Genomic DNA, 72,089 nt, shown 5'->3' on the forward strand with positions numbered 1-72,089 from the left:
CTCACCACATTCACACTGAGATTCCTGAACCTGCCCTACAGATGTCCACATTATCTTTGGTCTTATCCCCCCTGACAATGGGGTTGCTGGTAATCTAGAGAGCAAAAAAAAATGATTTTCAATCGCCTTTTCTATGAGAACTAGGGATTCTCGGGCCCTGTTCTTTAATATTGTGCGGCATGTGGCACAGAGGTCCAATCCAGCTGAGTAGGGGATGGCTCTGCAAATGGATTGGACGCCGATAGGCTGAATGGCCCATGATTTTGAGGAGCCCCAGTCATGGGAGGGGGAGCAGATAGGGGGCTCTGGGGCTGGCCCCGAATCCAGTTTCCCGGCCCAGCCCTCTGGCAGCACTCTGACATCCAGTGGAAACCCTGTTTACACACAGGACAAGGAGTTTTAGGTCTGGGCCGCGGTTTTTTATTGGGGCAGTTTTTTGAAAAATATCCAGGCTGCTGACAGCCAAAGCACAGCTTGTTCTGGCTGTTTGCTGGTTGAATGGCAAGTTGTTTAAAGCAGCCCCTATAGCAAGCCCTATTTTTTGGGTGGTGGGATCAACATCAGAGCATAGCCGGATATATTCTGAAAGAGTCTTCCCACGCTTATGGGGGCGGAGTGCGGCCTGGCATGTGGAGTTAGCATTTTCATAGGCCAGGTGGCAGATCAACTCATTATCTCTCTTCGCTTCCCATAAGTTTTTCAGCTGCCTCCGTGAGGCACCCAATGAAATCACTATAGGGCTCATTAGCTCCCTGACGAACCTTAGCTAGGGATGTTACGACGGACCCTTTAGAGGGAAGCCTTCTCCAGGCCCGGAGGGCAGCCGTTTGTATCTGGGCAAGCAGCCCTTGGGGAAATTGAGCCTGCACCTCATTAGAATCGAATGGTGCTTGGCCCTGAAATTTAGCAAAGACCCAGGATGAAGAAGAGCCTCCTGCCGCGACATTGCTGCGTGCCATGTCTTGGCATTGATCAGAATAATCTGTTTTCCACAAGAGATAGTCTCCTCTACTCAGGACAGCCTCAGCGACTGAGAACCAGTCGTTTGGCATGAGCCATCCCTCAGTAAGGGAGTCCAAGAGTCCAAGTGTAAAAGGAGCAGTGGGGCCACAAGAAGAGACAGCAGCTTTTAAATCTTTCAGGTCCCCGAATTTTAATCTATTGTAGCTTTGGCGGATTGGTGCTTGAGGAGTTACGTCCTGAGGGTGATTTACCTCTTCAGGATGTGCCCCTTCCTCAGGCTGATAGACCTCCTCAGCTTCTCTATCTGAGGAATCATCATCGAGTGGAGCTGTGGCGGAGGTGGGGTAATTGAGGGCCTGAGAATGGGACCTGGTAACTGGAAAGGCAGCCACGGGTTTTAAAACTAGAGTGTGGCGGGGTGAAGGAGAGACTGAGCTTTTCTTACTAGGCCCTTGAGAGAGGCTAGGTCCTCGAGAGAGGGTAGAGGCTGCAGGGCACTCACGAGTTCCTTATCCAGACTGCCTTATTTGAGTCAAAAGTTGGACATATTCCTGCTTCTGTTGGAGAACTGCGCATAAAGCGGCAGTGTCCCGGGCAAGCTGGCAGACTGTCTCACTGGTGTCATAGGAGGAATTAAAAAAGGCAGTGGCGTGGGACAGATAAGGGGGTGGCTGTTTTCCTGACGGGGGCCGAGGGGATGAGGGCTGATACCTTGCCACCTCATTTTCCAGGATAGCCCCGTCCTCCGGGGGCAGGGATTCGGGTTCTGGAGGTGGGAGGATCAGAGATGCCAGAAATCACAGGATAAAGTCTTGGAGGCGCCTTTGCTTGGGAGGGCTCAGATAGGGGAGCAGGATGGTCAGAGTCTATAGTGGCAGAATTTGAGGAGTCAGCCTCCTGCATGGGGGGGGCCTCATTCCTACAGACAGAGGGAGACTTAGAACTCTTATACCTTTTCCTCAAAAAAGTCTCACATTCGGAAACAAGATGCTGAGTCTCTGGCTGTCTTTGTTGCCTCTTAAGAGTCTCATTTATTAAGTTCCAATAAGAAAAGGCAGAAGTAGGGATTTTTTCAGGACCATACTGTTCATAATAATTTTCCATACAATCACCTACTCTGGCCCAGTTCTTTTCACTAATAATCCCCTCCTGAGGGAACCAGGGGCAAATATCTTCTATAAAGAGAAAAAATTGCACTAAGTCTTTTTTATTTACTTTTACTCCATGGTCTTTAAGGAAGTTTTTCAGGGCTTTGACAAAGGGCTCCTTTTTAGAGAGTGTTTGTCCCATAATTTTAGGAAGTAAGGGAGTGGAATTTATCTTTATCAGCGGGAAAGCACCTTTCAAAAATGCAAATAGTAATAAAAATAAGGATAGTGAGAAAAACGATGCAAATAACGGGGATTTCCCAGGGGTGAACACAGACGAAGGAAACAGAAGATAAGCAGGCCATAAAACAAGAAGAGAAAAAAGAAAGGGGCACTGGTAGGCTGTTTCTGCCAACTTGACAGAAATGAGAACACAGGAGAAAGGGATTCAAGCTTCCAACAGTGACTGTCTTCACTGGGAGGCTGTTTCTGCCAACTAGACAGAAATGAGTACAAGGGAGAAAGGGATTCAAGCTTCCAACAGTGACTGACTTCACTGGGAGGCTGTTTCTGCCAACTAGACAGAAATGAGTACACAGGAGAAAGGGATTCAAGCTTCCACCAGTGACTGTCTTCACTGGGAGGCTGTTTCTGCCAACTAGACAGAAATGAGAACATAGGACAAAGAGATTCAACCTTCCACCAGTGACTGTCTTCACTGGGAGGCTGTTTCTGCCAACTAAACAGAAATGAAAGCATAGGACAAAGAGATCCAAGCCTTCCACCAGTGGCTATCTTCACTGGTAGGCTGTTTCTGAGCTAACTCAACAGAAATTAAAGTACAGAAAGAAATGGTCACTGGCAGGCTGTTTCTCTACCTCGGCAGAAATGAAAGCACAAAAGGCACAAGAAGGGTGGGGGGGGCGGGGGCACTCATAACAAACCACTCAGATGTATGTCTGGCCAGTGAGGAACTTAGCCATAGTGGATCAGCCTGAGAGGTGACTTGCGGCCAGTGTCTAAACCAGCACCACCCTAGACCATATGTTCCTCGTGGAATCGCAGACAGCCCAATCGGACTCCGTAACCTTAAAGGGATCTTAAGGATGCCAAGTCGTGGAGCCACAGACTCAGTACAAGGACGAGGACATCCAAGACCGCACAATCACTCACACATACACACACACACACACACACACACACAAGACAAGGGAATTCAAGACTTTCCGCCAGTGACCGTCTCGTCCTTAACACTATACTGTCAAGTCTGGTCTCATGCCAGGGTGTGACGAGACTGTATTCGAGCCCGGTCCCAAACCAGGGTGTGCGCCAAGAGAGAGGCAACCCTCAGGGTGTGCGCCAAGAGAGAGGCGACCCTCAGAGACACTCACTTCTTCGTGAGTCCGTCGGCCGACGTGAACTTGACCGGGTGTTCGGTGATCCCCTATTGCCCCACGTTGGACGCCAGGTGTGAGGGCCCCGCCCTGTACAGCAGGTAGGACACTTTGTGGGGTTGAGGAGGGGATGCAGCCGAATGAATAGACGCAGAGACAGAAGGAGGAGGAGAAAAAGAGAGAAGGCTTTATTCACTGGCAGCTACAGCATTTTATACTTGCCTGCTGGGAGGCAGGTAGTGGTATGCGTGCCCGGACTCCGTTTATCATGTCAGGCACAGGTATCGGCTAGTGGGATGGTAAGGTCAGTCAGGTCAGAGAAGTTTTAATTAGGCCCCTGTTGGAGAAGTGCCAGGCTCTGCCTTACTTGAAGATAAGAGCCAGGATTGAAATATGGCCTCCTACATCTGGCTTCCTACAACTAATCATCGGGAGATGCAGATCACAACAACAATGAGGTATCATCTCACACCACAGAGACTGGCCCACATCCAAAAGAACAATAGCAACTGGTGTTGGTGTGGATGTGGGGAGAAAGGGACTCTCCTTCACGGCTGGTGGGAATGCCGACTGATTCAGCCCTTTTGGAAAACAATGTGGATGATTCTCAATAGATGAGAAATTCAGCTCCCATTTGACCCAGCAAAACCATTTTTGGGAATATATCCTGAACATGCAAAAAAGTATAGTATAAATGACACCAGCACATTTCTGTTCATTGCAGCACAGTTTACAATGGCCAGCATCTGGAAACAACCTGAGTGCCTGAGAACAGATAACTGGCTAAAGATATCCTCATACATCTACAATGGAATACTATGCTGCTGTTAGAAAAGATGAAGTCATGAAATTCACATATAGATGGATCAACATGGAAAGTATCACGTTAAGCGAAATGAGTCAGGAAGATAGGGACTGACATAGAAAAATTGCACTCGTTCATGGAATATAAAGTAATAGAATGGGAGACTAAAGACCAAGATTATTAAAGATAAGTCCTGGGAGCACTACTCCACAGCTTAGAAGCTGACCTCACATACAGAGGGAAAAGGCAGTTCAGTCAGAAAAGGGATCACCAAGTAAATGGTGCTAGGAGGATCTACTGGGTCTGGGAGATAGACCCTGAAAGCAGACTACATACCGAACGTGATGGCCATTCAATACCTCTATTGCAAATCACAAAACCCAAAAGGAGAGAGAGAATAAGATAGAAAGAGAGATAACAAAAGGGAATCCACTGGCATGGAGGAGTGGTGGAGGGAGGCGGAATGGGATGGGGATTGGTGGCGGTAAATGGGTACTGGTGGAGGGATGGATACATGACCATTGTATAAGTAAAACGTAACCACGGAAGTTTGTAAGTCGCAACTGTACCTCAGGATGATTCACTAATAAAAAAGCAAAAACAAATTGAAAAAAATAAACAAGCAAACAAAGAATCACAGGGTTAGGATGAATGGAGACTTGACTGGCGACTGCTCTAGCAAAATGATGAAATATGAAAGTGATACAATGATCCCACCTATGCAATTGTACCAGTGTAATCCAAATCCAATGTAATCCAATTTGCCAATATTGTAGAATGGAGTTTTTTATGTAACAAGTCTAGTAAAACATTAGTTACTTATGTAAATAAAAAATCTCAGATAATTTTTAAAGGAAGAAGAAGAACTAGACAATTAATAGGGAATGATATGATTATCAATAATCCAATCCCCATCCAAATTCACATGACATTATTCCAGGATCTATAAACGTCAGTAAGAAAGTTTGTATAGAATCATCACAGTGGTGGTAAAGTGCAATGCTGGTGGGACTGGTTTTGGGATATTGAATGCAATAAATCACCATGAACAACTTTATAAAAATTAATTTTTAAAAAGAAAGTTTATATGTAATCAGAAAGGACCATATTAGACAAAGTCATCTTTGAAAACTAAGAAATTGAGATGTATTCCATTCCCAAATTTGGAAGTCTAAAATTGCATCGTACTGAAATCAATATAGGTCTCTGATCAGTGAGTGAGAACTGATTACTCAATGATAAAAATCCATATACATATATGGAGAAATAATTTTCAGTAAGAGAGTGAGTACCTAAAATGACTAAAACACCCCTCTCAACAGATGGAGCAAAAAAATGGTTAAATGCCTGCAAGAAAATACATATGAATACACATCTTATTCCTCATATAAAAGTCAACTCAAGTGGATCAAAGACCCTGAAACCCAACAAGAAAGTATAAGTACACTGAGAAAAATATAGGCCTACCACTTCAAGATTTGGACCTAGAAGATATCTTCAATGATCAAATACCACTAAAAAAGACAACAAAATAAAAATAAACAAATGTGACTAATTAAAATTATGAGCTTCTGCATGACAAAAGAAACATAAACTGAAAGACAGCTAACGGAATAGGAAAAATTTTCACATTCAACATGTTAGCTAAAGGCTTGATATCCAGCATATATACTCACAAAGGTCAACCAGAAAAAAAAAACACCGGATAAAAATAGGCAGAGGAAATGAATAGACTCTGAGGAAGGCAGACAAATGGCCAGTCAGCACATGGGAAACTCCTCATCATCACTTATAATCAGAGAATTCCAAATAAAGTTGACAGTGAGGTAACATCTCATATCAGTGATTCTGATGTGTATCAAAATGTGTAGGAACAATCTGTGGCATGGGATGTGGTGGAAAATAAACTCTCATCCAGAACTGGTATGGATGCTGTCTGGTACAACCCCTGTGGAAAACAGTATGGAGAGTTCTCAGTAACATAGAATTGAACTACCATATGACCCAACAATTCCACATTTTGGCATCTATGTCCAGGATACAAAACCACCGTCAAAAGGACATATCACCGTCAAAAGGACATATCACAACCATTATTCGTTATTCACACAACTTGTATTCAATACATGAGCTACAATATCGAGTCAATCTAGGTTTCTAATAATATATAAATGGATAATATAGATGTAATATATATACTGAACTGTCATCCCGTTGCTCATCGATTTGTTCGAGTGGGAACCAGTAACATCTCTCATTGAGAGACTTATTGTTACTGTTTTGGCATATCCACTATGCACGGGTAGCTTGCCAGACTCTGCCACTCGGGCTCGATACTCTCGGTAGCTTGCCGGGCTCTCTGAGAGGGGCGGAGGAATCAAACTTGGGTTGGCTGCATGAAAGGCGAAAGCACAACCGCTATACTATCGCTCCAGCCTCCAGTTTATATACATAATGCAATATTATACAGTTGCAAGGATGACAAACCCATGCAAGTTGCTGAAACTTGGCTGGAGCTAGAAGATACCATGTTGAGTGAAGCAGACCAGGTAAAGAAATGCAAAGAGTCACATCACGTATCTCTCATGTAAGTTATAGAATATATAACTACATAAGTAAATATATATAATATATATTATATTTATATATATAGAGAGAGAGAATAACTGGGTGAGGAAATTTACTGTAGTAAAGAGGGAATGCCTAGATCATCTTTGATGCCAGGGTTTGGAGAAAAGAGAAGGAATGAAATCAAGGTGCAGGACGGGGGTTAAGAGAACGGCAAGTAATGTGTAAAGAGGCACCAAGGGTTATGTTACACTGGTGGTATGAGTGAGCAGTATCACTGTATCACTGTCATCCCGTTGTTTGTCCATTTACTGGAGCGGTGACCAGTATCGTCTATTACACTCAGTCCTGAGATTTTAGCAGCCACTTCTTACTCATCTTTCCCAACGATTCGAGGCTCTTTCAGGGTCAGGGCAATGAGACCTATCGTTATTGTTTTTGGCATATTGAATATACCACGGGTAGCCTGCCAGGCTTTGCCGTGTGGGCGACATACTCTCGGTAGCTTGCAGGGCTCTCTGAGAGGTATGTATATATCTTTTACTGTATTTGAGATATGACTATGCCCTGGAGAGCTTGCAAGGCTCTCTGGTGTGGGTAATAGGCTTGTGGTAGCTTGTCAGATTTTCCAAGAGGAAGAACAAGGCTATTAGTTGTCTCGGCCTTATAGTCTTGGTATAAGCCTGTCCCCTCCAAGGGGCCCCGATGAAGACAGCCAGGCTTTGCGGGCAAGAGACTCTCTTCAGGGAGCTTGATCTTAGAGTCTCTGGATGTTGGCCATTGGTGGGTTTACACACACCACAGGGGGCAGTTTGTGGGTGTGGCTACCAAACTACTGGAAAGTGGGGAGGTCTGAGTGGAGAAGACCCAGACCCAATTCGAGCAGGCTTGGAGATCTCAGCCCCGGGTATCACACACCTGGGTTCCTTCATGAGTGAGGATCGTCTGAACGTGTGGAGAGTGGTCTTGAGCATGGCTGTGGCTGGGTTCTTGACAGTTCACTGTCAAGTCTCTGCTTGGGGTGGGGAGGGAAAGGCAACCTGTCCCCTCCGAGGGGCAGATAGCCAGGCGTGGGGGCAGGAGGCTCTGTATCACTCTCTTCCGGGAGCGATAATACACTGGTTGTGTGAGTGAGCAGTATAGCAATAAATCCAAAACAGACTCAACAACACTGAAAATATAAGGTCTAGGCTCCAAGCAACTGGAACTTTATAATATTCCTGTCAAGATGACAGGCACGGGATAGGGTGGAGAGGGTGCAGAGGGCAAATGGAAACATTGGTGGAAGGAAGTTGAAAGTGGTGGGGAGATATGTGTTCAAATACTCCACAACTGAAACTCAACTATCAACAACTTTGAAAACCACGGTAATTTTATAAAAATGAAATCTTTTGATTTATAAATAAATACAAGAAAAAATATTGGGCCAAAATGACGCACAGTACAGCAGGAAGTCTTTTTTTTTCTACCTCTGAAATCCCCTATGTTCCCCATTGCTTGTCCAGGAGCAGTTGCAGATTGCACAGCCAGTTTTAACCCACAATCATCGCTGAGTGTGGCCCAAAACAGAAATATTACAGGAAAAATCAACGAAAAAGAGGACTTAAAGATAGTAGGCAGTGAATTTGAGACAATGAGAGGAAGATGAGAAGATAAACTAAGGTCATATAGTCGCATAAATACACAAAGGAAAGGGAAATATAATTTCTCATAGTAACAAAAAATAGCAGAAACATGCTTCATACTTAGTTAATTATACAGCACTCCTGTGTGCAGCACAGCTCTGCGTGAGCATCACCAATAATATTAAGGTGTCTTTCAGTATCACTGGAACAAAGTATTTTACTATACTGCACTGCTGAGCTTGAGCACTGAACTGACAGGTATGTACTGCTACAAGTATAACAAAATGAGATCCTGGATTGCAGGTGTATTTAAACAAGGCTTCTGAAAAAGAATGTTTTTTAAAAAGAAATATACAGAAGAAAATTAGTTTCTCATTTGTTGCAACAATGTTGCGATTTTACCGGAGAGTCAGAGGCTCTTTACTCGGAGAATAAATATCTTTTGGGGAGGATCACAGGACTGCCTCCGGAGGTTTTTTGTTATGGCCTGACGGAGAGCAGCCTGTTCAACCTCCTTTTATTTATAAAATTAACATACAAACCAATCATATTCAGCCACATGGGCAAATATGCAAATCAACCAACAGAAACTGTAACTGCCATTTAAAGTTACAGTAACCAAAACATAAACCCTTTTACATCCAGGCCTAGCTAGGCCTGAGTTTATGGGATGTTGTATACCAACATTTCCCCCTTTTTTGTTGAAAATGACCAGTAGTAAACAATACAAATATTTTCACAAATCTTTCCAGTAATACCTTAAAAAAATCTTAAGAAAATCTAACCTTATTTTACAGAAATTGTTTTTCACTTTACCATAGAGAGTTTATACATATTAAGCAATATTTCAGTTCCAGTCCTGGTTCAGAGACATTTGTCAACGAAGATAAATTAGTCTCTAAACAAAAACAACACTTTCATGCTACTTCTGGATGAACTTCACAGTCCAGGTTTTTCCACAATCAGTAACTGTCGAAGTACTCCTGTTATCAGATACTTCTCTCAGAAAAATCACTGGCATCCATAAGTAAAATTAGAAATTTCCTCCTTCTCAAATTTCATAGATGTCCCAATAAAATATGCATGGAACATCATCCATTTTCTTATAATAAACCTGTTATCTATTAAAATAAATCAATATCTTCTTAACCTATTTTATATACTGTTATTTCAATTCTCTTTTAACAGCTCATTTAATAGTTCTTATGCTTTAGATATTTTAAATCATGAACCTTTTATATCAATCTTTAACAACTTTTACCTTGGTGTTGTTGTGAATTTTGCCTAGATAATCAGTGCAAGCAATTTGCCAATCTTCATCAATTTCCCACAGCTCCTGAATTTGCTCATTAGTCAATGGTACAATAATTTCAGCTGGATCATTCCCAATTAATTGTCTAGTTCTTCTTCCTTTAAAAATTATCTGAGATTTTTTATTTACATAAGTAACTAATGTTTTACTAGACTTGTTACATAAAAAACTCCATTCTACAATATTAGTTCCTTGTACTAAAATCCCAGTAGGAGAATGTGAAGTATGCAACACTAACAGATTTAAACTTTCTGAAGAGTCAATTCTATCCAGCTGCGCCTTATTAACAATTTCTTCAATTATTTCTAATTCCTTTTCAGCTGCCGGGTTAAGTTGTCTTGGACTGTTTAAAGAGGGATCACCATCGAATCAGAAATGAAAAGGGGGACATCATAACAGAAACCAGTGAGATTCAAAAGATCATTAGAGACTACTTTGAAGGTCTTTACGCCACAAAAAAGGAGAACCTAAAATAAATGGATGGATTCCTTGATTCCTACAATCTCCCAACACTGAAGAAAGAAGACCTGGAATACCTGAATAGACCCATCAATGTTAAGAAAATTGAAACGGTAATCAAAAACCTCCCCAAAAACAAAAGCCCAGACCCAGATGGTTTCACTGGCGAATTCTCCCAAACATTTAAAGAAGACCTATTGCCTGTTTTCCTCAAACTTTTCCAGGAAATTGAAAAAACAGGAACTCTCCCAAACAGTTTCTATGAAGCACATATCTCCCTAATACCAAAAGCAAACAAAGACACCACTAAGAAAGAAAATTACAGACCAATTTCCCTGATGAACACCGATGCGAAGATCCTCAACAAAATACTAGCAAATAGGATACAACAACTCATCAAAAAGATCATACATCACGACCAAATGGGATTCATCCCAGGGATGCAAGGATGGTTTAACATTCGGAAATCAATCAACATAATCCAGCATATCAACAAAAGTAAAAACAAAAACCATATGATCATATCAATAGATGCAGAGAAAGCATTTGACAAGATCCAACATCCTTTCATGATGAAAACCCTCGCCAAAATGGGGTTTGGAGGAACGTTCCTCAAGATAGTCGAAGCTATCTATCACAAGCCTACGGCAAGCATTATCCTCAACGGGGAAAAACTAAGGGCCTTTCCTCTGAGATCGGGCACAAGACAAGGATGCCCACTCTCACCACTCCTCTTCAATATAGTACTGGAAGTACTTGCGATAGCTATTAGACAAGAAAAAGAGATTAAGGGCATCCAGATAGGAAAGGAAGAAATCAAACTCTCACTATTTGCAGATGACATGATACTATATCTAGAGAAGCCTAAAACCTCTACTAAGAAACGCTTAGAAACAATAGACTTATACAGTAAAGTTGCAGGCTACAAAATCAATACCCAAAAATCCATGGCCTTCATATATGCAAACAATGAGGCAGAGGAAAGAGACATGAAAAAAGCAATCCCATTCACAATCGTGCCCCAGAAAATCAAGTACCTCGGAATCAGCTTAACCAAGGAAGTAAAAGACCTTTACAAAGAAAACTACAAAACGCTACTCCATGAAATCAAAGAGGACATGAGGAAATGGAAACATATAAGCTGCTCGTGGATAGGGAGAATCAATGTTGTCAAAATGGCAATACTCCCTAAAGCATTATACAGATTCAATGCGATCCCTATAAGTATACCCATGACATTCTTCGAAGAAAAGGATCAAGCAATCCTAAAATTCATATGGAATAACAAACGTCCAAGGATAGCTAAAACAATTCTTGGGAAAAAGATGATGGGAGGCATCACCCTCCCCAACCTCAAACTTTACTACAAAGCAGTAACAATTAAAACAGCATGGTACTGGAACAAAGGCAGAGCCGTAGACCAATGGAACAGGGTAGAATATCCCTACACACAACCCCAAATGTATGATCATCTAATCTTTGATAAGGGAGCAAGAGATGTGAAGTGGAGCAAGGAAAGCCTCTTTAACAAATGGTGCTGGCACAACTGGACAACCACATGCAAAAAAATGGGTTTAGACCTTGACCTGACACCATGCACAAAAGTCAGATCAAAATGGATTAAAGACCTCAACATTAGACCACAAACCATAAGGTACATTGAAGACAAGGTCGGCAAAACCCTCCACGATATTGAAGATAAAGGTATCTTCAAAGGTGACACGGAACTAAGCAATCTAGTAAAAACAGAGATCAACCAATGGGACTACATTAAACTAAAAAGCTTCTGCACCGCAAAAGATACAGTGACCAGAATACAAAGACTATCCACAGAATGGGAAAGGATATTTACACAATACCCATCAGATAAGGGGTTGATATCAATGGTATATAAAGCACTGGTTGAACTCTACAAGAAGAAAACATCCAACCCCATCAAAAAATGGGGCGAAGAAATGAACAGAAACTTTACCAAGGAAGAAATACGAATGGCCAAAAGGCACATGAAAAAGTGCTCTGCATCACTAATCATCAGAGAGATGCAGATCAAAACAACCATGAGATACCACCTCACACCACAGAGACTAGTACACATCCAAAAGAACAAAAGCAACCGCTTTTGGAGAGGATGTGGGGAGAAAAGGACCCTTCTTCACTGCTGGTGGGAATGCCGACTGGTTCAGCCCTTCTGGAAAACAATTTGGACGACTCTCAAAAAATTAGATATTGAATTCCCATTTGACCCAGCAATACCACTGCTGGGAATATATCCCAGAGAGGCAAAAAAGTACAATCGAAACAACATCTGCACATGTATGTTCATCGCAGCACTGTTTACAATAGCCAGAATCTGGAAAAAACCCGAATGCCCCAGAACGGATGACTGGTTGAGGAAACTTTGGTACATCTATACAATGGAATACTATGCAGCTGTTAGAAAAAAGGAGGTCAAGAATTTTGTAGTTAAGTGGATGGGCATGAAAAGTTTCATGCTGAGTGAAATGAGTCAGAAAGAGAGAGACAGACATAGAAAGATTGCACTCATCTATGGTATATAGAATAACAGAGTGGGAGACTAACACCCAAGAACAGTAGAAATAAGTACCAGGAGGTTGACTCCATAGCTTCGAGGCTGGCCTCACGTTCCGGGGAAAGGACAACTCAGAGAAGCAATCACCAACTACATTGTAGTCGAAGGCCATGTGGGGGAAGGGAGTTGCGGGCTGAATGAGGGCTAGAGACTGAGCACAGCGGCCGGCCACTCAACACCTTTATTGCAAACCACAACAGCTAATTAGAGAGAGAGAACAGAAGGGAATGCCCTGCCACAGTGGCAGGGTGGGGTGGGGGGGAGATGGGATTGGGGAGGGTGGGAGGGACGCTGGGTTTACGGGTAGTGGAGAATGGGCACTGGTGAAGGGATGGATTCCCGAACTTTGTATGAGGGAAGTATAAGCACAAAAGTGTATAAATCTGTAACTGTACCCTCACGGTGATTCTCTAATTAAATATAAATAAATTTTTAAAAAATAAAAAAAAATAAAGAGGGATCACCTTCCAACGTTTGAAACAAATTTTGTAGGGCATAGGTTGGAATACCCAAAGAAGGCCGTAGCCAATTTATATTTCCTAATAGTTTTTGAAAATCATTTAAAGTTCTTAATTTATCTCCCCGAATTTGGACCTTTTGAGGTGTAATTCTACTCTCCCATATTATTTGTCCCAAAATTTCCCAAGGAACCTGAAGTTGAATTTTGTCCTGTGCAATTTTTAAACCCTATAACTCTAGTTCAGAAGTTACAGCCTCATAAACCTTTTGCAAATTTATATGCGGCGGAGAAGTGATAAGAATATCATCCACGTAGTGAATAATTTTCACATCAGGGTACTGTGCCCTAATTATATCCAGTGGTTGATTAACAAAATACTGACACATCGTGGGACTATTCATCATCCCTTGAGGCAAAAGAGTCCAGTGATATCTTTTAGCAGGAGTTTCACTATTTAAGGAAGGCACAGTAAAGGCAATTTTTTCTCTATCCTCTTCTCTCAAAGGAATGGTATAAAAACAATCCTTTAGATCAATTATAATAATATTCCATTGCTTTGGAATAATGGCTAAATTAGGTAGGCCCATTTGCAAAGGGCCCATTGGTTCCACGTAGTCATTAACTTTTCTTAGATCACTTAACATTCACCATTTACCAGTCTTTTTCTTGATAACAAATACTGGTGAATTGCAGGGACTAGAACTGAAAACAATATGTCCCAAGTCAAACTGTTCTGTAACTAATTCATTTAAAGCCTTAAGTTTTTCTTTTGTTAAGGGCCACTGCTCAACCCAAACAGGTTGAAATTTTTTCCAAACTATTGGGAGAGCTGCTCTTCGAGCAGCGGCCCAAATTAAAAAAGGTGATTGCTGAGACACCTCTTTTTCTTTAATATATTTCACACCAAGTTTACGGGCCATATGTTGCAACAAATCTCGTCCCCATGGGGTGATAGCTATTGGAGCAATATATGGCTGGATGACTGCCGTGTCTCCATCAGGATCACTACAACGAAGAGCTTGTACACTCTGTTGAACATCAGTGACCATACCAGAAAAAGTAACGTTCACACAATGCTTTTGCCAAACTTTAGGCCAATGAAGGGAGACGACAACAGTAACATCACCACCTGAATCTAACATACTCTTCAGTTTTGTTCCATCCCCAAAGGTAATATCAGCACCTGAATCTAACATACCCTCCGGATTTGTTCCATCCTCAAAGGTCATAACCAAAGTAGGCTTATCATCAGTAATCTTTTTTGTCCAAAATATTTCTTCATTAGTTCTTCCAAAATCAACCTTTCTTTTCTGGTTTACTAGCACATAGTTAGAAGTAACACCATAGGTGGTCACAGCTTGCTTAAGCGAGGAAAGAAACTTAAAAGGAACAGGCTCAGATTCCCCTGCCTGTCTTTTTCTTCATATATCAGGATTACAAACAACTGGAAAAGTCATAAACTGAGCAGGCTGTTGACTCAACTTTGTTTTATATAAAGGAGCTGCACATTTTTGCATCAGAGAATGCAACTCAGGAGTAAAATTAAAATGGCCACACAGATATTTCTCTTCCCTATTCTTATATAATTGAGGGGAAGGAACTGCCAATGAGTCAGGATCAGTGATACCCTGTACAGTAGGCATTATCCTTCTTTCAGAAGGTTGGGGTATCTCAAGGTACTTCATTTGTCTAATTAATTTATCTAATTTTTCATTAACTTTTCTGAACTCTTGGGAGTTTACATCCTCTTTTAAAACCGAATTTTCTGTGTCTGACTTGACGCTGTCAGACTCAGATTGGGCAGGTGAATCATCAATTTGATATGATTCACCAGATAAGACAGATATCAAGATTCTTCCCCACTTTTCTCCTCTAACACAGTAGTTTCCCTGTAAATTGCCTTAGAATTTGATGAATTAGTGGAAAGAGTCGTATGAGAAGACGAAAGAGTTGATGAATCAGTATAGAGAATAGTATGAGAAGAGAAAGAAGGTTCTTCATACTCAAAGTCAAACTGTGAAAAATTCAGGGCGCCAGTAATGGTATTGTACGCCCTCCATTCCTTTGCTGGGATCAAATCTCCATTTTTCTGTGCATAACACAGTTCTCTCCCTATTTTGTTTGCCTCTAAATCCAGATTGAATTGTTCTATATTTTTTGGCTTAAACCAATGACAATACTTTTTTATCCTCTCAAGGAGGCATCTTATTATCTGTTTCTTTAAGGGCAGACCAGCTGCTTCTGTTAGAGAGTTCAAAGTGTCAACATAGGCATCCTGCAGAGAAGTTACAGAATTGCCCATTGTCCCTTTTTCTTTTTCTTCCTTTATTTATTCTTTATTTATTTTCTCCCTTTCTCCTTTTTCTTCTTTTCCCTTTCTTTCTTTATCTTTTTTCTCCCTCTTTCTTTATCTTCTTTTCCCTTCTCTATATTTCTTCTTTCTCCCTTTCTCCTTTTCTTCTTCCTTCCTTATCTATATTTCTTATCTCTCCCCTTCTCTTTTTTCTTCTTCCTTCCTTATCTATATTTTTTATATTTCTTCTTTCTCCCTTCCTTTCTCTTTTACTTCTTCCTTATCTATGTTTCTTCTTCTTTCTCTCTATATTTCTTTATGCCCTTTCTCTTTTCCTTCTTTCCTTCCTTTCTATCTCTATTTCTTTATTCCCTTTTTCTTCTTTCCTTCCTTTATTTCTCTCTATATTCTTCTTTTATATCTCTTTATTCCCTTTATCTTTTTCTTCTTTCTTTCCTTCCTTTCTATCTCTATTTCTTTATTCCCTTTTTCTTCTTTCCTTCCTTTCTTTCTCTCTATATTTCTTCTTTTATATCTCTTTATTCCCTTTATCTTTGTCTTCTTTCCTTCCTTTCTATCTCTCTATATTTCTTCTTTTATATCTCTTTATTCCCTTTATCTTTTTCTTATTTCCTTTCTTTCTATCTCTATTTCTTTATTCCCTTTTTCTCTTTCCTTCCTTCCTTTCTCTCTATATTTCTTCTTTTATGTCTTTATTCCCTTTCTCTTTTTCTTCTTTCCTTCCTTTCAATCTCTCTATATTTCTTCTTTTGTATCTCTTTATTCTCTTTATCTTTTTCTTCTTTCCTTCCTTTCTATCCTATTTCTATATTCCCTTTTTTTTCTTTCCTTCCTTTCTTTCTCTCTTTCTTAATTCCCTTTATCTCTCCCCTTTCTCTATTTCTTCCACACTGAGCCTTTATCTTCGAGCCCCGACGTTGGGCGCCATATGTTGCAACAATGTTGCGATTTTACCAGAGAGTCAGAGGCACTTTACTCGGAGAATAAATATATCTTTTGGGGAGGATCACAGGACTGCCTCCGGAGGTTTTTTGTTATGGCCTGCCCAAGAGAGCAGCCTGTTCAACCTCCTTTTATTTATAAAATTAACATACAAACCAATCATATTCAGCCACATAGGCAAATATGTATGCAAATCAACCAACAGAAACAGTAACTGCCATTTAAAGTTACAGTAATCAAAATATAAACCGTTTACATCCAGGCCTAGCTAGGCCTGAGATTATGGGATGTTGTATACCAACACTCATTAGAGGGGATTATGTGGCAAAAAGAATCAAGATAAATGTCAATACAGAGTACAATATATTCTAGTATTTTCTACCCTATATAAATTGACCTGAAACAAAACATAGAAAAGAATAAAATAAGGCAAGCACCATAAAGTAGATTACTAGTCACCTTGAGAGTCAGAACTGAAAGAAATGTGAGAGAATATATTATTATCAAGTGTCGCCTAGAGTGTGTATAAATTTCAGATCTGGGATCTTAAAACACAGCCATCAGCAAAACATAGTCAGTGGGGAGGATAGAAAAGCCAAAGAATAGCTGAGGGAGTGGCTACAGGCAAACCCTCTAAGCATTCTCACCAACAGAAACATGAATGCTTTGTAGTTCCTGGTCTGAAACATAAATCTTGATGCCAGATGTGGGACTGAACTCAGGGATATGCAGAGACTTTAGAAGTGTCGCTACAGCACCTCTATCCTGAAACACCAAAAGTCCATAAGTCTGGGCAAAACGATTGGCAGCAGCCATAACGTAATTCAGATGTAGAGGCTGGAAGGTAAGGCAGATAGAGTAAGCTCAACAGTCCTGTGAAAAGCACCACTACTTTCTCATCAACCCACTTTCCTTAAAAGACCTCAACGGTTACTTACATTGTTGACATCAACATGAGAGGGTGTGGGCAGTACTTTGGCTCAGACAAAAATGGGGTTCCCAAGCTTCTAATCTAATAGAACAGAGATATTTGGGGAGAAAAAGATCTTTCTGGTAAGATGCCATGTGCCAATTCTTACTCAACTCAGTAAAGGAATTTTAACTCATTTTATCTAGCCACACACTTACTACAAAACTGAGAAATACGTAACTAAATCCTGTAGACTACAAGTCATACTAGTAACTTCATATTCATCATTAGGACAGTAATAAACCTCAGTGACAGAGTACCTGCCATATATATGCATATATATGTGCGTGTGTATATATGTATATGTTTATGTATATATGATTCTGAAGCCCTGGGTTTGATCCCCATATCAAAATAGTAATTGAAATTACAGGTAGAATCCTCAGAAAATTGTCTGATATTTAAACTTCATAATTTGGGGATCTGAGTTAGGGAAAGAAAAGGATTATCTCCAAAGTCAAATGGAAGTGAAAGTTAAAGCGCAATTTCTATTTTCCTTCTAAAATTATTATCTTATTTCTTTTAATTTTGTATTTAATTAAAATACTTGTGGTCTCAATACATATATACTCACAAAAAGTTCACAACCACCCTGGTGTTCAAGATCAACGAACAATGTCCAGAATCACTTCCTCTCCATCCTGTTTGGTAATCTCAGTTTTTGTCATTAAAGGCCAAATGTTTGTCATCATTTGGTACCGGGTAATTAGGCTTTGTTTGTTCTGTAGACCTCTATGATATCATTCATGATATCATCTGCTATTTTTCTCATGTGTTTTTATATAAAGTGTTAACATAAAAATAGATACCTGATTGAAAAAAAATATCAAACAGACTAAGGACACTGGATCAATCATTTTATGCCATCACAAAATTTTGCTAAGTCTCAGATACAACCAAAATATTCAGTAACTCTTGGAAAAGTCCTTTCCCATTACATCAAGTGGATCCTTTACTAATACCTAATCATGAGGAAAGTTGTGCGGTAACTGCTGGATGGTATGAGAGTACCTGTTGTGCCAGTGGTAGAAGGCCCAGGTCACACAGTCAACCCCAGTTTTGTGGCCTCTGAAGTAACGGGCAGTGCTGCAAGGCTTCCACGACCTCTAATTGTTGGCTGGCCCCCAGCCTCAGTGTCTGTTCCATAAACTTGGAGTCTCTATCAAGAACCATAAAGGTAAAGAGATGAAAATTACACTATGACTCTAGGAGTAGGCTTAATACTGAGAGCCTAGTCTTTCCTTCCCATAAATAGTGTGAAGCTGAATCATTCACAGATTCCTTAAAAAGTGGACATGGTGTGGCATCAGGGTAGAAGAACTGGCAAGCAACAGATAAATTATGAGAATTTTTGAACCAAGGAATACTCACGTGAGATACTGGTTGACATTCTTTGCTGGCTGCTTAAAACGGCCTTCAAACTCATCTCAAGCTAACTGTAGGTGGAAAAAAAAGATTGTATGAGATTAATGGGAGAATAAAAGCATATTTCTGAAGGCATCAGCGTGAATAAGAAAGCTTGAATAAGAAAACACATGGGTTCTGTGGGAGAACAAAGGAAGAACTATGAAACATAGTTCTTTTCATCTCCCAAATTGCTACTACATTAACTTAAAATTCGAATGCCCTTGATCTCGAAGGTGATTGAACATTATAAATATAGGAAAAAACTTATTTTATGATGTATAATATACTATAAATTGCTGCAGGTAGAAAAAATTCATGTATAAAATTAAACAGAAGAAATGTGGTTTTTTTTGGTTCCTGTGCAGTTTTGGAACTAGAGTAGAAAAAAGTATCTATTTTTGCATTATGTTCAAAGAAATGTCAGTAACAACAGCCTTTGTTTCTGCAAATTTTGTGACATCAAGCCTAATAAGGTGATAGTTCTACATCTGCATCCTATTTCTAGAGTATATGCTGAAACAGCGTTCTCTAAAAGTTCCATGAATAATTGAACACCTTATTTGGAAGACTGCTAAGAGAAAATTGAGTGATAAATGTTTTAACAAAATGTCTGAAGTATATACTATTTAATAGATGAGTTGGGAACTGGAGATGAAGGCTAGGGAATATGTCTTATATGCATCTGATCAGATTTGGCTCTGAGAGATATATGGCCTCAGACGGATTACAGAGTGCTATTCTGGATGTTTTTTAGATTCCCCTAGAATGTCCCTCATGGATCTGGAACTGCAGGGTCGGAGAATACCTGAGTCCTAGGGTCACGGCTGCAGTCAAAACTGTCTCCAGAGCTGAACATCATCAGTTCAGTAAGTGGTGACCACCATTTGAACCCTATGCCCAACAAAAATAGAAGAGTAGCATTGAAAGTGTTAATGTAAGTTCAGTAGCTTATAAATATTAGAAGTGTTTTATACATATCTTCTTTGTAATCTTACTAGACTGCCAAAACAACAATCTATTAGAGAATTTTATATACACTAAATCACTTTTCACTCCCTCCAGAATTTCCCATCACTGTAGAAATGATCCACAGATACTTTGCATATGCTAATTATTTTACATCGGAATCAGTCACGCAATTATATTATGTAAATATATATTATATAGAGCACAGAGGGTAAGGTGATTGAATTGCATACGACTGACCCAGGTTTGATTCCTCATTGTCTCTTGAGAGCCTGGCACACTACTGGGCTTTTTCAAGATGCCAAAAGCAGTAACAACAAGTTTCACAAGGGAGACATTACTGCTGCCCGCACGAGCAAATTGATGAGCATGGGATGACAGTGATACAGTGATATAATTATATTACATAATTATTTTATGTAACTATATAAAATGTATATACACATAAGAAGGATGAAGAAATTGAAAGAGGAAGTGCTCAAATATAAGCTTTAATCCAATAAGCAATATAAGTATTACGAAAGCACTGCAACCAACCTGTTTTAAGTACCACAACCACATATGCAATCACCGCTATGAAATGTGAAGTAACTAATAAGCACCAGTGCTATGTTTGTTTAACAATTAGTCTAGCAATAACAAAGGGAAGGAGTACAAATTTTTTAAAAGGGAACATTATAATACAAGGTAATTTGGGTTAGAGGACAAATTAGGGTTGGAATTGATACTCAGTTCAACAGTGGGATAAATATGTAAGTAAAGGGAAAGGAAATAAAATTAAATCAACTGTAGAAAGATCTTAGTAATGAATTAAGCACTCATGCATTGAAAATATTCAAAATGAATACTTAAAACTAAATATAAATTTATAAAAATATGTAGGTATATGGAATTACCTTGACAACAAAGCTATTAAACATTTTCTGAACTACAGTTAGAAAAATATGGTTTCAGTAATAGCACATTTGATTCTGTTCAATAATACTATTGTTGTTGGGCCAGAGAGGTAGTAGAGCAGGTAGGTTGTTGGCCGTGCACGTGGACGACCTGGGTTCAATCCCCAGCATCCCATATGGTCCCCCATGCACTACCAGGAGTAATTCATGAGTGCAGAGCAAGAGTAAACCCTGTGCATTGCTTGGTGTGACCCAAAAAGCAAAAAAAGGAATAATACTACTGTTGCAAGTCCTACAATGGAGACTTTTTTTTAAATTTTATTGATTCACCCTGAGATAGTTACAAGTTTTCATGTTATTTTTAAATTTTATTGAATCACTGTGAGATAGTTAAAATCTCACAATGATTAAACACCCATCTCTCCATCAGTGCACATTCCCCATCACCAATTTCCCTCATAGACCTCCCCTTTCCCAACCTCCCCCTGTCTCTACGGCAGACTGTATTGTCCATACACTCTTTCTACTTTTGGGAATTATGGCTTGAAATACAGACACTGAGAGCTCATCATGTTTGTTCCATTATTTACTTTCGGCATGCATCTCCCATCCCAACTGTTCCTTGAAATGAAGACATTACTGGTGCCCGTTCGAGCAAATAGATGAGCAAAGTGACAGGGACAGTGATTGTTGCATTTGGAATTCAGTCACTTTTTAGATATATACTCTTGAATTATACATTTTTCACAATACATTTGATACTTTGATGTTCTAGATATATTTTCCTTTCCAAATTACTGTGGCAAGTACTCCCAGTACTGCACTGAACAAAGTGGTGAGAAAAGGCAACCTTGTCATGTGCTTAATTTATTTTTTTTATTGTGGAAAGTTACAAAGTTACAAAGTTTTCAGGTTTAAATCTCAGTTATACAATGCTCGAATACCCATCCCTTCATGTGCTTAATTTAAAGGGAAGACTTTTAGTTGTTTTAAAGTCATAGGACTTTAGGTGTTGCTTAAGTGTGAGTGTTAAATTAGATATAAGAAGTAAATAATGACCCTAGTCCCTCCCCCTCTGAAACATCTGAACAAAACCAAAACAAAATGTTTATATACATAAAACTTTACATTTTAAATTTATAAATTTATACATATTTGATGTATTCACATACACATACACACTTTGTAACAAATTTTGTTTTGTTTATACTTATCCATATCTATCTGTAACCCTAACTCCTTCCACCTCTCCTGATTCTGCCAAATGCTAATTACCTGCAGTTTGTGCTCAATGGAACGGGGGAAGTTCTTCAGTGTGCACATAAGAATACACTTCCCAGGATGATCTTGACTGGAGTTGTGTGACTCTGTCAGAAAAGGGATAATAACTTGCACATTGCCCTCAGTCCCCAGTGTACCTGACTCCAGCAGTGGTTTCCTGTAATACACACAACAGCAGTCTATGTACATTCCTGCAGGAAAGCAGGAGTTAACATTAGTATAGGAAAGGAAAAATATTCCCTCCAAATACACATGTCAATGTTCCGTCTTCTTCTGCCTTCACACTCATGGGCATCCACATTGTCAAGGGCATTGGCCACACCATCCAGGTTTTGGAAGAAATCATCATCATAGATATGCTCAGCGTCAGGGCCCACGCGGTTCTGATGGCTCTTTACTCGAATGTGTGGATTTATTTGCTGTACAGCTATGGCAGCTGTGTTAGACTTCAGTTTCTGGGTAGGGAAAGAGCCACTTAGCACACATTCACTAAACACATATTTATAGATAACTCAAAAATGTATCTATAAAATCACAGTGGCTTAGTCATTTGCCAAAAGTGAAGATGAAAAATGTGTTTTTACTGGTTTTGAAGGTGTACCGCTAGTAGTGCTCGCTCAAGAAATCTCAATTCAAGCCTGAAAATTTTCAGTCAACCAGGTGAAATGTACACTACAAGGGCCCAGAGTTGAGATGCTATATGGATCCATATGGCCATTGCTTACCAGACAACATGCTTAATGACTTAGGAGTCTCAAAGACCCTCACAGGCTAGTGCCTGGGGACCTTGAGATATACAATTTTAAGTTATGATTAGGGAATCATTTGGTACCGGGGTCAAACTTGACTTTGCTGCACACAAAGCAAGAGCTGTAAACCCTATACTCTCTACTAATATCAGACATAGGGGTTCTTACAAAGAAAAGAAAAGGTCTAACATGAGATTTCAGAAGAGTAAGCACATGCTGATCCACTCACCATAATATCCCAGGGTCGAAACAGAAACTGACTATTCATATTAGACTTTTCATGTCTGGATAGCATTAGAATGGTGATTTCCCAATCTTTCTCCACAACCTAACCCAATCATGGCAAAGTTCTTGAGCAGCTCACAGTCAATGGATCCTGCATCCACCTGGATATAGAAATGAGGCTACTCAGGGTGTTTGAAGGTAACAAAGCTACCCATTAATTCTCAATTTTCCTGGGACAGCAAGGGAGTAAATTTAAAAACTAGAAAACCAAGTTCCACACGCAGGGCATAAATATGAAAATTCATCTATAGAAGGAGGTATAAAAGAGGGAACTAAGAGAAATATCATGTTTCCCTCAATATTCAGAAAATGAAAAACATAACGAACTGAGACTAGGAACAAAACCCTATTATTTGATGAGATATGAAATTCCAGAAAATCTGGTAAGCACCTAGGTAAAAGAACAGTGTTGCCCAACAGAAATACTAATCAGGAAGTATTTCTGAATTCCCAGTTTCTTTTGAAGAACTGTTCCAAATACAGCAAGTTGTCCATCATAACCGTTCTTGCACTAAGTCACAGAAGAAAACGGCAATAAAATGTCAATAGGAATCAACAAGCAAGAATACATACATTTATGACCCCAGTTGCAGACCAGGAGCACTTGTTCTCTGTGAGAGTTTCTTTGTCTTCAGGGAGACATTTGAGGGCATCAAAATATAGCCACTGCATTATAGGCATAAACTTCCCAGAGCAGGCCTGAGAAAGAACATGGAAATAATATGTGAAAACTGATAGTTACAGTATTATAAGGATGGTCCCTTTCAGTATGAAACCTGGCCCATACAGGTCCCTATAGTTCCCCACCCACACTGACTTTCATAATCTCCTGGGCAGCTAGTCTCCCAATAAAGGCATTTAGGGATTCCAGATCCCCAACAGCCACATTTGCCAGCTTCCAGATGAGATTTTCATACAAGTTCTCCTGTTTCACTGATGGCAGAGCTTGGGCATGGGTAGCCTATGCTAAGATGACTAACTCTGTAGCATCTTTATGAACAGGAAAAAAGAAAAACAGCAAAAAAGACTTATCAGATAGCTATTAGGCAAACAAGAGGAGGAAACAGAACCAAGCAATAGTAGGGCCTTCTTTATATTGCCTATAAATATGGCTCATTGGGGGACCTAGGAGATCTGCCATGCTGAGCAAATAACTGGTGCAGAGCCTGAAAACCAATATGCAGATGAGTATGAAGACACTCTTTGGCAAAATCTGTTATCAAAAAGTCTGGCTCTGCCAGTGATGTCAGCAAAGACTTCTTCAGGTAGCAAGATATCAGGACTAGAGAAGTGAAAAAGATGTTGGAGATAAATCAGTGATTCAAGTGTTTCTCTGCCAATGTGCTAATCCTGATTTAATCCCTGTCACCACATATAGTCCCAAACACTGCTAGGCTCCAAGCACCCAACCCACCCACCTCAAAAAAAATTATGAGACACCTAAAATTCTATAGCACATGAACTTACAAAGGTCATTGTCTTAGGCACTTTAACCTGACTGATAATGCCACCATTGATCGAGGCAGAGGAACCGGATGTATCACATATATGAAGGAGTAGGGTCCTAGGAAAGAAAAGAATAGAGGTACATGCATAAATCCCTTGCATGCATAAATCCCAGTACATAAGTTCAATCAACCATGCCCCCAGAATAAAGATTAGAAAATCACACAATTCATAGTTTTTTCTTCAAGTTCTATTAATTGTCCTGTCTATCCTAGATCTAGGGAAGATGCTTTCCAAATATCAGGGAACATTTCAGTTACAAGAAATCCATCCTTCAGGTATGAGAATCAAAGTCAATGTCACAGATCTGTATCTGCTCTCCTCCAAGTTGTGCAAGGTACAAGGTATGACACCCTTCAAAGCATGACTGAGATTAATAGGACTGGTATACCCAAAAACAATTATTAAGCTCAAATTCTAGAAATCAACGAAAAATACTTAAAAATTCTAACCATCTCACCCCCTACTCAAGTTTATGATTCCTGTGACAGGTATTTTCTCATGATTTATGATTCAAATTAAAATCTAGGAAGTTATTTCTCTGAAGGGCCTTGTTATTTATTTTAGTATGCAAGGGCAGGTCTCTCCTGGATCCCATAGCGTCACTCAGACTAAAGAACATGACAGTTTGGGATGCAATTACAATTTTATTTCAAACGAGCAATGCTATTGACAATGTACCTGACACTTCAGTCAGATATATTTTTCTATTTTACGCAAAAGTGAAACCAGTTTTTCTTTAAACATTTTTAGCAAAGAACCAGACATGAACTCAAGAAAACTAGCTAAATTCAGAACATAAGCCATCAAAAATAAGGGTTGGTAACACATTTTTCTTAGTTCCTCAGTCATCTAATTAGGAGTGGTTTACATTAGCCCATGTGGGAAAAAAACTGCTCAAGGTATGGGAAACGTACCTCACTCTCAGTCAAATAACACCTAGGCTAAATATCCAAGTATTTCTCAGTGAATCTAATGACAGCTGAGCTACGTTTTTAGAATCAAGTTCAAAACTATGAAAGAAATAGAAAAAATAAATAGCAGGCCTGCATTCAATGCACAACACCAAATGGTGTCTACCAGAAACTATCAGTAGTGATTCCTGAGCTCAGAGTCGCTCTGAGCACCAATAAAGCATCAGAACCCTTAACCATACTATTAAATTTTGGCTTTAATCTGTCACAGGTTCTTTTTCTCATGTGCCTCTTTGGCATGTGAAATATATTTTTATAAACTATCACTATTTTCTATATTAGATCAGATCACCAAATGAACAGTGAGCAAAAATGTACACAAATTTATCCAAGTAAAAGAAACTATATATTGTGATTCAGTAATGAAAAAAAAATAAAGGAACAATATAAACAAGAATGTAAAAATCAAGTAGCTTAACACTGTGATGTTAAAATTAAAGAAACTGGGGTGGGGATCAAAAACATTTTGGTGACTTAGGGACACAGCCAGTGATAATCAGGGGTTACTGTGGGTTCTGTATTCAGGACTTAATCTGAGCAGCACTAGAGGGATCATAAGGGATAGTAGAAATAGAAGCTGAGTAAGCCACATCCAAATGTGATAGTAGGAGTAGAAGCTGAGTGAGCCACATCCAAGGCATATGCCCTACTCACTGTACTATTACTCTGGCCTCACGGGATGAGAAATACTTTAACGAAATTATGCACATGATATTTTTTATCTGAAAAAAGTCACATGCACACAGAGAAAATTTACTAATTCCAAAGGAAATTTTCTAATCCCAAAGGAAAAATGAGTAACAATCCATAATATATTGCTTCTGACTGAAAATAGATTAAATAATTCTTTCATATAAGAGGAAAATTTCAGAATGACCAAAGACTTCTCACAGTAAGTAAAGAATGTAAGTATATAAACAACAAGCCAAAATATGTCTGGAATTCTATATACTAAAAATGTTTTTTAAACCAAGGCCTGAAGATTTACCAACAACAGAGTAGTACTGTAACAACATTGTTTTACATAGATAAAACAAACTTCCCTATTTAAAAATCTATTCAATTAAAGATAACTACTAAACAAATTTGAAGAGATGGCAAAGGGGTAGTGCATATACTTAGAACCCTGGTTCGGATACTGGTACCACATGGTCCCCAAGGTACTACAGCAGTTTGGCACCAAAGTACCATATAGAGGTTATACCGATATCCTGCATAACCAAGCCCTATGTACAAATGATGTATCTAGCTCTATTGACTGGGTTTCCATAGGAACTGACCTCAAGTAATCGGGAAGCCACCAAACCAAAAACAAAGGGTAATTATTAAAAAGAGATTATCAGTAAAACAAAACAATATTATCTTGAGAAATGTATGCTGCACCAAATATAAGGCAATATTAGAGATAGTCAAAAAATAGAAATGTTTTTAAGGTTTCTCACATGTACAATAAAATACATGTGAAGTATTATACCTACATAAATTTTAGACTTATAAAAGTCTAGATAAAAGTCTATAAATAAAAAACTTGAAATATAAGATACAGCCAAAATATTACAAAACAGAATCAAAGAATAGCACTACACATTGCACTTTTATTTCAATTGACCCCTGAATTCAGAGCCACTGGATAAATTTTGCTTATCAAATCTATGAGAGAAATCTACTTAGCTTTTGTATGTACTACAGCATACTGCTGGATCATCTAAAATGCTTGGTCTCTCTATAGGTAGTTTAAACCACAGGTAAGAATCCTCCAATGCTCCAGGTAACCATTTTTAAATTTTCAAATTAACCATATAATCCTAGATTATCCCATCTAGCCCTTACTTACTACTTTGATTTCTACTGGATAAGTGTCATTAATTTCACTCATGCCATGGACTTCTGTGAGGGAGATAAAGTCACCACTGTCAAATTCATTCCAGGTATCATCTAAACAGGTAACAATGCCAGGGTTGTCCTTCATTAGAAAGAAAATTAAGTCATGAATGCAATATCAGATTATCATTAGTAGGTAGAGAGTGCTTATTACTTATATGACTCAAGTCATCTCTTCACCTTGGTAACCTTTGAAACCATTGCAGAGAGAGACTGTTCCCCACTGACATCTGTGAGAATCATTTCCTCTCCAAAATTACAGAAAACTTGCCTAGTGAGGGATACATAGGAAAAAGACAGATACATAGAATTGGTGTCTGAGACCCATTAGCACATATATTCCTCAGGCAGACCCATTAATTGTGAAACTTATTAAGCTATCAATGTATAACTGGCATAAATTAGGTGTTCCTCATATAAAATATAAAAAGGAGGGGCTGGAACAGTTGTACAGTGGGTAGGGTATCTGCCTAGTACATAGCCTACCTAGGTTCAATCCTCAGCAGCCCATATGGCACCCAAGCACCACCAGGAGTAATTTCTGAATGCAGAGCCAGAGTGGCCCCTGAGCATCATTGGGTATGACCCCAAAGCAAAAAAATCAAAAAATGACTAAACATGCACAACCAGAGACTTTTTTAACTATGGCTGGAATAGGGAATTTGAGGCTGTGGGTTCTTCCCTCTCGGAGAGCCTGGCAAGCTACCGAGAGTATCCTGCCCACACAGAAGAGCCTGCCAAGCTCTCCGTGGAGTATTCAACATGCCAAATGCAGTAACAATAACAGGTCTCATTCCCATGACACTTAAAGACCTTCCAATCGTTGGGAAGTATGAGTAAGGAGAGACCATTAAAATCTCTGGGCTGGGACAAATGGAGTCGTTACTGGTGCCCACTCGAACAAATCGATGAACAATGGGATGACAGTTATACAGTACTAGTGAGGGTGTAGGTTCTCTCTGAACTCTACAGGAGTTGGGGGAAAGTTATTTTAAGGTACTCACTCAAAAAGGCCTCTTGTGTCTGCCACAACAAGCTTGGTTCCTTGGCTATGACAAAATTCACCCACCTGCAGCTTGTCCTCCAAGGGATTGTTGGTAAAGACAACCACTCGTAAAGAGAACTTCATTCAGAGATATTGACAATGGGGAGAGAGAAACATAGTTCTGAGTGTGTGGGATATCAGATTCAAGCCAGAATGATACAACAGCAGAGGCAATAGTAGATACTAGAATCTGCACTCTATGAAAAGTAACATAAAGAAGAAAAATACTACCTAACTGATTTCAATGAGAAAAACTACTACTTTCAAATGATGTAGCATTAGTCTGGGAAAATAAAGGATTATAAAAGTCTGTCTTTATTTCACCTCCCCCACCAATGCAAGATAACTTAAAGCAAAAAAAATGAATTTTATACATAATATACAATTGATATTAAATATAATTTAAATTAAAGAATATCCACATGCAGAGCCATGATTTAGAGTTTGCTATGGTAGGTTATTTCGATATCAAGATTTCCCTGGCTTCTGGGAAAAGAGAAAGAACCATGTGATACCCACTGCTCCTCTATACAGTCCATTAACATTAATACTATTAATACTATTCCAATACAGCTGTTAATCTACAGAAATAGAAATACTTAATAATGCTAGTACTCCTGTTCTATAGACGGAGAAAAATTAAGTCAGGAAAGATTTATCTGCTATTCAGTATTCAATTAGAAGATCTAAGTATATAGCAGTGCGATTTGCTTTTAGTTTATCTTTTACTCTTCTAGTACAGTACAATGCTGTACTGTACTATACATCTGATCACTTTCACAGAGTACTGAGATGCACTGAATATTACAATACCCAGAAATAATAATAGAAGTTACAAGGCTGGCAACAGATTGATGTTACAAGTTACCTGGAAACTTCTAAGGAAGTTCCCATTCAGGGCCCCTGTATAAATGCTAAGAGGAGGAGGCTGGAGCGAGAGCACAGCGGGTAGGGCATTTGCCTTGCATGCTACCAAACTGAGTTTGATTCCCAGCATCCCATATGGTCCCCTGACTACCGCCAGGGGTGATTCCTGAGTGCAGAGCCAGGAGTAACTCTTGTGCACCGCCAGGTGTGACCCAAAAAGCATAATAAATCAATCAATAAATAAAAATAAATGCTAACAGGAACATAACTGTTGAGCTCAGCAAGGCGGGGCTGTGAGACCTCAACACATTTTTACCAATGTCCTCTTCCTGCAAAAGGAACTACAAGGGAGATGCAGAAAAAATAATAATAAAATGAATTCAGAGTCCAGTGAAGCCTTCTGAACTATGAACGAGGATGAAGAAGAGATAAAAAAATCAAAAATAAAAAAGAGATACCGGGGAGGAAAGATCCATCCACTGAGGAGCGCCCTGGTCATGTAGGGTGATGCTTTGATCCCAGCAAGGATAACATTTTTGTCAATTTCCACAAGCAAAGCCCTGAAGACCTGACATCAGCACAGTGGATGTCTGGAGTTGCTTCATTGCCACATGTCCCAGCACATACCTGCCATATTTAATGAGACACCTCACAGTTCGGCTGACACACCCTATACTCACTGTCCCAACTTCCCTGTGTGGCCATACGTACAGATGGCAGGAATAAATACCATCATCTCTACCATCTTCATTTTTTCTTGGCATTTTCTGTAATAAATAGAAAAAAGACAGCTTCAGTCACATATCTGGAACAGGATACAGACACACCAAACATGTTCCAGTGAATCAACTTTAGACCAAATCTCCTTGTGTATTCATCCACAGAGAACAAAAATCACTTCTCCTAGCCCTGGGGTAATTTTGAACATCCTGGGGGGAAGAGAGGCAGTTAGCAGTCAGTTCTGGGTCAGGCCTTCCCATACAGTCGCTAGGACAGTGGCAAGCAGGATATCTGGAGAGAAACAGGCTCAAATGTGTCTTCAGGTTTGAGTCAGATCCTAAAGGCTAAAAGGAGGTAACATTTACAATTTAGATCTAAAAAAAAGTGCATGAACAACACTTTCGTAGATTCTGGCATTGCTAGATTTCCCTAACCCATACTATCATCATCATCATCATCATCATCATCATCATCATCATCATCATCATCATCATCATCATCCCGTTGATCGTCGAATTTCTCGAGCGGTTTCAGTAATTTCTATATTCATCCTATCCCTGAGATTTTAGAAGCCTCTCTCTACTCGGCCTTCCCAAGATGCTGCATTGGAGGCTATTTCAGGACCAGGGCATGAGACCCAGCTTGTTACTGACTTTGGCATATGAACACACCATGGGAAGCTTGCGAGGCTCTTTCTATGTGGGCAGGAAACTCTCAGTAGCTTGCCAGTTTCTCCCAGAGGAAGAAGTAGGTTATAAGATATCTTACTTTTATCTTATAATCTACTTTGTGGCCTCACACTTCTGGGAGCTTGCTTTTAAGTCTCTGGATGTTGGCCATTGATGGGATTACATACACCTGGGTTCCGCTGCTGGTACTTTCATGTGTGAAGCTTGTTGGAACATGTGGAGAGGGGCCTTGAGCATGACTTTGGCTAGGTTCTTGAGGTCTTCGGCCTCCAGGAGCTCTGCTCAGGGCAGCAAGAGAAGCCGGAGACCATTCCCTCCAAAGGGCCCCAGGGAAGACAGCCAGTTGCGCAGACAAGTGACTCTGTGCATCTTATACCCATAGTATGAGACAGAATATATGCTGGAGAGATGCTGAGGCAGAAACTGACTTTGGTGAAATCTTTAATGTCTGATGTCTTTTACACCATTGCAGAAATAGACGCTAAAGAATTTCAGGAGTACATAAGCAGTGAAGTAAATAGATTTTATTTAGAGGTTTCTGAGGGAAGGAGGAAGGGATTAGTGGGAAAGAGAATAGTAAGAATAATGCACTCAGGAGAGAACGCGGGCTTCTCCAAGGGTGGAGGAAGCCCCTACACATTACCAAGCTTTAGATACAAAAGTATAAAAGCATGAAATAGGGGATATGTGGGGGCGACACACGTGCTCGGGCGACACATGTGCTCGGCCACATGGGCACAAGTAGCATATGGACTCAGGCATCATATGTGTATGCGCTTCCTTTGTTCAAGGTGTCTTTTGTAGGGTTTCTTTAACCTGCCCCCACATGGGGTTTCTTCCCAGGTAAAAGTCTGTTGCTAAGGAGGTTACCATGGAGTCTGGCTTTTCTTCAGGCTGGATCACATTTTAATCAGATTAAGGGAGAGGTCGAGGAAATTCAAGGAACTTCATGGGGAGGGGTCCAACCTCCTCAGGGTCTGCTGAAGGTCTTATCAGGTCTGTTTTCTGTATCCACAGGGTAGGTCAGTCTTAGGATTCTCCTTCCCAGAGACTTTGATAATCCAAATTTCATTGTCAAGGGCCTTTTCCCTATCTACCTGCCTACATCATTCGCACCCCAAAAGCAGGGTCCTGATGAGAGTCTGAAAGGACCCAGGGCAAGCTATGAGCTACGCTGGCACTGATATGGGTCATGTCAAAGCTCCATGATTCCTAACTATAGTTAAGAGCTTGGTCAAGGACAAAAGCTGTCATGATCCAAAGGCAATGATGAGACTAGGACCCTGCTAGGGATAGGAAAGGCTAATCTTGCCTGAGCTCCATTGTCTGAGATCAAGATGCCCCAGGAGAAAAATTGTATGAGCTTTATTCATCTCTTCCTGTGTCCATACAAAATGATTAATATTATGAATGCTTCTATGTTTGTTGGAAAAGAAGAAGAGAAACATACCCATGGGATACCGCTCTTGCTCTTGGGTGGGTGTCCTGCTGAAAGAGAATCTGTCTGAGAAGCGGCATCCCCTGAGGGAAAGAACTTTACCCCTATAGATTGTGACCACACCTACATGTAAGCCCCAACCCCCATGCTTGGGAATTTAACTAGGCTGTAAGAGTGGGCTGGGAGTTTCAGTGCCAGATCTGAAGAAGCCAGTTCCAGGTCCAGACCCAGAGTGAGAAGGAGATTGAAATAGCATGGGGGAGGAAGAAGCAGGAGGAAAATGGAGATGGGAATGGAATAAACTGCAACTGAGACCAACCAGCCTTGCCTTCCTTCCTTTCTTCACCTAAATCATCATCGCCATAAGCCTCCCTGGGTGGGAGAAGTGGCTCCAGATTACCAATCCCAGGCAGCAAAAGAGAGATAGAGTGCTGCTGCCCTCTGCCCCCCTTTTTTGTGTTTACACAGGTGGGATTGAAGTTGGAAATGTAAAATGGTGTTGATTCAACTAGTCTGAGCAAGATTCTTGAGGCTTCTGTAATAATGAGATGATGAAAAAAGCAGAATTATTTTCTCAAAATAGTATATGGAAAATGAAGGACACTGAAGGACAAAGTAATACCCAGAAGTATTTCCAAGTAACATTGAAAAAATCAGAAGGAAAAAGTAAATATAACAGTTGAGGAATACTTCAGGATGGTAACATAGATATTAATATTTTAATAATACTGTTCTTGGCTGTTCTTGGCTTATCAAATATGCCACGGGTAGATGGCCAGGCTCTGCCATGTGACATTCTGCCAAAGAGATGATTACCATCCCCCCAGCGCCCCCACCAAAAATAAAGAACCCACGGATTTTTCTCAAATTTTCTCCATGGTTTTAACTATGGTAATTTAAGATTTGCAGTCCACATTATTAAACTTAATTTTTGACTAAAGACCTGTTTCCTCTTTTATAAAAGTCTGAAAATTGATCTCATGTCATACTCAGGAATCAAAACATTAAAATTTGTCACATAAAATAAAACAAAAGACCATATTGTGTAAAACCCCATAATACTTCCTTGTAGAGAGTACACCCTCAAATGTTTAGTTTAAATAATTAGCGGTATATGTTTTATGACTATTAACATCTTACTAATTATTCATTAATGCAAATTTAATTTGGAGTATTTCTACTTATTTAAAGCAATTATTTCAAAATGAACCTTTTGAACTCTAGAGTGCTATTTCTGTTTGCACTTAACTCTTTGTAAATACAAATGGCAAGATTTTTTGTCTTTAGTATAAGTGAGTGTATCCCTCTGTGTATTTAGACCATATCCATATATTATGGCTCCTCAAGCAGTGCTCAGAAGAGAGACATAATATCCCTTCCATACTGACAACATCAAACTACTCAGACATTGTGGGATTAATTCTCAGTGGTCTCTAGGGCTACATTTGATGGTGATGTGATGCTCTAGGGGCCCTGTGGTAGCCAAGCCACATACTGAGGTTCTGCATGCAAGATTTGTGCCTTGCCCCCTTTTCTATCTACTCAGTCCTAGGGTCATGTCTTTCACACAGTCATTTGTTGATGTGAATTTATGTTGGGTCCATCTCTTCTTAAAGAGTGGGAGTAGACCTCCCTAACAACTTTTAGGGCCTATGGGCCATACTTGGTGAGGCTTGGTCTACCAGGCTCAAATGGTAGGAAGGTTGCTAATTAAGTCACAGCAAGAACGGTTTTGAGTTCTTGGAGCCATTGAGGAGTTGAGATGTTTGAGGGACTGTAGTTATAGAACTCAAAGTAAAGATTTTGCATGAGTAAAGTATGCAGTAAGCCCTTTGAGCTATTTCCCCAATCAGGGGTCAATTTTTGACCATTGTCAATAGTGCTGAAATCAACATAAGGATGCACTTCTTTTTATGTTTTCACATTCTTCGGATAAATACATAGAAATGTAATTGGTAATTCCTGAGCCATCAGGTAGTTTAATTTTTATTGTTTCCTTCCTTGAGTTTTGTAATTTAGGCTCTGCGACTAACAATTACATTCAAATTATGACATGCTATTCCAGCAAATAGTCCTACCACCATTGGCAACTTCTCTCTACCAGTGTTCCCAGGTTTACTCCTCTCCCCAGCCTGCCTCCTTAATAGAAATATTTAAGTATTAATTAGTACAGTTTGGGTCCCATCCTTCAGTCCTGGATGCTGAGCTATATGACTTTAAGACTCCTCTACATCTAAGTGTCCAGTGCCCTGAGCATTTGCCCTGTTAAGTTGTTCACTATGTATTGTATTCCCCTGAATGGGGTCCTCCTTTTCAGTACCAACAAGTACCCTAACAATACCTATAAGTTATTTTTATGATTGAATCACCATGACACACACAGTCTTGTTGCTGTTTGTGATTGGGTTTTAGTCATAGAGTGTTCACCTGAAAATCTTGGGAAGCTAGGCAGTGTCAAGGGTTGAACCCAGAGAACTATGCATCCCATTTATTCACACTCTATAAAAAGTTTGTTTTTCCTCTTGCTTTTGATTTCTTTTTTCTCACAGCTTGTTATGTTTTAATCCCTCTGCAGTCTATTTTTTTGATTTCAGTACTTAACATCCTTTTGCTAAAAAACATGAAAATTGACAGAAGGAGTGATAGACCATATGATTAGGGTCCTTGAAAACCTCAGGGCAGAAATTTTTTTAAATTTTATTTAATCACTGTGAGATAGTTACAAGATTGTCTGTTTGGATTACAATCACAAAATGATCAAATACTCATTCCTCCACCAGTGTGCATTCTCCACCACCAATATCCCCGGTATGCCCCTCTTTCACCCCCTCCTCCTGCATCCATGGTAGACAATATTCGCCATACTATCTCTCAACTTTTGGGCAATATGGAGAAAAGAAGGGAATTTTTTTAAATTCTTTTATTGATTCACCATGTGGACAGTTACAAAGCTTTCAGGTTAAAGTCTCAGTTATACAATGCTCAAACACCCATCCCTTAACCAGTGCACATATTCCACCACCAAGAATCACGATATACCTCCCCCTTCCCCCCAACTCCCCAGCCACCCACCCCGCATGTGTAACTGGTAAATTTCATTTTACTTTCACTTTAATTTGATTACATTCAATATTTAAACAAAAAATTTACTATTATTGATTTGGAGTTTCTCCCCCCTAAAGTCGATCTGCTGAAAAGAAAGCATTTGGTAATTTGTTTTCCATTGCTGAGAATGAAGAGATATGAGGTCAGGAGGCCACACTAGCAGCAGCATAGTTTTGGATTTCTGTATTTTAGTAACTAAGTCCGGAGAAATGTCTGCCAGGAATCGCAACATTGTAAGCTTGTACCTCCAGCTACTTTATATTCCACATATGAGTGCGATCTTTCTATGTCTGTCTCTTACTTTCTGACTCATTTCACTCAGCATGATACTTTCCATGTTGATCCACTTATATGCAAATTTCATAACTTCATGTTTTCTGACAGCTACGTAGTATTCCATTGTGTAAATATACCAGAGTTTCTTCAGCCAATCATCTGTTTTCGGGCACTCTGGTTTTTTCAATATTGTGGCTATTGCAAACAGAGCAGCAATGAACATGGAAATGCAAATGTCATCTCTACTATACCTTTTTGCCTCTCTGGGATATATTGCCAGGAGTGGTATTGCTGGGTCAAATGGGAGCTCAATTTCTAACTTTTTGAGAATCGTCCATATTGTTTTCCAAAAGGGCTAAACAAGTCGGCATTCCCACCAGCAGTGAAGGAGAGTCCCTTTCTCCCCACATCCATGCCAACACCGGCTGCTTTTGTTTTTGGGGATGTGGGCCAGTCTCTGTGGTGTGAGATGATATCTCATTGTTGTTTTGATCTGCATCTCCCTGATAATTAGTGATGTTGAACATTTTCTCATGTGCCTCTCAGCCATAAGGATTTCTTCTTTGGAAAAGTTTCTGTTCATTTCATCACCCCATTTTTTGATTGGGTTGGCAGTTTTCTTCTTGTGGAGTTCAACCAGTGCATTGTATATACTTGTTATCAACCATTTCTCTGATGGGTACTGCATAAATATCCTTTCCCATTCTGTAGACTGTCTTTGTATTTTGGTCATTGTTTCTTTTGAGTTGCAGAAGCTTCTTAGTTTGAGATAGTCCCATTTATTTATCTTTGTTTTCACTTGCTTGGCCAGTGGTGTGTCAGCTTTGAAGACACCTTTGGCTTCAATGTCGTGGAGAGTTTTGCCGACCTTGTCTTCAATATACCTTAGGGATTCTGGTCTGATGTTGAGGTCTTTAATCCATTTTGATCTGATTTTTATACATGGTGATAGATGGAGTTCTAAGCCCATTTTTTTGCATGCAGCCGTCCAGTTTTGCCAGCACAATTTGTTAAACATGCTTTCCTTGCTCCACTTCACATTTCTTGCTCCCTTATCAAAGATTAGATGATCATATATTTGGGGGTGTATGTCAGAGTATTCAACCCTATTCCATTGGTCTGCAGCTCTGCCTTTGTTCCAATACCATGCTGTTTTAATGACTACCGCTTTGTAGTAGAGTTGGAAGTTGGGAGGTTGATTCCTCCCATTTTCTTTTTCCCAAGGATTGCTTTAGCTATTCGTGGGGGCTTATTGTTCCATATGAATTTCAGGAGCGCTTGCTCCATTTCTTTGAAGAATGTCAAGGGTATCCCTATAGGGATCGCATTGAATTTGTACAATGCTTTGGGGAGAATTGCCATTTTGACAATATTAATTTTTCCAATCCATGAGCAGGGGATGTCTTTCCATTTCCTTGTGTCCTCTTTTATTTCCTGAAGTAGTGTTTTATAGTTTTCATTATACAAGTCCTTTACCTCCTTTGTTAAGCTGATTCCGAGGTACTTGATTTTTTGAGTCGCAATTGTAAATGGGATTGCTTTTCTCAGGTCACTTTCTTCTCTCTCATTATTTGCATATAGGAAAGCCATGGACTTTTGGGTATTGATTCTATAGCCTGCAAATTTACTATACAACTCTATTGTTACTAGGAGTTTCTTGGTAGAGGTTTTAGGATTCTCTAGGTATAGTATCATATCATCTGCGAATAGTGAGAGCTTGATTTCTTCCTTTCCTACCTGAATGCCCTTAATATCTTTTTCTTGCCTAATCGCTATTGCAAGTACTCCAGTACTATATTGAACAGAAGTGGAGAGAGTGGGCATCCTTGTCTCGTCCCTGTTCTCAGAGGGAAGGCTCTTAGTTTTTCCCCATTGAGGACAATGCTTGCCATAGGCTTTTGATAAATGGCTTTGACTATATTGAGGAAGGTCCCTTCTATATCCATTTCGGCGAGTGTTTTCATCATAAACGGATGCTGGATCTTGTCAAATGCTTTCTCTCCATCTATTGATATGATTATATGATTTTTATCTTTTTTTTGTTGATATGATGGATTATGTTGATTTATTTCCGGATGTTAAACCATCCTTGCATCCCCGGGATGAATCCCACTTGGTCGTGGTGTATGATCTTTTTGATGAGTTGTTGAATTCTATTTGCTAATATTTTGTTGAGGATCTTCGCATCTGTGTTCATCAGGGATATTGGCCTGCAGTTTTCTTTTTTTGTGGTGTCTTTGTTTGCTTTTGGTATTAGGATGATATGAGCCTCATAGAAACTGTTTGGGAGTGTTTCTGTTTCTTCAATTTCCTGGAAAAGCTTGAGAAGGACTGGCAAAAGGTCCTCTTTAAATGTTTGGAAGAACTCGCTAGTGAATCCGTCTGGACCTGGGCTTTTGTTTTTGGGAAGACTTTTGATTACCATTTCAATTTCCTTGATGTTAATTGGACTCTTCAGGTATTCCAGGTCTTCTTGGTTCAGCCTTGGGAGATTATAGGAGTCGAGGAATTTATCCATTTCTTCTAGGTTCTCTTGTTTCGTGGCATAGAGATTTTCAAAGTAGTCTCTGATGATCTTTTGAATTTCATTGGTTTCTGTTGTGATGTCCCCCTTTTCATATCTGATTCGGCTTATTAGGGTTCTCTCTCTCTCTTTCTTTGTGAGTCTTGCTAGTTGTTTGTCAATCTTGTTTATTTTCTTGAAGAACCAGCTCTTGGTTTCATTGATCTTTCGGATTGTCTTTTGGGTTTCCATGTCGTTAATTTCTTCTCTAAGTTTTATTATCTCTTTCCTTCTGCCTGGTTTGGGCTCCTTTTGTTGGTCCTTTTCTAAGGTCTTGAGCTGTGAAGTCAAGTTATTTATATGGGTACTTTCTTCCTTCCTGAGATATGCTTGCAGAGCTATAAATTTTCCCCTTAAAACGGCTATAGCTGCGTCCCACAGTTTCTGGTAGCTCGTGTCTTCATTCTCATTTGTTTCTAGGTACCTTTTGATTTCTTCCTTGATTTCCTTCCTGACCCACTCATTGTTCAATATCGAGCTATTTAGTTTCCAGGTGTTTGATTTGTTTTTCTGCATCTGTCCACGATTAAGTTTTATCTTCAGTGCATCATGGTCTGAAAAGATAGCTGGTACAATGTCTATCTTTTTGATTCTGTTGAGGTGTGCTGTGTGGCCTAGCGCATGGTCTATTCTGGAAAATGTTCCATGTGCACTGGAAAAGAATGTGTATTCCTTTCTTTGGGGATATAAAGCCCTGTATAGAGCTATTAGCCCTCTCTCTTCTATTTCTTCCTTCAAAGCCAGTATTTCCTTGGTGAGTTTTAATCTTCTTGATCTGTCCAGAGGAGACAGTGCTGTGTTGAAGTCTCCAACTACTATTGTGTTGCTCGAGATGTCCTTCTTAAGGTCTCTTAGCAGCTGTTGTAGGTATTTAGCTGGTCCCTCATTGGGTGCGTAGACATTTAGGAGTGTGATTTCTTCCTGATGTACACATCCCGTGATTAATAAAAAGTGGCCTTCACTATCCAAGAAGGGAATTTTTAAATATTTAAGTACAGCTAGTCTGGGAGGTGAGCATAAGGGGATTGATGCTTCTTAATAGATCGATCAGTAGGGGGCGCAGTGACATATCAAGGCAGATGGAATGATAAAGCACAGAGGGCTGCAGCTTGCTCAGGCCGTTCGCATTTCTCGGTTTCTGCAGTCTCCTTTTATTGGGTTAATAAACAGTCACATAGCATACATCAGAAAACAACAACAGACTTCAGATCAAAACACGTATTGTCTTCTGATTTACAAACACACGGCATTCCCGATAAATCAAGCCAGACTACTTTGTAAATCTTTTATATCCCACTCCCATACATTCTGTTTCCTCATTCTCTATAAATCTAAATCTATGCTAGCTTACACAATATCCCAGTAGGGTATTTGTTTAACTTTCATTCAAGCACAGCACGGTTAATCTATAAAAAAGAGCAGTGGCATTGTGGCATACAGACCCCAGCCCAGTTCAGTTAGAGTCACAAGCTGTTTGAAGCTGTGACATGGCCTTCTAGCAAGGCAGCATCTTCGAAACTTCCTCATGAATCTAGTCAGGCTCCAACAGGAGATAGCTTGAGAATGACTGAGGGTGATCATTACTAAAATACAGAACTATATGGACAAAGGATTGGGTTATATTTTGTTGTGTAACATATTATATGTAATTATATTCAGTGAAGTGTGGCTGGACTTTTTAAAGGGAATTTACTATTTTCCCACAACTGTAGATTTGTCATTCAGTTATACTGGAAATAGTGAATTTGCTTCTATTTCTGAGATGCATTTATAAGACTGAGGAGGAGATAGTGTCTCATGATAGCATATGATGGAAAGAAAAAAAAACACTTAGGAAAGTATGAAACCCAGTGTAGCTGTGTCTTCCTTTACATCTTCTAGCATGAAACCTATACAGATAATGTTTACTTCACTTGTCAAAAGTAGAAAGTTATGCCCAGTCACTCTATGAATTTAAAAAAAAAAGACTTAGTCAAAGAAAACTGTAACATTTTCATCTGCCCCTTCTTCCAGTCATAAAAATTATGAAGAGGTGAAAAAGGAGAGGTGCATGGTTAGGTTCCTGGGAGCAAAAATAATAAAAACTCCTACTAAATGAAAGCCAATGTCAAAATAAATTGAACTGAAGATTATAGCCACCGTAAGATATGATTTTACACATAATGAAAGATTTCAGAACCTGTCTTTACTTTGAGTAGATTTTTAACATTTCAAAATTACTATGAAATAGTTCTACTAGATTTGCCAGGATAAAATTATGAAAGCATTTCTGGATTAAAGTTGTAGGTGACTGCTGGGCTGGTCTAGCAGTCTCCAGGCAGAAGGGACCTTGTAGGATTACAATGTGTTTGTCCTTTTAGCCTTGCTGCAGCAACTTAGATTACCAATGTCCTTTCTTTATGGACACAGGAAGACAGTTAATATTATGCTTTGTAACTTGGGAGCTGATTGACTCCAATAATATTTACTCTTGCGTATCTGCTTTCTCAACTCAATTGCTAAGCCCCCCAAAAGCAGGGTCACTTCAAGGGGCAGAATGGACCCAGAGCAAGCTGTGAGATACCCTGGCATCAAAATGGGTCAAGCCAATGTGCCACAATTCTCAACTATGAGTTGAGAGCATGGTCATAGACAAATGCTGTCATGATCCAAAAGTCACGAGGAGACTAGAACCATGCTGGGTTTAGGAAGACTAACCTGGCTGGAATATATAGTGGAATGTCCTCAGAAAAAAAAAAAACTTTAAGTTTATAACTCTTACTGTGCTTATAAGGAATGACATTGCTAGAAATATTTGAAGTTGATTTACTACAAATATTTAAGTGTGTTACTAGCTGAGGAAAGAAGAAAGCAACACACCCTGGATGGGATTCCACCCTTAAGCGGTTCTCCTAGTAATCTGGAGTAATCTCCTTTGATGACACGTTAATCTCTTGGAGGAGTGGTCTTACACCTTTTTGTTGATCTGCTAATGTTCACCCCACCTTTTTGTCACCACCCTGTGTGATTGCTATATAAACGAAAACTGTAACAGAAACAGGGAGAGAGACACAGAAGAATAGAGAAGACACAGAAATGGAAGAGAATATAGAGAAGCAGGAGAGAAGACACAGAGACAGAGAGAGAGGTCGGAAGAGACAAGAGTAGAGATTAGAGAGACAGAGACAGAGATAGAAAGACATACAGAAGAGATGGTGCTATTATATGAGTGTGGCGTGTATATGTTGATTTTCTCTTTATGTCCTTTCCATAGTTTATTTGAGAAATGAGTTATGAGAGGCTGCTAAAATCTCAGGCTGAGTGTAATAGAGACATTACTCGTGCCCGCTTCAATGAATTGATGAACAAAGGGATGACAGTAATACAGTGATTTTAGAGCAATGTTCTTTATGTGGGAGTACAGGAGAATATTAAGCCACGTTCTTGTATCATGAGGGTTAATTAACTGAGTAATATTTACTCCTGGGCGTCTGTCATATTACCTAGACTTAAGCCTCAGTTACACTTAGTTCCTAGCACCCAGAATCCAGGGTCGTGACAAAGGAACTGGATGAACTCAAGAGAAGCTGTAAGTTACTCTGGCATAGAAATGAGGCAGGCCAGGTGCCAATAAACTTGCAAGTTAAGATCGTGGTAGTGGATCTATTCTGTCATATCTTTAATTGAATTGACTGAGCAAGGACCCAGCTAGGGGTGGAAAATACAAATCTAGTCTGAGAACAGTGATCCTGAGATGTCCCTGGGAGGAGCCACCATTGAGATTAATATATATTCTTGCTGTGTTCATACAAAATGACTAGAAGTCGATTTACCATGAGAGTTTGAAAGAATTACTAGCAAGAGAAATGAAACTTCTGTAGATCCTTAAATAGATTAACCCATAACTATTTATTATTAACATTGTAGACTTTTTATTTAAAAAAGGGAGATTCCTACTCCAGATGGAACCCCGATGACCCCGAGCTTCCCCTCTCTTCTTCAGCTCCCAGGACTGAATCTCTAGTTTGCATGGTATCATAGGATCCCTGCCTGCCCAGTAGACTCGCTGTCACACCCACAATTGGCCTCTTGCTTCCATCTTAGCATACCAAGAGCCCTGGCCCAGAGATTCCCATGGGAATTCCAAAATGGTTTAGTGTCATACAGAGATGTCTCTGGAAAATCAACCATTTACAATCTAGAAATTTACATTTACAATCGCAGCATGTGAGCTCTCATGATATTCAAAATGAGCAATGGAAAATAAATTATCTAGTGTCTGCCTTTGGTAGGTAGGATTGAATGGTGGTGGAAATTTTGAGCAGAACTTCATACCCCAAATCAGAGAGAGTATTGGAGGATAACGTCTGCCAACACGGCAGGGTGAGGGCTGGGATGTGGGTGTTGAAAAATATGCTCTGGTGGAGGTATGCGTCTCCCATCATTTTATTGCAGAATCTGAAATCTGAAAGACTTGGAAATCTATTATGCTGATACAATTCAAAAGAAATATACAGCTTTTTAACTTTATCAGAGTAGTAAATACTTTCATCCTGTGTTTATATGCTATCATTAACTCTTTCCATTCAAAGTCGCAGGGCCTTGGATTAGGTCAGTATGTGCTATCAGGATATTGGGTCCATTCAATCTTCCTCTTTAATGTGTGACCAGCTCTTTCCCCACCAATGATTATGTGTTCAAATGTGCCTTATAAGACTTTTTATATTTATTTATATTTCAGAAATGACACAATGGCCAACTGTACCTTATTATATCCATAGCTTCAATTTGTAATATTTTATATCCTTTCCATTGATTTCAATATTCCTATTTCCCCGAGCTGTATGCTCCGGTTAAATGCTGAGGCTCTTAAAAACAAGGGCTGTTTGAACATTTCCTCTATGTAAATATCTTATTTTTGTATTAATAATATTAGCAAGGCCATTTTTACTTGTTTTGATGGGTGTAGTACTTCTCCTAACATGAACCTATATATGGTTTCTCCCGTTTCTACTTGATCTTCTGTATTTTATTGCTTAATATATTTGGGAGTGTCTGTGTATCTGTTAGTTCACTTTTCTGTAAGTCATTCTTTATTTTCCTTACTGTTTAAATTTTTATCTCCTTTTGTATGTTTCATGTGGTCTGATTATCCGGTTATTATTCTCCTAGAACTCTCGAGACTAAACAGACAGATTAAGCACAATGCACAATTATGTGTAAACTGATTTTGAAAACTGACGGAAGGGGGGAGAAAGATGCCATGCTCTAAATGCAGGAAGAAGTGTTCCTTGAATGTTCTTTTCACTAATGTGGACCTTGGTATACTTCAGGGCCCATAGATGTGGCACCATCTCTGTCTAATACAGACCTCAGTATCAGACCTGAATCCATAGCTATAGGGAGGAAAATGTCAATGGAACCCTCCATTGATATTGAATCTTAAGACTTCTTGATGGACGAAAGATACCACAGACTGAACATGTGGAAATAAACCTAAACAAATGGGACAACGATAAACCAAGAAGCTTCTGCATCTCAAAAGAAATGATGGCCAATTTACAGTGAGAGTCTTGAGAGTCTTCGGTATAAGTCAAGGTTTTTCATGCAATATCAATCAGATGAGTGGTTAATGATTAGGATATACGAGACTTTATTAAAGTTCTATAAGAAAAAAAAACAACCCCATTAAAATGGGGAGAAAAAATGAACAAACACTTCCTCAGTAAAGAAATACAAATGGCACATGTAAAGTGCTCTACAGCACTAATCACCAGGTCAGCACAAATGAAAACAACAATGAGGTATCATCTCAAACCTTAAGACTGTTGCATATCCAAAAGAGCAAGAATAACCGGTGTTGGTGCGGCTGTGCAAATAAAGCTACTCTCCTTCATTGTTGATTGGAATGCTGACTGGTCCAGTCTTTTAGGAAAACAACATGGGCATGTCTTCAAAAACTAGAAATTAATATTCCTTATATACATATACCCATACTTGGAATATATCTCTTGGATGCAAAAAAGCTCCATAGAAATGACATTTAAACCTGTATGTTCATTGCTGCCTTATTCACAAAGCCCAGACGCTGCAACATGCCAAGGGCCCGAGAACAGAGGATTGGTTAAAGAAACTTTGATACATCTACACAATGGAATTATGAGGCTGTTGGGGAAGATGAGGTCATGAACTTTACTTATATGTAGATGATTATGGATAGTATAATGCTATGTGAATGGGGTCAGAAAGAGAGGGACAGGCATAAAATGACTGAATACATGTGTGGAATATTAAAATGTTATAGTAGGAGAATAACACCCAAAGACAGTAGAGACAAGGGTTGTAAAGTTTGCTCCACTTTTGGAAGCCTACCTTATGAGCTGGAGGATAAGGTAGCTAGGATAGAGAAGGAATCATTAAGTCAGTGATGGTTTGAGGGTTCCCTCAGGATAGGATGTGTATGCTCTATAAACCTTAATGGCCATAGGTAGAGTGTAAGAGGGAAATTGTGTGCGACAGACGCAGGGTGTGATAGTGGAGGGACACTGGGGACACTACTGGGGGATATTTTGCACCTGTGAAGGGATGAGTGTTCAATATTCTAGGACTGATACTCAAACATAAAAGATATGTAAGTGCATCTCATGCTGATACAATAAAAGAAATACAGTATATGGCCTATGACCAAAATAAGAGAAATGAAAGACAACTTCCCATATATAAAAATATATATGTATATATACTTATATTTATATGGTTAGGACATTTTATCTCCAGAAAAGCTGAATATGTTCTCTAAATGCACATGGGACATTATCCAAGACAGACCACGCATTGGGTCACCAAACAACAATTCATAAAATTAGAGAATATATATTGTATCAATAATATTTTCAGATATTGATGCACTGAAAATATAAGTAATTCACACCCAAGCTGTAAATCACATAAAACACCTGGAAAGTAATTACATCACTACTGAAAAAGAGTGGCTTAAAGACAAGACCAAAGAGGAAATGAAAAGATTTCTGGAAATGGAAGAGAATGAAGACGTGATTTACCAGAACATACAGGACATAACAAAAGTTGTGTTAAGAGGAAAGTTTATGCTCTATGAGCATTCTCCAGGAAGGAAATGTGAGCCTGCATAAGTAACAATTCACAGTTTAAGATTTTGTAGAATGACCAACAATAAAAAAAACAGCCTGGAGGAAAGAAATATAAAGCTTAGAGCAGAAAGTAATGACATGGAAACACAAGAAACAATCTGAAAGATCATCAAACCAACACCTTGATCTTGGAGAAAATGAATAAGTTGAATAAGCTTGACATTTTTGATGACTCGTTTTATTCTACTGGCAAGTGTTTTGTTGAGGATCTTTGCATCTATGTTCATCAGGGACATATTTTTACTGGTGTTTCTGTTTTTTTCGTATGAGAGAGATATTTGTCTCATAGGAACACTTTGAAAATGAGTCTTGACTCCTGCAACCCCCGTCCAGCAAGAAAGAGCCCCTCCAGTCGGCCCTCCACGTCTGGTACCTCTGAAGCCCCCCACCGCCACGTTGCCACAGTCAGTCACCTCTCCCACCTCCGTAACTCCGTCTTCCCTTCCAAGTATCTGTCCTAAACCACCCAGATTTCCACCCTGCTTCTCCACTAGGTTGTTGGGGGCATACACTTATGCCAGGGGGCATGGTCTCAATAGGGGCCTGGTCTCCTTTCGGAGCAGCCACCATTATTTCTACACTTCCTTGCATTGCACTCTAAGGTCACAATCTGTATAAACTATTCCTTTGAAGAACACCCTAGTCAACTTAGTCACTGTATGCTAATAGTCAACTATCCTATCCTATCCTAATTTCACAAAAGCTGTCAGTGAACATAGGAAGGTGTACAAAAACCCTTTATAATAAATTGATCATAGTCTCAAGTCTTCAATAGAAGCCCTACGTGAGCTAGGAAGAGCGCCTGAGAGTAAGGCCCATGCAGGAACGGCGAAAATCCCACCACTAGGAGAGCATGAAGAAAAGATCTCAGAAGCCTCAACAGGGATTACCCACAAATACAAACTCTTCTCAGATAAAGATTTCACAGAGGAAATCCTGGAGATGGTTGATAAATTCAAAGCAACTATGGAATGAACATCCAATAAATTAAGGGAGGACATGAACTCAGCATTTTATTGGACCACAAAGATAATAAGATAATAAGAATCATTGGAGTACCAGAAGCATAGGGAACTAATTCCAATGAATAAACTACAGTTAAAGACATCATTGCAAAGAAATTTCCGGAGTTAGAGAATACAGGCATCCAGATGCAAGCCCGAAGGGTGCCAGCTGAAACTGATCCCAATAAAAAAAATCTCCAAGGCATATCATAGTTAGAATGATGGATATCATGGCTAGAGACACAATACTGCAAGCAGCAAGATCAAAGAAGGAAAGCACATACAAAGGAGCACCCCTAAGATTTACAGCAGACCTATCAGAGGAAACCCGCCAAGCCCAAAGACAATAGGGGATACAGTGAAAAAAACTCAATGAAATGAACACCTCACCAAGGCTAATTTATCCAGCTAAACTGTTGTTTAAACTTGAAGGAATCATACACTATTTCACGGAGAAACAACAGCCCAAAAACTTCACAGACTCAAAACCAAACTTAGAAGATGGACTAAAGGGACTACTATAAAACAAGGAAAAACCCTACAAGAACAACAACCCCTACAGAAAGATGGCACAAACTCCCATGACAATAATCTCTCTTAATGCCAAAGGTCTAAATGCACCAATCAAGAGGGATAGAATGGAAAAATGGATTCAGAAACTAAACCCAACTTTCTGCTGCCTACAAGAAACACACGTCAACAGTCAGAGCAAACACAGGCTCAAAGTAAAAGGTTGGAAAAAACCTACAAGCAAACAACTCCCTCAAAAAAGCTGGGGTGGCCATACTAGTATCCAACAACTTAGATTTCAGGCTAAAAAAAATTAGAAGGTACGGTGAAGGTCATTTTATTTTCATCAAATTATATATAAAACAGGAAGAAATCACATTCTTAAACATACACGCACCTAATGAGCGATCAGCTAAATAATTAGTACAACTCCTAACAGAATTTAAGGGTGACATCACTCGCAGCAGGAGACTACAACTCTACCTTATCATCTCTTGATAGATCAACAAGAACACACCTCAACAAGGAAACAATGACTTTGAAGGAAGAAATGGAGGAGAGAGGGCTAAAGGACCTGCACAAGGCTTTACACGCAAAAAAGAAAGAATACACATTAATTTCCAGTGCACGCAGAAGATTTTCCAAAATAGGCTACGTTCTGAATCACAAAACATACCTCAATAGAATCAGAAAGATTGGAATTGTAACAATTATCTTTTCAGATCATGATGTGCTGACGATATACGTGAATCACACATAGACGCAGAGAACCAAATAAGAAACCAGGAAATTAAACAACTCATCATTGAATAATGAGTGAGTCACGAAGGAAATAAAGGAAGAAATCGAAAGATAACTCAAAACAAATGAGAATGAAGACACAAGCTACCAGAACCTATGGGACGCAGCTAAAGCTGTGTTAAGGAGAAAATTGATAGCCCTGCAAGCATTCCTCAGAAAGGAAGACAGGGACTACATAGATTTCTTGGCTTCACAGACCAAGATCTTAAAAAAGGGCCAACAAAAGGAACCCAAACCAGTTCTAAGGAAAGAAATAATAAAACTTAGAGCAGAAATTAATGACATGGAAACTCAAAAAACAAACTAAAAGATCAATGAAACAAAATCTGGTTCTTCAAGAAAACAAATAAGATGAATAAACCACTACCAAGACTCACAAAGAAAGAGAGACAACCCTAATAAACTGAATCAGAAATGAAAAGGGGGGCATCATAACAGAAATCAATCAAATTCAAAACTTCATCAGAGACTACTTTGAAGGTCTGTATGCCACGAAACAAAAGAAACTAAAATAAAGTGGGTAGATTCCTACAAGCTCCCAAGACTGAACCAAGAAGACTTGGAATACCTGAACAGACCCATTAATATCACGGAAATTGACACTGTAATCAAAACTCTTTCCAAAAGAAAAGCCCAGGCCCAGATGGTTTCATTAGCGAATTCTTTCAAACAATTAAAGAAGACCAATTGCCAGTTCTCCGCAAGCTTTTCCAGGAAATTGAAAAAACAGGAACACTCCCAACCAGTTTCTATGAAGCACGTATTTGCCTAATACCAAAAGCAAATAAAGACACTGCTAACAAGCAAAACTACAGGGCAATATCCCTGATGCACATGGATGTGAGGATCCTCAACAAAATACTAGCAAAAAGATTCCAACAGCTCATCAGAAAGATCATACATCATGGAATGCTCCGGACCCCAGACCGGGTCAGCCACACCGGGGAGCAAGACGAGGAGGTACAGCCGGTATGCATTCTCCAGATGAAACCCCGGTGACAAGGAGCAGCAACTAACATGGCTCTGGGATGCAGCACTGGGGCAGCTCCAAACTACAGGGGGGCACTGGAGTGGGGCGGCGCCAGCCCAGCCTCCGGGTCACCCTGGCTGCTGGAAGTCATGCCCTCAACCCACCCTCAGTGCCATCTTGCCACATTCAACAGAGAAGAAACTGAACGTTCCGGTAAGCAACGTGGCCAGAGAATGCTCCAGACCCCAGACCGGGTGAGCCACACCGGGGAGCCAGATGGAGGAGGTACAGTCAGTACGCCTTCTCCAGATGGAGCCCCGGAGCAGCAACTAACACGGCTCTGGGATTCGAGACTGGGACATGTCCGAACTGCGGGAGAGCACTGGAGTGGGGCAGCACCAGCAGGCCTTCAGGTCGCCCGGCCACCAGAAGTCACAGCCTCGACCCATCCTCGGCACCATCTTGCCACATTCAAAAGAGAAGAAACTGGGTGTTCCGGTAAGTAACACAGCCAAAGAATGCTCCGAAACTTTTCTGAAAAATGAAAACATATAATCTATTGATGCCATCCAACATGTCTGACTGTTGGAGGAAAACCTCCAAATAATTATAGTGAGATCCCTCCTGAAAATTGAATGTAATCAAAGTAAGGAAAGAGTAAAATGAAAAATGTCTGCAACGCAGGCAGAGGGGGAGTGAGGGGGGGCATGTGGGGGTTTGGTGGTGGATCAAATATGAAAACTTTGTAACTGTATCTCACAGTGATTCAATAAAAAATAAAATTTAAAAAAAATAAAAGATCATACATCACCACCTCTTTGGATTTGGATTCCTCTTTGGGATGCAAGGATGGTTTATCACTTGGAAATCAATCAGCATAATCCATCACATCAACAAAAGTAAAGATGAAAACCATATGATCATTTCAATAGAAGCAGCAAAGCATTTGACAAGATCCAACATCCATTTATGATGAAAACTCACCAAAATGGGTTTAGGAGGAACTTTCCTCAAGATAGTCAAAGCCACCTAATGACAAACACTTAGGAAGCATTATCCTCAATGAAGAAAAAATAAGGGCCTTTCCTCTAAGATCAGGAACAAGACAAGGTTGCCCATTCTCATTACTTCTGATAAACATACTACTGGGATTACTTGCAATAGCAATTAGGCAAGAAAAAGGTATTCAGGGCACCCGAATAGGAAAGCATGAAATCAAACTCTCAATATTTGCAGATGACATGATTCAATACCTAGAAAATGTAAAAACCTCTCCTAAGAAACTCCTAGAAACAATAGACATGTACAGTAAAGTTGCAGGCTATAAAATCAATACCTAAAAATCCATGGCCTTCCTATACACAAATAGTGAGGAAGAGGAAAGTGACATAAAAAAATAAAGAATGTCATTCACAATTGGGCCACAGAAAAGCAAGTACCTCGGAATCAGCCTAACTAAAGAGGTTTAAGATCTCTACAAAGAAAACTACAAAATCGTATTCCATGAAATAAAAGAAGACCCAAGGAAATGAAAACATATTCCCTGCTCATGGGCAGGAAGACTTAACATTGTCAAAATGGCAATACTCCCCAGAGTATTATACCGATTCTATGCGATCCCTATAAGGATACCCATGAAGTTCTTCAAAGAAGTAGATAAAGCATTCCTGAAATTCATATGGAACAACAAATGCCCATGAATAGCTAAAGCAATTCTTGGGAAAGAGACGATGCGAGGCATCACTCTCCCCAACCTTAAATTGTACATCAAAGCGGTAACAATTAAACAACATGCTACTATAACAAAGGCAGAGTCACAGACCGAATATACAGGGTGGAATATTCCTACACACCACCCCAATTGTATGAACATCTAATCTTTGGAAAGGGAGCAAGAAATTTGAAGTGGAGCATGAAAAGCCTCTTTAACAAATGGTGCTGGCATATCTGGTCAACCACATGCTAAAAAATGGGTTTAGACCTCGACCTAACACCAACACAAAACTCAGGTCAAATGGATTAAAGACCTCAACGTCAGACCACAGTCCCTAATGTACATTAAAGACAAGACCAGAAAAACCCTCCACGATATTGAAGCTAAAGGGATCTTCAAAGTTTATGCGTAACTAAGCAATCAAGTAGAAACAGAGATAAACAAATGGGACTGTATTTACTAAAATGGTTCTGGACCGCAAATGTCACAGTGATCAGAATACAAAGGCAATCTACAGAATGGGAAAGGATATTCACTCAATACCCATCTGACAAGGTGTTGATATCAAGGATATATAAGGCACTGGTTGAACTCTACAAGATAAAAAAAATCCAGCCCCATCAGAAAAAGGGACAAAGAAATGAACAGAAACTTTCTCAAAGAAGAAATACAAATGGCCAAAAGGACATGAAAAAATGCTCTTCATCACTAATCATCAAGGAGATGCACATCAAAACAAATATGAGATACCACCTCACACCATAGAGACTGGCACACATCCAAAAGAACAGGGGCAAACTTAGTTGGCGTGGATGCGCTGATAAAGGGACCATCCTACATTGCTGGTGGGAATGCCGATGGGTTCAATCCTTCTGGAAAACAATAGGGTAGCTCCTCAAAAAAATAGAAATTGAGCTCTCATTTGACCCAGCAATAACACTTCTGGGAAGATATCCTGGGTAGGCAAAAATTTATAGTGGAAATGACATCTGCACTTGAATGTTCATCACAACACTGCTTACGATTACTAAAATCTGGAACAAAAACCCGTGTGCCCGAAAAGAGATGACTGCCTAAAGAAACTTCGGTCCATCTACACAATAGAACACTGTGCAGCCGTTAGGAAAGACAAATTCATGAACTTTGCATACAAGTGGATCAACATGGAAAGTATCTTGCTAAGTGAAATGAGCCAGAAAGAGAGAGACAGACATCGAAGAATTGCACTCATCTGCGGAATATAAAACAACAGAATGGGAGACTAACAACCAAGAATACCAGAACTAATTACGAGATTTGCTCTATGGCTTGGAAGCCGGCCTCAAATGCTGGGGTGAAATGCAGTTCAGATAGAGAAGGGAACAACAGTAAAATGTGGGAGGATCCACTGAGTATGGCAGAGGCGTGCTTAAAGCAGATAATAGACCAAACACGATGGCTTCCAATACCTCCATTGCTAACCACAACACCCAAAAGAAGAAAGAGAACAAAAGGGAATGCCCTGCTGAAGCGGCGGGGTGCGGAGGTATGGGAGGATGGAGGGATGATGGGGTCATCAGGGTAGAATGGGCCTTGGTGGAGGGATGGGTACTTAAGCTGTGTATGACTGAAAGTGAAACACAAGAACGAGAATATATAAATCTGTATCTGTACCCTCACGACGACTCATTAATAAAAAAAATATTTTAAATTTTCCAAAAAAAAAAGTGGGTCTTGAATTTCTTGGAAAAACTTGAACAGCATTAGGAGATGGTCCTCTTTGAAGGTTTGGAAGAATTCACTAGTGAATCCACCTGTGAGAGAGCTGTTGTTTTTGAGAGACTTTTGAATACTATATCAGTTTGTTTGATAGTGAAAGGTCTAAGCCAGTATCTGTCTTCTTGGTTCAGTTTTGGTAATGAAAGCAATCCAGAAATTCAAGTTTGTCTTGTTGAATGCCAAAATCAAAATTTCTTTCTTCTCAAAGAAATTTCTGATTATTTTTTGAACTTCTGTGTTGTCTGGTTTTTGGAATCCGATTTAATTCCTGATTCGGTTTATTAATGGTCTCTCTCTTTTTCCTTATCAGTCTCTCAAGAGACTTATACATCTTATTCACTTTCTCCAAGAACCAGGTCTTGTTTCAATTGATCTCTTGGATTGTTTCTTGTGTTTCCATGTCATTACTTTCTGCTCTAAGTTTAATTATTTCTTTCCTTCAGCCTGGTTGTGCTCCATTGGTAGTCATTCTACAAAATCTTAAGCTGTGAATTGTTGCTTATGCAGGCTCGCAGTTCCTTCCCGAGAAATGCTTAATAAGCAATAAAATTTCCTCCTAACATGGCTTTTGTCATGTCACATAATTTCTGTTAGCTGATGTCTTCTTTTTCATACTTTTACAGAAATCTTTTTATTTCCTCTTTGGTTTTGTCTTTAAGCCACTCTTATTCAGTAGTGACGTGCTTAACTTCCAGGTGAATTCCTGTTCATGTGTGTGAATTATGCCAATTTTTTGTGCATCAGTAACTTCAAAGATAATTGATAGAATTTAAACCCTCTAATTTTGAGGAGGAAAAAGTCTCTTCCATGCGCGCCAGACTGTCTTCCACAGGGCTCCTCAGAGGGGATGGGCTCCAGCTTCCCTCCCTGGCCTGAGCAGAGCTCCCTGTAGCCAGAGACCTCCAGAATGGAGCCACAGACATTCCCAAGGCTCCTTTCCATATGTTCGGACAAGCATCACACATGAAGGTACTGGCAGTGGAACCCAAGTGTATGTAATCCCATCAAAGCCAACATCCAGAGACTTAAATGCAAACGCCCAGAAGGGCGCAGCCGAGAAGCGGCCGTGCCATATCTTATAAACTACTTCTTTCTCTGGGAGAAATGGGCAAGCTACTGAAAATTTCCTGCCAACATGGGAGAGCCTCGCAAGCTTCATATGGTTTATTCATATGCCAAAGCGAGTAATAATCTGAGTCTCATTCCCCTGACCCTGAAAGCGCCTCCAATGTGTCTTTGTTGGGAAGGCCAAGTTGAGAGAGGCTTCTAAAATCTCAGAGATAGGATAAATGGAGACGTTATTGATACCGCTCTAGAAATTCAACAATCAACCATATGAAGATGATTATGATGATGATATGGGTGAAGGAAATCTGGCAATGCCAGAATCTAGGAAACTGTTGTTCATGCCCTTTTTTTAGATCTAAATTGTGATTATTACCACCCTTTAGCCTTTAGAATCTGGCTCAAACCAGAAGACACATTTGAACCTGTTTCTCTGCAGAACACAGAAGAATAATAAGAAAGAATACAAGAATATAAGAAGAAAGACAGAAGGAGAGAAAGAGGAGAAGATGAGGAGAAGAAGAAAAAGAAGAGGAAGAAGAAGAGGAAGAGGAAGAAGAAGAAGAAGAAGAAGAAGAAGAAGAGGAAGAAGAAGAAGAAGAAGAAAAAGAAGAGAAAGAAGAAGAAGAGAACGAAGAAGAAGAGAACGAAGAAGAAGAGAACGAAGAAGAAGGGAAAAAAGAAGAGGAAGGGGAAGAAGAAGAAGAGGAATAAATAATAAGAAAACGGCCCTTCCATTGGGGGCCGGAGCAATAGCACAGCGGGTAGGGCGTTTGCCTTGCATGCGGCCCACCCGGGTTCGATCCCCGGCATCCCATATGGTCCTCTGAGCACCGCCAGGAGTAATTCCTGAGTGCAAAGCCAGGAGTAACCCCTGTGCATCGCTGGGTGTGACCCAAAAAGCAAAAAAAAACAAAAAACAAAAAACGGCCCTTCCACGTTTCAGCCTGCTCCTCGGACTCTCAGCATTCTAGCCCTTCCCCCTCTCCGGACTGCTGGCCGAGTTGTCTGCACGCCGCCCCCAAGCACCACAGCTGTTCTGTCTTCTGGCACAGGTGTGTGATATCCCCTTGACCTGCTCTTCCGCGTCCCACCCTGCTCCTCGGACCCTCAGCACCCCAGCCTGCTGCATCGGGTTATGGGAAAGGGGCGTAGTCTAATTGTCGGGGGCATGGCCCAGGCAAAAGTGGGCGTGAATTCTTTTCGGGCCACTACCTTGACCACAGATACTCTCCTCAAACTACTCAATATGTTGTTTCATCTCTCCCTTCATCACCTATGTCCTGTCCAAGAGTAATATCCTAGCTATCCATAAATAGTAAGACAATAGAAACACAAGACTTCACATAAGGAATAAAGGAACATCTGAATGGGAGACCATGTTCTATAAAGGAAAAATAAAAAGGCAACAATCATTGACCGAGCACATCCAGAATCCTTTTTTGAAACAAGAGGGAATAAGGATACTTATCTTTAAGTTCCTTCTTTCATACCACCACCACAAAATGAAGAAGCAGCGCACATCCTCACAACAAGCAGAGGACGATGAAAGGAGTCCAGAAACCACAATAGGCGTTTCTTGCAAACTTGAACTCTCTGATAAATAATTCAGAGTTGAAATCCTCAAGATGTTCAATGAACTCAATGAAAGATTGACAACTTAAAGGAGCACCTGAGAGAAACAGTAAGACAGACAGCCGAGAAAATATGGGAGAAATGAGAGCAGAAATAAAAAACATGCAAAAAAGAAATGAAGGATTTGCCAGATGAAATAAAAAAACTCTGTGGCTGCCCTCAACAACAGAATGACTGCAGCGGAAAACAGAATCAGTGTGCTTGAAGATGAGATGCAAGAAACCTACAGGCAACAGAAAACAAAGGGAAGGACCTCAAAATAGCTCTAGGGCGACTCACAGTCCTAGGGGATGATTTCACGAGGAACAACATTAGAATCATTGGAGTACCAGAAGGACAGGGAACCAACCCCAGTGAAAATGCCACAGTCAAACAAATCATTGCTGAAAAGTTCCCAGAGCTGGACAATGCAGGCATCCAGATTCAAGGCTCCCGAAGGGTGCCAGCTAAAAGAGACTGTAACAGAAAAACCCCAAGACATAACATAGTTACAATGGTGGATGTCATGGATAGAGACACTATACTGCAAGCAGCAAGGTCAAAGAAGGAAATCGCATACAAAGGAGCACCCCTTAGATTCACAGCAGATCTATCAGAGGAAATCCTCTAGGCCCAAAGGCAATGGTGGGATATACTGAAAAAAACTCAATGAAATGAACACTTCAAGAATACTTTATCTGGATAAACTCTCATTCAAATTCGAAGAAATGATACACTATTTTGGGAATAAAAGGCAACTCAGGAACTTCATAGACTCAAAACCAAACCTAAAACAAGCACTAAAGGGGCTATTGTAAACCAAGAAGAACCCCTACAAGCACAACAAACCCTTACACAAAGATGGCAAAAAATCCCATAACAATAATCTCTCTTAATGTCAATGGTCTAAATTCAACAATTAAGAGACGCAGAGTGGCAAAATGGATTCAGAGACTGAACCCAACATTTTCTGCCACAAGAAACGCATCTGAATAACCAGAACACAGACTCAAAGTCAAAGGATGGAAAACAATCCTTCAAGCAAACAACTCCCTCAAAAAAGCTGGGCTGGCCTTACTAGTATCAGACAACATAGATTTCAGGTTGAAAAAGACTAGAAAGTATAGGGAAGGCCATTTTTTATTAATCGAGATTTATGTACTGTAGGAAGAAATCACACTCCTAACCGTGTATGCACCCAATGAAGTACCAGCCAAATTCCTACAACAACTACTAACAGACCTTAATAAGGACATCTCGAGTAACAGATTAGTAATTGCCCTATCAATTACTAATGCCCTATCACCTATGGATCAACAATGCCCTATCACCTATGGATAGAACAATTAGTTTAAACCCACCAAGGAAATAATGGCTTTGAAGGAAGATAGAAGAGATAGGGCTAATAGATCTATACAGGGCTTTATACTAAAAAAAAAAAAGGGAATACACATCCTTTTCCAGTGAACATGGAACATTTTCCTGAATAGACCATGTGCTGGGCCACACAGCACACCTCAACAGAATCAGGAAGATAGACATTGTATCAGCTATCTTTTCAGGCCATGATGCACTGAAGATAGAAGTGAATCACACACAGACACAGAAAACCAAATCAAACACCTGGAAATTAAACAACTCGATGTTGAACAATGAGTGGGTTAGGAAGAAAATCAAGGAAGAAATCAAAAGGTACCTAAAAAATGTGAGAATGAAGACATGACCTACCATGAAGACCTACCAGAACCTGTGGGACGCAGCTAAAGCCGTGTTAAGGGGAAAATTTATAGCTCTGCAAGCATTCCTCAGGAAGGAAGAAAGGACCCACATAAATAACCTGACTTCAGAGCTTACGATTTTAGAAAGGGACCAAAAATGGAGCACAAAATAGGCAGAAGAAAAGAGATATTAAAACGTAGGACAGAAATATACGACATGAAAAGCCAAAAGACAATCCAAAAGATCAATGAAACCAATAGCTGGTTCTTCAAGAAAGTAAACAAGATTGATAAACCATTAGCAAGACTCACAAAGAAGGAGAGAGAGAACCCATATAAACAGAATCAAAAATGAAAATTGGACATCACAACAGAAACAAATGAAATTCAAAAGATTATCACAGACTACTTTAAAAATCTGTATGCCACGAAACAAGAGAACCTAGAAGAAATGGATTAAATTTCTGGATTCCTACAACCTCCCAAGACTGAACCAAGAAGACCAGGAATATCTGAGCAGTCCTATTAATATCAAGGAAATTGAAACTGTAATCAAAAATCTTCTCAAAAACAAAAACCCAGGTCCAGATGAATTCACTGGTGAATTCTTCCAAAGATATAAAGAGGACCAAATGCCAGTTCTTCCCAAGCTATTCCATGACATTGGAAAAACAGAAAACCTCACAAACAGTTTCTACGAGGATCATATCTCCCTAATACCAAAAGCAAACAAAGACACCACAAAAAAAGAAAACAACATGCCAATATTCCTGATGAACATGAATGCAAAGATTCTCAACAAAATATTAGCAAACAGAATTCAACATCTCATCACAAAGATCATAAACCACGACCAAGTGGGATTAATCCCAGTGAAGAAAGGATGGTATAACATTTGGAAATCAATCAACATAATGCATCATATCAACAAGAGAAAAGATAAGAACCATATGATCATATCAATAGGTGCTGAGATAGTATTTGACAAGATCCAGCACCCATTTATGATGAAAATTCTCAAAATGGGTATAGAAGGGACTTTCTTCAATATAGCCAAAAGCATTTACTAATACCCTACAGAAAGCATCATCCTCAAGTATCATGTTGAGTGAAATCAGTCAGAAATAAAGGGACAGACATAGAAACATTGCACTCATAAGTGGAAAATAAAGTACCAGAGAGGTACAAGCTAGCAAAGATGCAACTTCTGGCAGAAATCTCTCTTGATTTAGTTATTAAAATACTAAATTACAAAAATGCAGAACTTTGCGACAGCAAATGTGGCAACACAATATCATAACTCTGCATTCTAGAAATGGAAAACAAATAATCAAACCCTTCCTTTTAGGCAGATTCGTTTCTGAGGAGGAAACTTCAAACAATGGTAGTGAGTTTTTTGTTTGTATGCAATCAAATTAAAGAGAAAGTAAAGTGAAATATATAAGCTACAGGGGCGGGGTAGGGGGTTGGTGGCAGGGTGTGGGGGGGAAGTTTACTGTTGTTCTTAATGGTGGAATATGTACAGTGATGAAGGGATGGATGATCAAGCATTAGGTAACTGAGACTTAAGCCTGAAGCTTTGGAACTTTCAACATGGTGATTTAATGAAAACGAAAAAAGAAAAAAAGGAAAGGAGAAAGAATAAGAAGACTATGAAGAAGAAGAAGAAAAGAAAATAAAGAAGAAATAGAAGAAGAAGAAGAAGAAGAAGATGATGATGATGATGATGATGATGATGATAATGATGATGATGAAGTATAAGGAGAAATAGAAAAAGAAGAGGAAGATGAAGAAGAAAAAGAGAAGATGAAGAAGAGAAAGAAGAATAAGAAGAGGAAAGAAGAATGAGAAGAACAACAAGAAGAAGAACAAGAGACCAAAAAGAACATGATAAAGAACATGAAAAAGGAGAAGGGGATGGAGAAAAGATGTAGAAGGAGAAGTAGATAGAGAATGAGAATGAGAAGTAGAACAATGAGATGGATAGGAGAAAAAGAAAAAGAAGAACAAGAAGTAGTAGAAGAAAAGAATAAAAAAGAAGAAGAGGAAGGAGAAGGAGAGCAAGAATGAGACAAATAAGGACAAATATAAATAGAAAGAGAAAAAGAAAAAGAAAGAAGAACAAGGGAAGGAAAAGGAAAAGAAAAGGTGAAGAAACACAGAAAGAATAAAAAGAGAAGACAAAAGAAGAACAAGAACAAGAAGAGGAAGCAGAGGATAATTAAGAAAAAAGAAGAAAAAGAAGAAAGAAAATAAATAGTAAAAGAAGAAAAAGAAATTGTAGATGAAGAGAAGACGAAGAAGAAGAAGGAGGAGGAGAAGGAGAGGGAGGAGTAGAAGAAGAAGGAGAAGAAGAGAAGAAGAAAAAGGAGGAGGAGGAGGAGGAGGAGGTGGAGAAGAAGAAGAAGAAGAAGAAGAAGAAGAAGAAGAAGAAGAAGAAGAAGAAGAAGAAGAAGAAGAAGAAGAAGAAGAAGAAGAAGAAGAAGAAGAAGAAGAAGGAGGAGGAGGAGGAGGAGGAGAAGAAGGAGGAGGAGGAGAAGAAGGAGAAGGAGAAGAAGAAGAAGAAGGAGAAGAAGAAAGAGATGGAGTAGAAGAAGAAAAATGAGAAGGAGAAGAAAATGAGGAAGATGAAGAAGAACAAGATGAAGTAGAAAAAGAGGAAGGTATGAAGATTAAGAAAAAGAAGTAGAAGAACATCGGGACAAGGAAAAGCGAAGTAAACAGATAAGGACTAGAAAGAGAGAAAGAAGTAGAAGGAAAGTGGAAGAAGAGGAAGAAGATAAAGTAAGAGAAGAAGTAGAGAAGAAAAAGATGAGGAACAAGAAGATGAAAAAGAAAAATAACATAATAAGAATATAAGATGAAGAAAAAGAAGGAGAAGAAGGAAAACTAAAAGGAGAAGAAAGAGTGGAAGAAAAATAATAAGATGAAAAAAGTTAAAGAGAAAGAAGATGAAGAAAAAATAAGGAGGAAAGACGATGAAGAAAAAGAATAAGAAGGAAAATAAGATGATTATGAAGAAGAAGAAGGAAAAGAACAGAAACATGAAGGAGAAGAAGAAAAGAAGAGAAGATGAGGAAAATCGGAAGGAAAAGGAGAATGAGAAGGAGGTAAAGAGGAAAATATAAGAAGAAGAAGAAGAAGAAAAGGAAGAAGAGGGAGAAGAAGAAGAAGAAGAAGAAGAAGAAGAAGAAGAAGAAGAAGAAGAGGAAGACCAAGAAGAAGAAAGAAGAGAAGGGAAAAAGGTAAACAAAGAATGGAATAATAATAAAAACAGCAAAAGAATAAGAATAACAATATGGAGTTACAGAAGAAGGAGAAGAATAAGAAAAAGAAAAGGAAGTAGAAGAAAAATGAGAAGAGGAAGAAGAAGAAGGAGAAAAAGAGAAGAGTAAGACGATAAAAAGAAAAGAAGGAAAGAAGGAAGAAGAAGATGAAGACGAAGAAGAAGAGAAAGCCAATGATTATGAAAAAGAAGATAAAAAGACACAGGAAGATGAAGAGAAATATGAAGAAAAAGAACATGCAGAGAAAAAAGAGAAAAAATAAGAAGATCAAGAAAAAGAAGAATATATGAATTTTAAAATGAGTTGAATAGGTATGAAAAGTAGAGTGAGCAAGAATAAGTGGAAAAAGAAAAAAGAAGTACAAGAAATATAGCAAACGATGAAGAAGATATTGATGAACAACGAAGAGAAGCAGAATAAGAAGTAGAAGGAGAAGAGGGAAAGAAGAAGAAGAAAAAGGAGAAAATGAAAGAGAAGAAAAAGTAGAAAATGAGAAGAAAAAGGAGGAGAAGAATCAGTGGAAGAAAAATAATAAGAAAATAGAAGAAGTGTAAGAAGAAGAAAATGAAGAAGAAAAAGAAGAACAAGAAGAAGTAGCAGCAAAAGAAAAGAAAAAGAAAAGAAGAAGAAGAAGGAAAAGAGAAAAGTGAAAGAACTGGATTAATTATACAAGAAGAAGAAGAAAAGAAGATGAAGAAGAAAAATAAGAAAAAGGAGAAGAAAAGAAGAAAAGGAAGAAGAAAAGCAGGAAAAAAGGACAACGAAGAAGATGAAAAAGAAGAAAAAACAAGTAGAAGAAGAAGATGATGAAGGGGTGGAATAAAATGTTCATAAAAAGAACAAAAGAAGAAGTCGAAGAAAAAGAAGAAGAAACAGAAGAAGTAGTAAAAGAAGAAGTAGAAGAAAAAGAGGAGGAGTAAGAAAAAGAAGAGGAAGATGAACAAGAAGTTTAAAAAGAAGTAGAAGAAGATGAAGACTAAGAATAGAAGAAGAAGGAAAAAAAAGAAGGCAAAGTAAAAGAAGAATAATGAGGACAAGAAAAGAAGAAGCAAATAGAGAAGTAACAGAATAAAGAAAGTAGAAAAGAGGCAGAGGAGGAAGTAGAAGAAGACGAAGAAAATAAGGATGGCGATGAAGAAGAAGCAGAAGAAGATGAATCAGTAGAAGAAGAGGAAAAGAAGAAGAAAAGAAGAAATAGAAAAAGAACAAAAGGAAGAGAAAGAAGAAAACAACAAAAAAGAATAATACATTGAAGAAGAACAAGAGATATAGGAGAAGGAGGAGAAGAAGCAAAATGAAACAGAGAAGAAAGAGAGGAAGAAAAATAATAAGATAATAAGAAAAAGAGGAAAAGAATAAGAAGTAGAAGGGAAAGAAAATTAAGAAGAAAAAAACAGAACAAGAAAAAAGATTAGGAAGTAGAAGTAGACGAATAAGAAGATGAAGATGTAGAAGAGAAAGGAGAAGAAGAAGAACAGAAAAAGCTGAAGAATAAGAGGAAGAAGAAAATAAAGAAAATGAGGAAGAAGATGAAGAATTAAAGACAACAAAGATGACAAAGAGGAATATGAAGAGGACGACGAAAAGAAAGAATAGAAGAGAAAGAAAAAGAAGAGGAAAAAGAAGAAGAGGAAGTTGAATAGGAAGAAGAAGAGAAAAAGATGAAGAAGAGGAACAAGAAGAGGAAGAAGAAGACAAAGATGAAGGAGAAGCTGAAAAAGATGAGAATCAGTAGAAGTAGAAGAAGTAGTAGAAAAGCAAGAAGATCAAGGAAAAGAAGAAAATATGTACTTTAATATGAGAAGAATATGTATGAGAAGTAGAAACAGCAAAAATAAGTGGAAGAAGAAAAAAATAAAAAAATTGAAAACAATAGAGAAGATTAAAAATAAGAACAAGAAGATAATGATTAAAAAGTGCAAGAAGTAGCAAAAAAAGGTAGAAGAGAAAATAAGAAGATGAAGAAGAATCGATGAAGAAGAAGATAATAATGAGCAAGAAATAGAAGATGAAGACAAAGATGTAGAAGAAGACATAGAAGAAGAACAGAAGAAGAAGAAGAACAAGAAGTAGAAGAATATAAGAATGAGGAGAATCTGAAGGAGAAGGAGACCAAATACGAATTAAAGAAATAAAATGTAAGTAGAAAAAGAAGAAGAGCAAGAAGTAAAAAGGAAAAGAAGAAGAAGGAGAAGGGGAAAAGGTGAAGAAAGAGTGGAAGAATAATAATATTAAGAAGAGAGCAGAAGAATAAGAAAAAGATGGAGATATAGAAGAAAAATAATTAGAAGAAAAAGAAGTAGAGCAAGGCAAAGTAGAAAAGAAGAAGAAGAAGAAGAAGAAGAAGAAGAAGAAGAAGAAGAAGAAGAAGAAGAAGAAGAAGAAGAAGAAGAGGACCAAGAAGAACATGAAGAAGAAGATGAAAAAGATGAAGAGGAAAAATGAAGAGGAAGAAAAAAAAGCCAATGATGAAGAAGAAGAAGAAATGGAAGAGGCACAAAAAGAGGAATTGGAAAAATAAGAGGAAGAACATGCAGAGAAAGAAGAAAAACAAGAAGAAATAAAAGATGATCACGAAAAAGAAACATAGATGCACATTAAAATGAGATGAATAGATATGAATATTAGAGGGAGCAAATGTAAGTGGAAGAAGAAGGTAGAAGTACAAGAAATATAGAAAACGATGGAGAATATTAAAAAGAAGGACAAGAAGATAATGATGAACAACAAAGAGAAGTAGAATAAGAAGTAGAAGAAGGAAAGGAGAAGAAGAAGAAGAAGAAGAAGAAGAAGAAGAAGAAGAAGAAGAAGAAGAAGAAGAAGAAGAAGAAGAAGAACAACAACAACAACAACAACAACAACAACAACAACAACAACAAAGAACAAGAACAAGAACAGGAACAGGAAGAACAAGAACAAGAAGGAAAAGAAGAAGAGGAAAAAAGAAGACTAAAAAGAAGAGGAAAAAGAAAAGGAGGACAAACAGAAGACAAAGAAAATCAAGAAGAAGTGGAAGAAAAAGAACATGAAAAAGAAGAAAAATTACAAGAAGAAAAAGAAGAAGAAGAAGAAAAAGAGGTGGAATAAGAAAGCTGAATAATATAAGTATGTTGCAACACTGTTGCAGTTTTACTTGACAGAGGAATTTCACTCACTGAACATATAAACATTTTTGGGGGAGGATCACATGACTGTCTCCAGAGGTTTTTGTTTTGTGGCCTGCCAGAGAGTAGTCTCTTCAGCCCCATTTTATTTAGTAAGTTTATGTACTAACCAATGATATTCAGCCACATAGGCAGAGTATGCAAATTACCTTAGCCAACGGAAACAGTATCAAAGTCAGTTAAAGTAACAGTAACAGAAAATGACGTTTACATCAGGCCTAGCTAGGAAAGAGATAATGGGATGTTGTATAACAAAATTTTCCCCTTTATTGTTTAAAATGACCAGTAATAAACAATAAAAACATTTTCACAAATATTTCCAGTAATACCTCAAGACAAGAAAAGCTTAAGAAAATCTAACCTTAATTTACAGAAATTGTTTTTCATTTTACAATACAGAGTTAACATATACAGAGTTTACAAACATTAAGTAATATTTAAGTTCCAGTCCTGGCTCAGAGATTTTGTCAAAGAAGACCAATTAATCTCTAAACAAAACAACACTTTCATGCCATTTCTGGATGAGCTTCACAGTCCAGGTTTTTCCACAATCAGTAACTGCCAAAGCACTCCCGTTATGAGATTCTTCTCTCATGGGCAAAGAAGAATCACTGGCATCCATAAGTTAAATTATAAACTTCCTTCTTCTCAAACTTCATAGATGTCCCAATAAAATATGCTTGGAATATCATCGAGTCTTACATAATAAAACTGTTATCTCTTAAAATAAACCAATATCTTTTGAACCTATTTTTATATATAATAATTTCAATTCTCTTTTAACAGCTCATTTAATAGTTCTTATACTTTAGACATTTTAAATCATGAACCTTTTATATCAATCTTTAACAGTTTTCACCTTGGTTTCATGCTCTAATTTTAAAACTCTTAATAAGCTCCAAAAAACACTCACACTTTGACAAATTTGTTGGAGTAAGATTGCCACTTCTGATTTCAATCTGACTTCAATATTTAAACACTTAACACAGACAAACATACAGAAAGACAACAAAATCACATGCATGTGCATTCATACATATCTGATCCAGATTCTGACCCTCCAAGAACCAGAGAAGAAAAACTGATGGACATAGAAAGGAAGGGCAATCCCCAGAGTAAAAATTTCCCCGTCATACAATTGGATTATACCCTGTTTCTCAGTTAAACTAGCCTGTCTCCTACTTGTAAAATTAGATCCAAAAAGAAAAGAAGCGTTTCTGTTTTTACAAAGCTGAAAAGAAATCCATGAAAAAGAAATTCATACTGCAGTTTTTTCATTTGCTATCCATTATTCACTGAGAAACTTTAGTCTTTTTGTAGGAGACCAATAGTGGGTTCTGTTTTATGAAATAAAAGCAAAACCTCATCCCCACCTTTCCACCTGGCCTGGCAACCAAGTCCCAGAGACTGGGTAAAGGAACTCACAATTTTTATTAATTTTAACTAAATCATTTTTAATTCTATAAGAACTTATTTCTTCTGAACTATCCTGAATTTCCCAATGTTTTACTAGACTTGTTACATAAAAACTCCATTCTACAATATTAGTTCCTTGTACCAAAATCCCAGTAGGAGAATGTGAAGTATGCAACACTATCAGATTTAAACTTTCTGAAGAGTCAATTCTATCCATCTGAGCCTTATTAATAATTTCCTCAATTATTTCTAATGCCTTTTCAGATGATGGGCTAAGTTGCCTTGGAAAGAGATCACTTTCCAATTTTGAAGCAAATTATGTAGGGCATAAGTTGGAATACCCAAAGAAGGCCATAGCCAGTTTATATTTCCTAATAGTTTTAGAAAGTCATTTAAAGTTCTTACTCTCTTGTGTAAAAATAAAAAGAAAGGGCGCGGGCGAGGAAAGGGATGCCTCACCGCACCGAGCCAGGCCCAGGGCCTAGGGCAGCAGCCGTCTTTCCCGCCACCCGAGCTCGGTAGCCTCCGGCCGCTTCCCCCACCCCGGGGAGGGGGGGGGAGGTTGATGGCGAAGATGTGGCAGGCGAAGGAAGGAACGGAGCCAAGATGGTTGGTCTCACTTGCAGTTTATTCCAGTCTTCCCTCTATACACTCTCTGTCCTCTCTACATCTACGCGCCCTCTATACACTTTCCGCCCCTATACACTTTCCCCCCCCCCTCACCATCTCTCCGAACCCATTTTATTGATCATGGCCCTTCTAAAGGGCGCAATACATTGACTTCACCAAAAGCACCAAAAGATCTTACAGGAAGAACATTGAGGCAACATAATTCTCTTGTATCTGCAGGCGGCTAATCTAGCCCCCCCCCCCCCCGAAAGAAGATACAAAACCAAAACGAAGCCTTCTTTGGGCTGAAAGCACTCGGATTTACATCCCAAAGACTAGGCCGGGCTGCAGCCTGGAATCTACAATGTCAAATCAAGCCTGGCTAGCACCTTAGATCTGTGGGTCAAAGATCAGCTAGGTTTCTGTGACAAAACTCCAGAAGGCAGCTGGAAAAGGGGAAATATTCCAAGGGGAAATATTCCAACACTCTCTCTCTCTCTGAATTTGGACTTTTGAGGTATAATTCTACTCTCACATATTATTTGTTCCAAAAATTCCCATGCAATTTTTAAACCCCATAACTCTAGTTCAGAAGTTACAACTTCATAAACCTTTTGCAAATTTATATGAGGTGGAACAGTGATAAGAATATCATCCATGTAACAAAAATGAAGAAGAGAAGAAAAATAAGAAAAATATGATGATGAAGATGATGAAGAAGAATAAATAAGAAGAATATAATGATCAACCATAAATAGAAGAAGCTGGAAAATAAGGAGTGAAGTAAAAAGGAAAGAAGAAGAGAAAGAAGAAGGAGATGAAGAAGAATAAGAGGAAGAAGGAGATGAATAAGAAGAAGGAGAAGAAGAGGAAGGAGCAAAAATAGTAAGAATAAATAAGAGAAGGAAAAGAAGAAATAGAAGAACCAGTGGAAAATAAGAAGAAAAAGAAGAAGAGAGAAGAATAAGAAGATACAGAACTAAAAAAAAGATGAAGAAGAAGGAGAAGAACAAAAATAAGAACAAGAAGAACAAGAACAGGAAGAACAAGTAGAACAAGAACAAGAAGAAGTAGAAGATGGAGTAGAAGAAGAAAAATAAAACGAAAAAGAAATAAATGAAAATAAAAAAGAAGATGACGCAGAAAAAAGGAAGAAGTAGAAGACAAAGAAAAATAATAAATAAAAGAACATCTCGACAGGGAAATGAAAAGCAAATCGGATAAGGAGTAGAAAGAGAGAATAAAGTAGAAAAGAAAGTGGAAGAAGAAGATGAAGATAAAGAAAATGAAGAGAAGAAGATAAAAAAGAAGATTAAGAAGATAATTATCAACAAGTATCGAAGAAACAGAAAAAGAAAAAGACGAAGAAGAAGAATTAGAAGAGGAAGAAGGAGGAGGAGGAGGAGGAGAAGAAGAAGAAGAAGAAGAAGAAGAAGAAGAAGAAGAAGAAGAAGAAGAAGAAGAAGAAGAGGAGGAGGAGGAGGAGGAGGAGGAACAATATGGAGAAGGAGAAGAGAAAGGAGAAGGAGATAGAGAAGGATTATGAGAAGGAGAAGAAAAAGCAAATCGAGAATATGGAGGAGAAGAAGAAGAACAACAAGAAGAATGATAAGAAGGAGATGGTAAGAGAAATAGAGCCAAAGCGATATAAAGGACAAATATATATAGAAGAAGAGGAAGAAAAAAAAAGAAAACAGAAGAAGAAAAAGAAGAAAATGAAGAAAGAGAAGAAAGAAGAAAACAAAGGAGGAAGGAGAAGGAGAACAAGGAAAAGAATAAATAGAAGAAACAGTGGAAGAATAATAAGAAGAGTGAAGTATAAGAAGAACTAGAACAAGAAGAAGATGAACATGATGAAGAAGATGAAGAACGAGTAGTGCAAGAAGAAAAGAAGAAGAGAGGAAGAAGAAGAAGAAGAAGAAGAAGAAGAAGAAGAAGAAGAAGAAGAAGAAGAAGAAGAAGAAGAAGAAGAATGACATAGAGTAGAACAAGGAACATGAGAAGGAGAAGAAATAGAGAAAGGTGAAGAAGACAAAGCAGAAAAAGAGGAAGAAGTATATTATAAAGAAAATGAAGAAGTAGAAAAATAACATCTGGACAAGGAAAGGTGAAGCAAAAGGAATAAAAAGAGAGAAATAATTAGAAGTGGAAGTGGAAGAAGTGAAAGAAGATAAAGAAAATGAAGAAGAGAAAGAAGGAGAAGAAGTAGAACTAGAAGAAGAAAAGTAATAGGAAGAAGAAGAAGAGATCAAGAAGAAGAAGAGGAGGAAGAAGGAGAAGAAGTCGGAAAAGAATTATCCTGCATCAATGTTCCCAGTGTTCTTCCCATCACCCCTTTCACATCCCTCACCACACAATCTGCCTCTGAGGCATCCCTGTTCCCTTTTTTGTCTCTCTATTAGTGCTGTAGTTTACAATATAGGTAGTCTATTTTCATTATGTTCGGTCTATATTCTGCATCTTTAAGCCCAAATGGATGCTCTCCAAATCTTCTACTTTGTGTTCCTTTCTCATTCTCAGTAGTCTTTCTTCTCTGTCTTTTCACCCTGCATGTGAGTCCAATTTCCACATTGTCTGGCAGTCCTCCTTGTCCTTATCTCTACTACTCTTGTGTGTTAATATCCAACTCCTTTATTTTATCATTCATTGATGTCAAGATCTTTCTATGTCTCTCAATCACTTTCTTTTTTATTTATTTTATTATTGAATCATAATGTGGAAAATCACAATGCTTTCAGGCTTAAGTCTCAGTTATACAATGCTGAAACACATATTCCACCACCAAAAAAAACCCCAGTATACCTCCAATCCCTACCCCAACCCACCTGTGTAACTGATAAATTTAATTTTACTTTTTATTTAATTGAATCACCATGTGGAAAGTTACAATGTTTTCAGGCTTAAGTCTCAGTTACATAATGCTCGAACACCCATACCTTCACAAGTGCATATATTCCACCACCAAGAACCATGGTAAACCTCCCCCACCTGCCGCCCTTCTCCCAGCGCCCCCCCCCCCGGCCTTTGTAGCTGATAAATTTCACTTTAGTTTCTCTTTACTTTGATTACTTACAAACAAAAAAACTCACTATTATTGTTTGGAGTTCCCCCCCGCCCCAGAGTCGGACCCGCTGTAAAGGAAGCATTTGATAATTTGTTTTCCATTGCTGAAAATTAAGAGATATGAAGTCGTGTGGCCACAGTAGGGGCCTCAAGGTTCTAGATTTCTGTATTTTAGTATTTTAGTGACTAAATACTCTGGAAGAAAACCAAAGGGCTTTCTGCCAGAGGTTGCATCATTGCTAGCTCATACCTCTCTGCTACTTTATATTCCACATATGAGTGCAATCTTTCTGTGTCTGTCTCTTTGTTTCTGACTCATTTCACTCAACATGATACTTTCCAGGTTGATCCACTTATATGCAAATTTCATGATTTCATGCTTTCTAACATCTGCACAGTATTCCATTGTGTAGATGTACCAAGTATTTTTAGCTAGTCATCTGTTCTCGGGCATTTGTTTTTTTCTAGATTCTGGCTATTGTAAACTATGCTGCGATGAACATACAGGTGCAGATGTCATTTTGACTATACTTTTTTGCTTCTTTGGAGTATATTTCCAGGAGTGGTATTGTTGGGTCAAATGGGAGCTCAATATCTAATTTTTTGACAAGCGACCATGTTGTTTTCCAAAAGGGCTGAACGAGTCGGCATTCCCACCAGCAGTGTAGGAGGGTTCCTTTCTCCCCACAACCATGCCAACAGCGGTTGTTTTTGTTCTTTAGGATATGAGCCATTCTCTGTGGTGAGAGGTGGTATCTCATAGTTATTTTGATCTATATCTCCCTGATGATTAGTGATGAAGAGCATTTTTTCATGTGCCTTTTAGCCATTTGTATTTCCTCCTTGAGAGAGTTTCTGTTCATTTCTTCGCCCCATTTTTGATGGGGTTGGATGTTTTCTTTTTGTAGAGGTCAACCAGTACCTTGAATACCCTTGATATGAACCCCTTATCAGATTGGCATTGGGTGAATATCTTTCCCATTCTGTAGATTGCCTTTGTATTCGGGTCACTTTGTCTTTTGCGGTGCAGAATCTTCTTAGTTAAATATAATCTCATTTGTTTATTTCTGTTTTTACTTGATTGCTCAGGTCTTTGTTATCTTTGAAGATACCTTTGGCTTCAATATCAAGAAGGTTTTTCCAACCTTGTCTTCAATGTACCTTATGGTTTGTAGTCTGATGTTGAGGTCTTTAATCCATTTTGATCTGACTTTTGTGCATAGTGTTAGGTCGAGTTCTAAGCCCATTTTTTGCATGTGGCTGTCCAGATATGCCAGCACAATTTGTTGAAGAGGCTTTCCTCATTCCATTTCACATTTTCCCCCTTATCAAGGATCAGATAATCATATATTTGGGGTTGCATGTAGAGATATTTCACCCTGTTCCATTGATCAGCAGCTCTGCCTTTGTTTTAGTACCATGCTGTTTTGATTGTTGCCACTTTGTAGCAAAGTTTGAAGTTGGGGAGGGTGATGCTTCTCATCATTTTTTTCCCAAGAATTGCTTTAGCTATTCGTGGGCGTTTAGTGTTCCATATGAATTTCAGAAGTGTTTGATCAATTTCTTTGAAGAATTTCATGGGTATCCTTATAGGGATTGTGTTGAATCTGTATAGTGCTTTGGGGATTATTGCCATTTTGACAATGTTAAGTCTTACTATCCATGAGCAGGGAATATGTTTCCATTTTCTCGTGTCCTCTTCAATTTCGTTGAGTAGCGTTTTGTAGTTTTCCTTGTGGAGTTTCTTTCCTACCTCACTTAGGCTGATTCCTAGGTACTTGATCTTCTGGGGCACAATTGTTAATGGGATTTTTTTAATGTCACATTCCTCTGATTCGCTATTTGCGTATAGGAAGGCCATGGATTTTTGGGTATTGATTTTATAGCCTGCAACTTTGCTGTACAAGTATATTGTTTCTAGGAGTTTCTTAGTGGAGGTTTTAGGATTCTCTAGGTATAGAATCATGTCATCTGCAAATAATGAGAGCTTGATTTCTTCCTTTCCTATCTGCATACGCTTAATGTCTCTTTCTTGCCTAATTGCTATTGCAGTACTTCCAGTACTATGTTGAACAGAAGTGGTGAGAGTTGTCATACTTGTCTTGTCCCTGACCTTAGAGGGAAGGCCTTTAGTGTTTCTCCATTGAGGATAATGCTTGCCATGTGTTTGTGGTAGATGGCTTCGACTATCTTGAAGAAAGTTCCTTCTAATACTATTTTGGTGAGTTTTCATCATAAATGGGTGTTGGTTCTTGTCAAATGCTTTCTCTGCATCTATTTAAATGATTATATGGTTTTCATTTTTACTTTTGTTTATATGATGGATTATGTTGATTGATTTCCAAATATTAAACCATCCTTGCATCCCCGGGATGAATACTACTTAATCGTGACGTATGATTTTTTTAATGAGTTGTTGGATTCTATTTGCTAGTATTTTGTTGAGAATCTTCGCATCTGTGTTCATCAGGGATATTGGCCTGTAGTTTTCTTTGTTTGTGGTATCTTTGTTTGCCTTTGGTATTAGGGAGATACGAGCTTTATAGAAATTGTTTGGAAGAGTCCCTGTTTCTTCAATTTCCTTGAATAACTTGAAGAGAACTGGCAACAAGTCCTCTTTAAATATTTGGAAGAATTTACTAGTGAATTCATCCGGGCCTGGGCTTTTGTTTTTGGAAAGACGTTTGATAACAGTTTCAATTTCCTTGATATTATGGGTCTATTCAGGTATTCCAAGTCATATTGATTCAGTTTTGGGAGATTGTAGGAATCAAGGAATTCACCATTTCTTTTAGGTTCTCTTGTTTCCTAGCATAGAGATTTTCATAGTAATCTCTGATGATCTTTTGAATTTCATTGGTTTCCCCCTTCTCATTTCTGATTCAGTTTATTAGGGTTCTCTCTCTTTCTTTCTTTGTGAGTCTTGCTAGCGGCTTGTCAATCTTGTTTATTTTCTCAAAGAACCAGCTCTTTGTTTTATTGCTCTTTCAGATTGTCTTTTGGGTTTCCCTATTGTTAATTTATGCTCTCAGTTTTATTATTTCTTTCCTTCGGTCTGGCTTGGGTTCCTTTTGCTGGTCCTTTTCTAAGATCTTGAGCTGTGAAGTCAAGCTTTCATTGTAGGCCCTTTCCTCACTCCTGAGGAATGCTTGCAGGGCTATAAATTTCCCCTTAACACAGCTTTAGCTGTGTCCCATAGGTTCTGGTAGCTTGTGTCTTCATTCTAATTTGTTTCGAGGTATTTTTTGATCTCTTCCTTGATTTCCTTTTTTGTTCCACTCGTTGTTCAACAGGGAATTGTTTAACATCCAGGTGTTTAATTTGCTTAGCTTCTATTTTCAGTGCATCATGGTCCGAGAAGATGGTTGATACAATTTCGATCTTGCTGATTCTTTTGAGGTATGTTTTGTGACCCAGCACGTGGTCTATTTTGGACAATGTTCCATGTGCACTGGAGAAGAATATATATTCTTTATTTTGGGGGTGTAAAGCCCTGTATAGGTCAATAAGCTCTCTCTCTCTCTCTCTTCTATTTCTTCCTTCAGGGCCATTGTTTCCTTGCTTAGTTTTGTTCTTGTCGATCTATCCAGAGGTTATAAGGCGGTGTTGAAGTCTCTGACTACTATTGTGGTGCTAGTGATATCCTCCTTAAAGTTATTTAGGAATTGTTTTAAATATTTAGCTGATCTCTCATTAGGTTCGTATACATTTAAGAGTGTGATTTCTTCCTGTTGTACATATCCCTTGATGAATAGAAAATAACCGTCCCTGTCCCTTCTAATCTTTTTCATCGTGAAATCTATGTTGTTAGATACTAGTATGGCCACCCCAGCTTTATTGAGGGAGTTGTTTGCTTGTAGGATTTTTTTTCCATCCTTTGACTTTGAGCCTGTGTTTGCTCTGACTGTTCAGGTGTGTTTCCTCTAGGCAGCAGAAAGTTTGGTTTAGTTTTCGAATCCATTTTGCTACTCTGTGTCTCTTGATTGGTGCATTTAACCCATTGAAATTGAGAGAGATTATTGTCATGGGATTATGTGCCAACTTTTTGTAGGGTTTGTTGTTCTTGTTAGGGTTTTTCTTTGTCTTACTGCAGCCCCTTTAGACCTTCTT

At 38.8% G+C, this 72,089-nt stretch overlaps 1 pseudogene; it reads right to left on the reverse strand.

Moving 5' to 3' along the window:
* Window positions 1-17,153: 17,153 nt before the first annotated feature.
* LOC101550814 (ubiquitin-like modifier-activating enzyme 1) lies at window positions 17,154-48,933 on the reverse strand (annotated as a pseudogene).
* Between the last annotated feature and the right edge of the window lie 23,156 nt (window positions 48,934-72,089).

The sequence above is a fragment of the Sorex araneus genome, chromosome 9, assembly GCF_027595985.1.
Source record: "Sorex araneus isolate mSorAra2 chromosome 9, mSorAra2.pri, whole genome shotgun sequence".
Classification (NCBI taxonomy): domain Eukaryota; kingdom Metazoa; phylum Chordata; class Mammalia; order Eulipotyphla; family Soricidae; genus Sorex; species Sorex araneus.